General features: G+C 37.4%; 1 long non-coding RNA gene and 1 other non-coding gene across 2 annotated transcripts; one reads left to right on the top strand and one right to left on the bottom strand.

Annotated features, from left to right (window-relative positions):
• Positions 1 to 26723: 26723 nt before the first annotated feature.
• On the top strand, positions 26724 to 26796 carry Trnas-aga. Its single transcript has one exon. It is a non-coding gene; the product is annotated as a tRNA-Ser (tRNA).
• Positions 26797 to 41992: 15196 nt separating this feature from the next.
• Positions 41993 to 56799, bottom strand: LOC117296765. Its single transcript, XR_004519791.1, has 3 exons — positions 56660 to 56799; positions 48970 to 49034; positions 41993 to 43344 (listed from the first exon to the last, which is right to left on the bottom strand). It is a non-coding gene; the product is annotated as an uncharacterized LOC117296765 (long non-coding RNA).
• Between the last annotated feature and the right edge of the window lie 15290 nt (positions 56800 to 72089).

The following is a 72089-nucleotide window of genomic DNA, read 5'->3' as shown; positions in this document are numbered from 1 at the left end:
TGTAAAGGTAATTTTTTATTTATTTTTTATTTTTTTATTTACAGGCATCAAGAGATTAGTACTCCTGAAGAGAATTAACATCTTCGGATCGGTTTACACTGAGAGAAACTCAAGACAAGAGCTCACTGGAACAAGGAGATGAAATCACCACTGCGGACGACGATGACACCGACGACCACCTGATGCCAGAGAGATGTCTTACTGATGAGGAGGCCGATTTTTTAACTGTGTTTATTAATTAAAAAATGCGGCACTTCATATTAGGTGATTTATCATTTGGTAAGTTTTGAACAAGCCCCCAAATATTTGGATTTATGGTTTTCATTCTGAAAACAGAAGAGCAAAAATTCAGTGACAAAGGGTTCGCCACCCGTAAGGAAACCCTTGGCCAATTGTTTAACTGTGTATGATTGAAAATTGCGCCACTTCAAATTAAAAGTTGACATTTGGTAAATTTTGGGAAAAAATGTAAACTCCCAAATATTTTGATATACAACTAGGTTCATTTTATTTCAGAGGTTTTATATTTTATCTGTGAAAACAGAGGAGCAAAAATCAGTGACAAAGGGTTCGCCACCCGTAAGGAAACCCCTGGCCAATTTTATAACTGTATATGATTGAAAATTGCGCCACTTCAATTTAAAAGTTGACATTTGGTAAATCTGAAAAATGACATAAGCCCCTCCAAATATTTTGATATATAGAAATAGGTTCGTTTCATTTCAGAGGTTTTATATTTTACCTGTGAAAACCTTTTTAAATGTTTGGAAAAAAGCAAACCTAATTTGTTGATGTATCGAAATCTTTAACTCGGATGGATTCTTCGCTACTGTGACGGGTTTTGCTTCTTTCTGTTTTTTGGCAAGTAGAACCAGTAGACCTATTTTGCTGAAACTTTCACAGTTTTATTTCATTTTTCTAACCATTTGTGAAATCAACCCCAGGATGGTTAGGGTCAACTGTTCATTTTTTATGTAAAGGTAATTATTACATTTTTTTTTGATTTACAGGCATCAAGAGATTAGTACTCCTGAAGAGAATTAACATCTTCGGATCGGTTTACACTGAGAGGAACTCAAGGAAAGAGCTCACTGGAACAAGGAGATGAAATCACCACTGAGGACGATGATGACACCGACGACCACCTGATGCCAGAGAGATGTCTTACTGATGAGGAGGCCGATTTTTTAACTGTGTTTATTAATTGAAAAATGCGGCACTTCATATTAGGTGATTTATTATTTGGTAAGTTTTGAACTAGCCCCCAAATATTTGGTTTTATAGTTTTAACTCTGAAAACAGAAGAGCAAAAATTCAGTGACAAAGGGTTCGCCACCCGTAAGGAAACCCTTGGCCAATTGTTTAACTGTGTATGATTGAAAATTGTGCCACTTCAAATTAAAAGTTGACATTTGGTAAATTTTTGGAAAAAATGTAAACTCCCAAATATTTTGATATACAACTAGGTTCATTTTATTTCAGAGGTTTTATATTTTATCTGTGAAAACAGAGGAGCGAAAATCAGTGACAAAGGGTTCGCCACCCGTAAGGAAACCCCTGGCCAATTTATAACTGTATATGATTGAAAATTGCGCCACTTCAATTTAAAAGTTGACATTTGGTAAATCTGAAAAATGACATAAGCCCCTCCAAATATTTTGATATATAGAAATAGGTTCGTTTCATTTCAGAGGTTTTATATTTTACCTGTGAAAACCTTTTTAAATGTTTGGAAAAAAGCAAACCTAATTTGTTGATGTATCGAAATCTTTAACTCGGATGGATTCATCGCTACTGTGACAGGGTTTTGCTTCTTTATGTTTTCTCGGCAAGTAGAACCAGTAGACCTATTTTCCTGAAACTTTCACTGTTTTATTTCAACTTTCTAACCATTTGTGAAATCAACCCCAGGATGGTTAGGGTCAACTGTTCATTTTTTATGTAAAGGTAATTTTTTATTTATTTTTTATTTTTTTATTTACAGGCATCAAGAGATTAGTACTCCTGAAGAGAATTAACATCTTCGGATCGGTTTACACTGAGAGAAACTCAAGGCAAGAGCTCACTGGAACAAGGAGATGAAATCACCACTGCGGACGACGATGACACCGACGACCACCTGATGCCAGAGAGATGTCTTACTGATGAGGAGGCCGATTTTTTAACTGTGTTTATTAATTGAAAAATGCGGCACTTCATATTAGGTGATTTATCATTTGGTAAGTTTTGAACAAGCCCCCAAATATTTGGTTTTATAATTTTAATTCTGAAAACAGAAGAGCAAAAGTTCAGTTACAAAGGGTTCGCCACCCGTAAGGAAACCCTTGGCCAATTTTTTAACTGTGTATGATTGAAAATTGCGCCACTTCAAATTAAAAGTTGACATTTGGTAAATTTTGGGAAAAAACGTAAACTCACAAATATTTTGATATACAACTAGGTTCATTTTATTTCAGAGGTTTTATATTTTACCTGTGAAAACAGAGGAGCAAAAAATCAGTGACAAGGGGTTCGCCACCCGTAAGGAAACCCCTGGCCAATTATTTAACTGTGTATGATTGAAAATTGCGCCACTTCCAATTAAAAGTTGACATTTGGTAAATAAAAAAATAAAAACTAAACCCCCAAACACTTTGATATACAAATAGGTTCGTTTTATTGCAGAGGTTTTATATTTTACCTGTGAAAACAGGAGCAAAAATTCAGTGACAAAGGGTTCGCCACCCGTAAGGAAACTCCTGGCCAATTGTTTAACTGTATATGATTGAAAATTGCGCCACTTCAATTTCAAAGTTGACAATTGGTAAATTTGAAAAATGACATAAGCCCCTCCAAATATTTTGATATACAAATAGGTTCGTTTCATTTCAGAGGTTTTATATTTTACCTGTGAAAACCTTTTTAAATGTTTGGAAAAAAGCAAACCTAATTTGTTGATGTATCAAAATCTTTAACTCGTTTTATAGTTTTAATTCTGAAAACAGTAGAGCAAAAGTTCAGTTACAAAGGGTTCGCCACCCGTAAGGAAACCCTTGGCCAATTTTTTAACTGTGTATGATTGAAAATTGCGCCACTTCAAATTAAAAGTTGACATTTGGTAAATTTTGGGAAAAAACGTAAACTCCCAAATATTTTGATATACAACTAGGTTCATTTTATTTCAGAGGTTTTATATTTTACCTGTGAAAACAGAGGAGCAAAAATCAGTGACAAAGGGTTCGCCACCCGTAAGGAAACCCCTGGCCAATTTTTTAACTGTATATGATTGAAAATTGCGCCACATCAAATTAAAAGTTGACATTTGGTAAATTTGAAAAATGACATAAGCCCCTCCAAATATTTTGATATACAAATAGGTTCGTTTCATTTCAGAGGTTTTATATTTTACCTGTGAAAACCTTTTTAAATGTTTGGAAAAAAGCAAACCTAATTTGTTGATGCATCGAAATCTTTAACTCAGATGGATTCATCGCTACTGTGACAGGGTTTGCTTCTTTCTGTTTTCTCAGCAAGTAGAACCAGTAGACCTATTTTGCTGAAACTTTCACAGTTTTATTTCATCTTTCTAACCATTTTTGAAATCGACCCCAGGATGGTTAGGGTCAAAGGTTCATTTTTTATGTAAAAGTAATTTTTGATTTTTCTTCTTTTGATTTACAGGCATCAAGAGATTGAGTACTCCTGAAGAGAATCAACATCTTCGGATCGGTCTACACTGAGAGGAACTCAAGGCAAGAGCTCACTGGAACAGGTAGATGAAATCACCACCGGCGACGACAACGACGACCACCACCTGATGCCAGAGAGATGTGTTACTGATGAGGAGGCCGAGCATCCATCCCAGTATGGGTACTTAAATAAGATCAGGATCCTTTATCACTCACAGTGCCATCATGATTGTCTCAAGAAACAAACTTTGAAAGTATAGAGCGGGTTTTGATCGGTACACGGGAACCAGACAAAATGGCAGAACTGTGGTAAAGGTGTTTTTAAACTGTCATTGTTGCTTACATTAGTTTGTGATAACTCTAAGCTGTATAGCTAGTTTCGAGAAACGAGTATCTAAAATTGAATTGTTTACCTTCTTGAATTGTTGTTATTGATCGATCCTCCCCTTACCCCTGGGGTGGGTTGATTGATTGAAAGAACGAACAAGAAACTTGAGTGCACACCTTCTATGATGAAAGCCTTCCAAGGCCCTGTTTCATGACTCTGCTTACCGCCGAATTCTGCGATCACGATTCACGATCACGATCACGATCACGATTTCCCGCTTACTTGCAAGCGCCGAATTTCTTCGCTAGCCTTGCAAGCGTGGAATGCTAGTAATGTGGAGTACACACGCGCAGAAGCCAAAATTCGCTGCTAACCCGTGAAATACGCTTGCTGTTAGCACAGAAGTCTCTGCTTCCGTAAGCGCCAATTCCGTGCTTACGGTAAGCAGACCCACGAAATTGGGACAAGCTCTGGTTAGGATCATGGCATACTTTGTAACTTATTGGTCGTGACAAGACTTAAATTACCTTTTTCCCTGAGAATTGGTCATTGCACAAATGTCACTCTTGATACTGTTACTACGACACGCCTGATACATTACGGAGGCAACGTTGCCCCTGGTCCATTGCCTTGGTGCCCCTTGAAATGTTCTTGCAATTATTCCACAGAGGTGCCCTTTACCAAGAAAAAAACCGCCTTGGTGCACTTGCCCTGTTTAAATGACCGAGCTGTCCTTTTCTGCTAGGGGCTTGTGTCATAGCAAACTAGGAACGTTTTCTCTAGCAGTGGCTTACTGTTGTACCACTACCATGGTGCATGACTTCCATCCCTTTTTGCTAGAGGATTGGGTCACAGCAAACTTAGTCAAGTTTTAGTTTAGTGGATTACTGTTGTACCACTACCATCACACATGACTTTTATCCCTTTCTGCAAGAGATTGGGTCACAGCAAACTTAGCAACGTTTTACATTAGTGGCTTACTGTTGTACCACTACCATCACACATGACTTTCATCCCTTTCTGCTAGGGATTGGGTCACAGCAAACTTAGTCAAGTTTTAGTTTAGTGGATTACTGTTGTACCACTACCATCACACATGACTTCCATCCCTTTCTGCTAGGGATTGGGTCACAGCAAACTTAGTAACGTTTTACATTAGTGGCTTACTGTTGTACCACTACCATCACACATGGCTTCCATCCCTTTCTGCAAGAGATTGTGTTGTGTCGAAGCAAACTAAATGTTGAGGTTCATATGTACATACATGATCTTTTCCCCTTCCTACCTGGGGGAAATGACTGGTACTTTATATTAATCCACCTACCGTGTGACCTCTGACCCTTCCTCTGTGGGGTAAGGTTACTGAAAGCCTTTGCGGCTGTATGTCAGAAATGGTCGCCATTTTACCTCTGCCCCCCCCCCCTTCCCACCTGGGGTACTTGTTGCAATAACACAATGATAAATCTTGAATCTTGTGTTGTGAATTGTTTCTATAGAATAACAGGCCTGTATGCTTCTTTTTTTGAAAAGGCAAGGGCACCAGAGCATTTTCTCCTTGGTAAAAGGCACCCTATGAGGAAATTGTAAATCTGTACTGGATCATTTCAAGGGCACCAAGGCAATGACCAGGGGCATCGAGGCTATCGCCTTCGTTGCCTCCGTGAAGTATCAGGCCTGGATTTATTCATGATTGTGCATTTGACTGCATCTGTGATCCAACTTCACAAAAAGAAGAAGACAAATCATTACGTGAAACATTTCGCTCATCATTCTTTGTGTTGGCCACACACGCAAAATAAATTACTGTCAAAGCTATTCTTAATTTTGGCTTTAAACTTTATTTTGGGACAGGATATAGGACATTGCGAAAAGATTTGTCCTTTTTGGTAGTTTGGGTCACAACTGCATAATATTTGTGTATTTTACATAAATTTTCTTAATACATTTTACCGAGACATTCCCACGAAACGAGTTCACATTACTTCGTACAAAATGCATACATTTTTCATGTAGAACGTTTGACTTTACTTTCCAAAATACAGAATTTAAATTCTTGTTTTTCTTTAAAACTCTCTTGGCAAATGTTTTTTTCCCTGACTTTTCAAACTCTTCTTTTCTAGATTTTCCCAGAGTTGGAAGATCTTAAATCGGTTTAGGAAAACAAAAATGTTTGTAAAATTTGCTTGCGACTCGAATTGTGGGAGTGCCTCTGGTTCTATATCGATACTTTGATGATTGTGAAGCCAAGTACAACATGCACTCAAGACAATTAATGCAAGCCGAGCACATCCTAAAGTTGTATTCTTGGGACCAATCTTCATGACATACAAGTACCTCATCATTTTAACTAAATTTATTCCTTTTAGGCATGACGTGTTTGGACAAGTGTGATGCACACCTGTCCAAAATCAAAAAGAAATTGATTAATACGTACATATCTTTTACGAAACAGTCACAAACTTCATTTGAAAATGTTTTGTTTTCCTTCTTTGCATTGCTGCGACAGTAATAATTAACCGTTCTAAATTTCATTGAGTTTTTTTTTGCCATCAGCTAATGCACAAAAAAATCTAATTTTGGAGATAACTTTTATTTCAACTCAAGGATAGTAAATGTTGTACTTGGCTGTTTATATAATTTTAAAAATTGTGTCTAAAATTAATTGGTTACAACTCATTAAATGCTATAGAAAGCACCACTGAACTGTAGAAGCAGCAGAGTTGTGCAAACGTGTGTGCTGGTTGGTGTGGCCTACTACTATCTGGAATGTGTGGCGACCTAATGATCCAAGAGTTAATGGTTGGGTAAGCATTTTATTAAGTGAAATCTTGTTAATGTTGCGCTGGTAGTCTGTCTTACCGGTGTCCTACCTTACATGATTGACAAACTATTTCAACTTTCTTGATCTCCGACAAAAAAACGAAACCTAAGAAAGAAAGGATTTGGTTGCCTGTTGAAGTCTTTGGGGGCCTGTATCAAAAGTGTCAAGGACTGAGGACCATTGCACTTTTTTTTCACATTTTTTACCTGATCATTTTGTTATCCTAAGTTGGTACCCGTCTCTCTATACTGTTCCTGTGTAAACGGGTCTACTTTTTGAGCAACTTTTCAACATCGGACATCCTCTTCTGATCTGAGGGAGCCTCTGAACTTGACGGATTGCGGAGACTTCTACCCAGATGTTGGTGCGAGGGTCGGAGAAACGAGATTCTGAACATGGCTATTCACATTTCAATCAGGTACTCAGGCTTTTACATTGGTTTCACTTGCGTTAAGAATTTTTGACTGTATCAAAAGGAGATATCAAAGATGACATTGGGATTGTGTAGGAAGTAAACAGGGTCGTTAATTGTAGAAGAAACATCGTCGCTTAGAAAGATGCTGTTGTGCATTACGTACTTGTGACCGGTTGAATTCTCAGCCACAGTAGGTTATACTTGCACTCCTTCGTAAAATAGAATAGTGTTAAGAGTTCAGAGTTAGTTAAAACCCCTGTTGAACTGGTTGACGTTATTCAGTCTATGACGTTAACTATTGGTCTATTTCAGTGACCAATTAACTAGGTTGTTCATTGTAGGTTTTGAGTGGTCAGCTTTATGACAGATTCTACAGTAGGCATGTTAACGACAATCAGTTGAGGAAATGATTTACAAATGATGTTGACCAATAGACATTGCTCTTTTAACAAATACTGCCACTGTGCATGATTTGTATAAATTTTTCTTAAAGGTAGTAATTTAGCTGCAGTAGGTGTTTTCAATCCTTCAGGGTATTAATTATTGATAATTGTGAACAGTTTTTACAACTGGTTGACCCTTTTCCAGCTGAACATGGTGACCGACACTCGGGCAGTTTACAAAAACTCACAAAATTTGTTCAGCCGCAATGTTGGAATCTTGTTTCTCTGATCAGCACATCATTATCTGGGTTGAAGTCTTAGTTAGTCAGGCTGTTAAAGTGACAAAGACACTTGGTCATTAATTATTTTGACAGGTTCTAAAAAGAGTAGGCAAGTTTGTGATATTAAACCCGTAGAACTATTGGGAACAAATGCAAGCTACTAGTATTTGTCAGTATAACAATTGTATTTTGTGTTTGTTAAGATCTCTTTGAAACAAAACACATTTTATGCGATGTCCGTAAACTATTTAAATTCTTTTGTGGTAAACATGCAACATGTACAACATCGAAGTGTACAATAGATCAAACTAGGTGTTTATTAGCGTATTAGTAATATTAGCATAGACTTATTCAGTTAAACCTTAGAGCAAAGATAGTAATTTGTCACATGGCTAGGTAGTTAAAGGAAGCATACACACTAGTCCAGTATTAGTGTAGAATTATTAATATTCTATATTAGATGTCACTTTGTTACTTTAGTCATGCACTGTTTATCATCACTGATAAAACCTTAATTTTCCGACATCAACGTCAGACTCATTTTTATGCAAAAACATTGTAATTTATAATTGGTACGAAATCATTAGCATGCAGTGGTTGGTTTGCAGATTTACATGAAGTTAATCAGTAGGAGTAGTTGATCCTAGATGTTCAATACTTTATTGGTACTTCATCAGCAATTTGTAGTTCCGTAGGATTTGAAACTTTGTTGTACTTAGGATCTTATCGTCACTGATAAAACCTTAATTTTCCGACATCGACGTCAGACTAATTTTTATGCAAAAACATTGTAATTTATAATTGGTACGAAATCATTAGCATGCAGTGGTTGGTTTGCAGATTTACATGAAGTTAATCAGTAGGAGTAGTTGTTGATCCTAGATGTTCAATACTTTATTGGGACTTCATCAGCAATTTGTAGTACTTAGGAGTTTAGAATTTGTTTAGAGATAGGTTAGGTTTTTTTAAAGAGTTTTTTTTTCTCAGTCTAGTTTTCCTCCATAAACCCAATGTCATCTACAATATCTCCTGTAATGATACTCAATGCAATGAAGATGCAAATATGATGTTTTTGTACAACCTCACTTTTGAATTTTGACTTTGAAATTTGACTTTGAAATTTGACTTCGTTTGAACGTGTAATCACACACACTGTTAAAATGTTGCGATGTTTTAACAAATCCAAAACTTATGATTGATTTGAAACAAAATTTATGAAGAAGTGTAGTACTTCTAATGCAAGTGAAACCAATACATTCCTGAGTATGCTGTTAATATTGAAAAGAACATGCGTATTTTAGTTCTGTTTTTTGTGCTTGTCACAACAAATTTCAAGTTCAGCCGCCATGTTGGAATCTTGTTTCTCTGATCAGCGCATCATCATCTGGGTTGAAGTCTTCGTTATTCTGATGGTACAGGACTCAATCGGTGACGGAGTGGAAGCGTCCTTTTACACTTCAACCAAAATTCAAACTTGAAACTTTACTCCAAGAACTTAGCGACGTGTTTGCCCGAACAGGGGGAGACGTCCGATGGTACACTTGATACAGATTCATTAAACATTCTAACGGGCAACAGAATCCTTTCCGACTTTTGTTTTGGACTTTGAAAAAAAAATCTTAAGTTTGTTTTCGGCTTCGGACTTTTAAAAAACAATCTTTTTAGTTTGTCAATCATGTAAGGCAGGACATTGGTAAAACAGACTATCAATGAAACATTAACTTGATTTAACTTAATAAAATGCTTTCCTTCCATTAATACTTAGATTATTAAGTCGCTTCACTTTCTAGATAGTAGTTAGCCACACCGACCGGTACACACGTTTGCGCAACTCTGCTGCTTCTATAGTTCAGTGGTGCTTAAAAAAATCAAAAAAATCCCTTAAAAAACGCCTTTTTTATATAGACTAAGTCAGCCAAAAATATTTCTCGTGCCGTTGTACGGTTCGAAATTAACTGCGTAAAAACTTTGGCCCTACCCCCCCTACTATTAATATCATGATCAACCAAATGCACCCCCTATAGGGGTGCAGAAGAGACTGTATCCCATAGCAATGTACACCAACAAAGTAATCAATTAGAAATTTGCACATGACACTTATACAAGGCGTCAAATTCAAATTACCATTAGATTGTATTGCTAGGTACATCAAAATGGAATGCAGCCCCTTATTAAAGGTATCGTCTTATAGCTTGTTGTGACTTTAAAGAACAATAAAATGGAGTCCCATTGTGGACTTAGTCATTTTTTGACCAAATAACTAGCCATTGTTTGTACTTAGTTATTTTTTGAGCAAAAACTCATAGTCAATGTTTGTACTTAGTCTTTTTTTGGACTTAGTCATTTTTTTGACAAAAACACTTAGTAATTATTGACTTTCTGTGTCCTATTGTGGACTTAGTCATTTTTTGACCAAAACACTAGCCATTGTTTGTACTTAGTAATTTTTTGAGCAGAAACTCATAGTCAATGTTTGTACTTAGTCTTTTTTTGGACTTAGTCATTTTTTGACAAAAACACTTAGTAATTTTTGACTCTCTGTGTCCCTTTGTGGACTTTAAAAACTTTCCAAGATTGAGATTATAAAGTCACAGAACAAGCTATAAGATGCGGCCTTTACAGAAGATACAACATTGGTAGTAACGCTATTGTGAATTGAACTTATAAGTTTAATGCAGGAATTTAGTGAACATGCATTACCTTCAATTTTGGTAAGCATGCAAGTAAACATTCATCTAAATGTCCACTTGATGTAAAAACTGTATTGAGTTAAACAATAAATAAAGAAATTTGTTTTGAAAACGCTGCAAGTTTGAGATAACGTTTTTTGTGTCAAAATTTGTGCACTCTATATGCAGTGTATGAATACCAATGTTGTACCTTCTTTATAAGTAAGAAATGCAACCTGTAAACCACAAAGGAGTCAAATTTAATTAGATTTGTTTAAAAAGAAACAAAAAACCCTTTGATTCTGTAAATATTTTGAGTTCTTGTAAGATGAAGAAAAAGCACAAAAAACATTTTGCAAGTTTGCAGAAACCAAATAGTTCATTCATGAGACTAGTTTTTTTGTTAGCCATGTGGACTCCTTTTGGATAAAACAGGTTACATTTCTTCCTTGGTTGATCATTTATATTTCTTAGCTATGGTTGTCATTTGCCAGCTGATATTTCTTCTCGGATATTTTGGGGGTTTAAGTTGAATTTTGAAACTATACACATTTTCAATACTTTTAATAAAAACAAGTATGAATTGAAAGCTGTATTTGATTTTACAAATACAATTTTTGAGTGTGGCACTTGACAAGTGCATTAAAAAAAAAGACATTTTGAAATAATTTCAATGAGGTTTTCAAAAAGTAATTTTACATCAACTGGCATATTTCCAACCATCAATTTAAGCAACTATCAAAATGAATAGTAAGGAAGCAATAGGAGTGCCAAAAGCACCCACAAAAACGAAAATTGTTTTAATTTAAACATTAAGGAAACATAACATACAACATAGTCATAATCAAGTTCTTGAGGTTGGGGTGGGTGGGGGTAATGTCTAACAGTGGGGATGCACTAATTGAGTGTTATTGTTTTCTTTCTTTGGAACCGAAGGCATTTAAAGTTTGTTCAAATAAAGTCTTGAAAATTCAAATAAACAATCTAATCTGATTTGCTTCTTATTTTGTGATGAATCCTAATATTTTGACAATTATTGGTTCTATGAACAGCTTATAACTTTGATGCCTTCTTGGTGTTGATGAACTAATTAAAAATAACTTTTAGAAAATTATTAAGGTTTGGGATACTTTTGGTAATTATCAAAAAACAGTCTCCTCACTTGGTGTGCCTCAATAAATGCATTAATAACAAATCAATGGAAGTTTTGGCTCAAATGGTCATCAAAGTTGAAAACAAATTACAAAAGAAAACCCCACATTCCATTCATGAAATTGTGTGCTGTCAGATGCATGAGACAGGCTTCATGCCTGAAGCCTTTTTTTGGATTCAAATTTTTGGGGGTGAAAAAAAAATTACCACTTTCCCTAAAACTAAATTTTACTTTAAAGGGTGTTTTTCCAAACAAAATGTTTGTAACATCAACATGACCAGTGCTCTAACGTTTTCATGGTAATTCATTTTTGGAGTAACTACCAAGTATCAGATAAACTGTACTGCTAATTAATAGGATGCATTATTATAAAGCTATTTTTTTTCAAAATCCTTGGGGGCTGACCTAAATGAAAGTTTTTAATAGAAATTTAACTGATTCTTCGGAGGCCCAACAAAAAAAGAAGAAGTCATAAATAATGTGGGTGTTTGGAGAAAAAAAAGTATGAGAGAAATTTAGGCAAATGTGTCGGTATAAATTATTCTGGCCCTACAGCTAGTAATAGAAAATTATACATTTTGGTTGCCTTACAGAATGGTTGAGGCTTTGTACCTCAGTGACTGCTGTTGTGGCTGGAAAGACTGCTAAGATGCAGGGAGAGGCAGCATACACTTGATGAAAGGGAAACATCAGATTCCACGAACTCTGAAAAAGAACAAAATTATATTTAGAGTATGGATGTAAACTAGTGTTCATACAAATAAGGGGGTATATAGAAAGTATAAGGCATTGGGAAAATTACTTCAGGACAGCATGTTCAGGGGCCTTTAAATTGTCTCCACATATACATGACATGTACATAGCCCAGGTTAGACTCCTCCGTTGCAGGCAACGCGACACAGAGTCCAGGGTACACACACCATGTTTAAAGGTCCCGTACCATTGCGAAAAAATTGAACTCGTTCAAAATATAGTGAGGGACACTATGAATATATGAATGGAATTTCAACTTCTCAAATCGGGTAAAAAATAAAAAAAATTGTTGTCAAATTTGTGTTCGCATTGTAAAGAACCTTTATACCCAGGATGTCAGTGCAGTGGCACTGACTGACGTCCTACCAGGGCTAGACATGTACAGTACTTCATGTCGTCAAATCCAATTCCCAACACACAAGCAAACAATTTAAAGAAAAATATGTGCGCCCTGTGATTTTACTCTAAACACTTGCATTGAAGGAATTGAAGAAACAAGAAACGTGTATTGCAAAGCGTTAGAATTCATCAGCAAAATCTATGTGGGTAAATGTTTCAACAACAATATTTTCCTCACTTGTATTGAGCGAGAATTCAGTGGTTGAATAAATGTTAACACAATCTACGTTTCTTCGATATCATTAGCTGACAATAATTAATTTGACTGTGTATTGCCAAGACAATCTTGTCTTAGAAACCCCCTCAAATTGCCTCTTTTGCATCAACACATGAATCACTTACCTGATTTAAAAGATTCTATGCACATCCGTGCAGCTATCATCGTGGAAGTTGTTGAATTTTGATGTCGGTTTTCGATGTAAAATGTTGCAGAAAATCTGCTTTTTCACCACACATGTGGAGCTAAACACACGATGCCCGCGCTCAGAAAAAAAAATGGCCGCGGGGAGTAAAGGGGTGTATCAACCTTGTTCCCAGGGGTGATCGATCTCGCCGCGCCATTTTCCCCCAGCATGCCTTGCTCGATGTGCATGCGCGTGACGTAGTACGAACGGCATTCTTTTATTGGCCGAAATTTGAAAGAATCATAGGGGTGAGGCCAGCACTTTTATCAACTTTTGCCTATTCTTTTTAAGGTGCGATGTTGTGCTCTTCATGATGCAGCAGGCTTTTCTGAAGCCTTATTTTTTTATTGAACAGAAGCCAATAATAATATTATTTGAAGCAATAATTAGGAAGTTGTGATTTTTTATTTTTACTTGAAAGTTGGGGCGAAACTTAAAAAACTATAAGGGGTAAGGTCCAGCATTTTTATAAAATATAGCCTTATGATTTGTTTCGCGCGAAAAGTTCATAAAGCTATTATAGCCTTATGATTTTTTTCGAGTGAAAAGTTCACAAGCCTTGTGAGTTTTTTGAGCGAAAATTTCACAAGGTAGCCTTGTGATTTTTTTCAAGCGAAAAGTTCCCAAGGCCTTGTGATTAATTTTTTAGCGAAAAGTTCACAAGGCTATAGCTTTGTTGTTGTTTTTTCGAGCGAAAGGTTCATGATTTTTTTTACAGCGAAAAGTTCACAAGTTTTGTGAGCGAAAAGTTCACAAGGCTATGATTTTTTTTTCCAGTGAAAAGTTCACAAAAAGTTCGCTTGCGATTTTTTTTCGAGCGAAAAGTTTACAAGGCAAATTTTGCTTGAAAAAATCATAAGGCTATAAGGCCTTGTGAACTTGTCAAATTTTGCTTGAAAAAAATCTATAACTTTCCGGATTTTGCTTGAAAAAATCTCAAATTTTGCTCGAAAACGTTTACAAGGCCCTGTGAACTTGTCAAATTTTGCTTGACTTTTTTTTTATAAGGCTATATAGCCTTGTCAAAATCTTTAAGGCTATAGCCTTGTCAAATTTTGCTTTAAAAAGTCTACAGCCTTGCGAACTTTTCGAATTTTGCTTGAACAAAATATAAAATCCCTGTGACTTATTCAAATTTTGCTTGAAAAAATCTCAAATTTGCTCGAAAAAGTTTACAAGGCTTATATATATAGCCTCGTGAACTTGTCAAATTTTGCTTGAAAAATCTATTAGGCTATAATAGCCTTGTGTACTTTTCAAATTTTGCTTGAACAAATCTATAAGCCTTGTGAACTTGTCAAATTTTACCTGAAAGTCTCAAATTTTGCTCGAAAAAGTTTACAAGGCTTTAGCCTTGTGTACTTGTCAAATGTTACCTGAAAAAGTGTACAAGGCCTTGTGAACTTTTCAAATTTTGCTTGAAAAAAAATCTATAATGCCATTGCCCTGTGTATTTGTAAAATATTGGTGCACTTGTCAAAGTATGCATGAAAGGTGTTCAAGGCTATGGCCTTGTGAAAAAGTGTGTACAAGGCTATTATAGCCTTGTGTACTTGTAAAATTGTACCTGAAAAAGTGTACAAGGCTACTATATAGCCTTGTGTACAAATATTGCCTAATCAAGGTGTACTTGACAAAGTATGCACAAAAAAGTGTACAAGGCCTTGTATACTTGTCAAATTTGGCATGAAAAAGTGCTTGTCAAAATTGGCAAAAAAAAAAATGTACTCGGTTATAGCCTTGTGTACTTGTCATTTTTGCAATTAAAAGTGTACAAGGTTATAGCCTTGTGAAAAAATGTACAAGGCTTGAGGTCTTTTGAGGTCCCGAAATCAAAGAACAAAACTTCGTGTTTTACAAGGGTGTTTTTTTTCGACGCAATTTCGACGACCAATTTAAACCTTTAATGGTTTGTTATTGTGTGCATCAAGTCAACATAAATACTGAGATACACCATAAGTGAGAAGACTGGTCTTTGATATACCAGTATTGTCCAGTGTCTTTAAAGCCATTTGACACTTTCGGTAAACAGTATTGTCCAAGCCCCACACTTCGTGTATCACAACTTCTATATAAAATAACAAACCTGTGAAAATTTAGGCTCAATCGGTCATCGGAGTCGGGAGAAAATAACGGGAAAACCCAACCTTGTTTCCGCACATTTCGCCGTGTCATGACATATTATGTTTAAAATAAATCCGTCATTCTCGATATCGAGAATTGTTTTCTCAAAAAGTAAAGCATTTCATGGAACAATATTTCATGAAAAGTCTTTCACCATTACCTTCTGTAAACCCTGTAGGTTATTTGTAAATCTGTGAATTTTTTTTGTTCTGTTCCGAAAGTGCCCAATGCCTTTAAAAAGGCAGTTCAATACAATCTGCAAAAGTCGAAACATGATACCATTACATCAACACTTTGGATGGTTACCACAGCATCGGTTACTTAAGTTGGTAAGCAGATTACGTAATTCAGTGTCACATGAAAAATAAATAAAAAAACTGACATTTTAGAGTCATTTAGGTCTAGCCCCCACTTTGATCTACGAATTGAAGTAGAAACATAATCTGAAAACTAGGCTACACAGACAGATTGATCAAGTGGTTAGACTCAGGACTTGCAATCACAAGGTTGTGGGTTCGAATCCCCCAGCTAACCGCTGATTTCACAATGACTAGAATAACTATTGTCGTCTAGTTAATGAATCGCAATTTCTTGATTTGTGCAATTCATAATCATAGACGTTAAAGAAAATGGACACTATTGGTAATTGTCAAAGACCAGTTTCCTTACTTGGTGTATCTCAACATATGCATAAAATAACAAACCTGTGAACTTCAACATATCGAGCGATCTGCTCCAATTGAAAGCTTCAATTGAATTAGATTAGCCTGGCCGCGTTGAAGCGTGGAAGTGTAGGCTACCATATCGGTATCAGTGTCACAGATGCACTGACATTTCAACAGTATCCAGGCTCTTGATTTCGAACAGAAATCACGGCTTTGGACACCTTTAAAGGCAGTGGACACTATTGGTAATTTTCAAAGACCAGTCGTCTCGCTTGGTGTTTCTCAACATATGCATAAAATAACAAACCTGTGAAAATTTGAGCTCAATCGGTCATCAAACTTGCGAGATAACAATGAAAGAAAAGAAAAAAACCCTTGTCACACGAAGTTGTGTGCGTTTAAATGGTTGATTTCGAGACCTCAAGTTCTAAATCTGAGGTCTCGAAATCAAATTCTTGGAAATTTACTTCTTTCTCGAAAACTACATTACTTCAGAGGGAGCCGTTTCTCACAATGTTCTATACCATCGACCTCTCCCCATTACTTGTCACCAAGAAAGGTTTTATGCTAATAATTATTTTGAGTTATTACCAATAGTGTCCACTGCCTTTAAGGGACACGGTGCCTTGAATCGGCTGAGTTGGTCTTTATGAAACCGTTTCCTATTAAATGCATATGGCTAGATAGATGTCTTAAACGTAGAATACAATGATCCACAAACATGCCTCGAAATTGCATGGATTTCCTTTTACATCGCAAAAAAAAACACGGTCGGCCATTTTGTAGAGTAAACATTACGTTTGGTTGTAACTCTTGAAATTAATGGCAATACAAAACTGTATGGGGTTTTCTCACAATTTATTTTTCATACTATCAACAGCTACCCATTGCTTGTTACCAAGTAAGTTTTTAGGCTAAATATTATTTTGAGTAATTACCAATAGTGTCCAGTGCCTTTAACAACTCGTTAATGACATGTGTCATATTATTGGACACGACATCACTCAATGACTAAAGCTTCGGCTGGCTTCGCTTTTAAAATATTTTCTGGTAAGTGCCTGGTTACGTAGTGGAAGGTCATGTTATAAAACAAAACAATTGGGCTAAGCTTTTCTCTTTGTTTTCCAAACAAAGTGGCCCCCTGTTTTTCTAAGAACAAACCTTGAATGTAAATCCCGAGACAAGGTAAAAAATGACATTAATAGTTTGCTCCTCTCTTTGAAAAAAGAGAATCGCTGCTTTATTTTTCGACCTTGATATTTAGGTTAAAGACTCTTACATAGACGTCCAAGTCAAAAGAAAGTCTTGATCGAGTTTTATCTGATACATTATTGGGGCACATTTACTTAAAGGGTTTTGGATATCTTTTGTAGATCAGGTATTTGGCAATAACATGAATCCATCTTCAGGAATATGTATATGTGTTATAATTTACCCCGAGAAGTTTCAGCTTCATTAGTCGTCAAGTTTTTGAGGGGGGGGGGGGGGGACGTTGAATGTAACAGGGTATTGTTTTCAGGAGAGTTGCGTAATTAAAATTATCAACAAGTTACAATTCAAGGAATCAAATTTTTTATTTTAAAAGGGGACTAACACACATATAATATTTACAGACAACAAATTAATTATTAATAATGTTCATTAATAACTATTTATGAATTATGAATTGGCATTTAGCAATTAGACAAGGAGTATGGGCTGTGGAGGACCCTCCTTTTGAAGATCGAAGATGATAACTTTCTACTGTGCTTTAGAAGTTCCACGTAAGATCTCAAATTAATCGTCAAAAAACTCTTCACACAAGGTACTTAAAGGCCGTAAAAACTCAAAATATTTATTAGCATAAAACCTTACTTGGTAACGAGTAATGGGGAGACGTTGATAGTATAAAACGTTGTGAGAAACAGCTCCCTCTGAAGTGACGTAGTTTTCGAGAAAGAAGTAATTTTCCACGAATTTGATTTCGAGACCTCAAGTTTAGAATTTGAGGTCTCGAAATCAAGCATCTGCTGAATGCACACAACTTCGTGTGACAATGGTGTTTTTTTTCCTTTCATACATGTAGTTATCTCGCAACTCCGACGACCAATCGAGCTCAAATTTTCACAGGTTTGTTATTTTATGCATATGTTGAGATACACCAAGTGAGAAGACTGGTCTTCGGCAATTACCAATAGCGTCCACTGCCTTTAATGGTCAAATTCCATTGTTGTGTATTACTCGCCATGAATTGAAACCAACGTTAAAGAAACGTTAAAAGCCGTTGGCCGTCTCCCTACTGAAATGCCAGAATCTCACAGGAGATCTTTAGGCCGCCATTGTTAACGAAACGTGCTCGTGACACAGGCTACCATGGGCTGCGAGTTGGCGCGTATAACACTTTCCCGTTGTTTGTCATCAAATATGGCGGACAATGACGTCATGGGCAATCCATCTGTACACAAGAAAGGCACGTCTATGAACTCCGTTAAAAGGAAAATGTGTAAATTTACTCCAATGGTTCAAACTTCATTCATTTTTCTTGCAACTGTAAGTTGTGCTTTTGAAGTCATACTCAGACCAATGCAAGGCAGTTTGGGAAGAGTCTAAGACTTAAAGGCACTGGATAATTTTGGTAATGAAAACTTACTTGGTAATAAGCAATGGAGAGCTGTTGATGCTATACAACATTGTGGGAAACGGCTCCCTCTAAAGCAACGTCGTTTTTGAGAGAGAGTAACGTTCTTACTCAAATTTTAATAAGACTTCATGTCTGAAGCCTTTTGAGGCTTCTGCACAAGCACACACTTAATTTGTGCAACAATGGCGTGTTTTAAATTCATTATTCTTTTGCAACTCGGGTGACCAATTGAGACAAAACTCACACAGATTTGTTAGTTTCTGCATATGAGAAATAACAATTATTTTGAGTAATTACCAACAGTGCCTTTAACCCGAATCTGGAACTGACTATTAACAAATTACTTGTATCGCTTCCTTAGGAGCCAATTGCCAATCCACCTTTTCATATTAAATTTGCGATTTCTTCAGTTTCGATTCTTTTATTTTGGAAACGGGCTGGCAAGACACTTGATCCCCAGTATCGAATCTTCTGCCTTGCGTCGTCTTCGCTTACCTGAGTGTAACTCAATACACATTACAGATGCAAATACTGCAATTATTTGCACCCACGCTCAGACCGCGAGCACCGAAGAGCGAATAATGAAATGCAAATATACATTGACACTGTGGAAAGATCGTTTTAAAATTGCATTAAATGTTTTAAAAAGAGCAAAATTCTCCTGAAAGAAACCCGATTGTATTCATGCGCACTTGAGTTATATTTCTACATGTTTTGTAGTGTGTGTTTTATTGGTTTTTTTTTAAAGAGTTCTAGCGGCAATTTGTAACTCTGCTCTAAGAAAAAAATACACGATGTTAAAAGTGTATACACAAAATGCCTTCGGGTTTCCAAACAGTTTGTCAAGAATAACAAGGTGGAAAAATTCAATTAATAAACCCTCTTTGCGTGATCGGAATGATTCAAACGCTAGTTTTTATCTTGTGAGTCCAAATCGAACGATTGAAAACAGTGAAAAATGATACAAAAAGGCCCCTTTCTTTTCTCGATTCTCCAATGACCAATTGAGCCTACAGGTAAGGTCCTAGATTTTGGTAAACACTCCTACAATTTATGGCCATAAACATCCATCTTGAAAAGCACTGCTGCTGTTTATAATAAACACCATAACTTGGATGGCTTCGATGCTGTGTAAACAATACCTGGTTTCTCAATCGCCTGCAATATTCACACGAACATTTTATTGCTACCTTTCTTGATAATTTGCCGATAAATCATCATGATGTTGACAAAAACCAATCTATGACATAGCCCTGGCTGCCTTACACTTTCGTATTATACTACAGAGAAATAGTCATTTATAGGGATATCTATGACACTACCTTTTAATTCACACATTTGTTTTTGATTGATGTTTATTGTGGGTCGCAAAAAGTGCAGATAGTGGTCTAAACATCCATAATATTTGCGTGAATTGAAGGCAGTCGGTGAGTCAGGACTGCTGTCACAACACCAGCATTCTTTCCTTCCTATTTTGATGTAATTATTGTTAATCAAAGTTGTAGGCTAAAACCACAAGTCAATGTTTCACCTGTCCAGGTCAAAAGAAAAAAAAAATATTTTTGTGTTGTTTTTTTGGTCTCAGATACATGTCCCGTGCGATGGATTATTTCTAAATATTTTTTGATCTTATCTCGTTGTTTTTATATGTTAAGAGAGAGATAGCTCAGACACGTAGTTTGTTTATCGCTATTGTTTATTGTTGCTGTTGTTGTTGTTGTTGTTGTTATTGTTGTTGTTTTTTCTGTTGCTTGTTGTTGTTGCTGCTGCTGCAACTGTTTATAAACACACTTCATTATTAAATTTTAATAATAATCGTTATTGTAGGCCTACTCTTACATCAATAATTGTTACATCGTCATATGTATGGAAATACGTTATTATATTTATTACAATTCCCTTTAAGAAAACAAAATTTAGGAACTGCATGTTTTTAAGGAGTATGCTACGTGCAGATTTCATAAACAGTTTTCTTTAAAAAAAAACCCATTTCCGCTAGTAGTTTTTTACAAGAAATTAAAAACCAATTTCATTCCAAACTATCTTCCCTGACGGTTTAAATGGACAGTGCATCATGAATTCTTCAACCGTGATTTATTCAACTCTTCCGCCAACCTCCAAAGATATTGCTTAAAAACAAAACATACATCTTCCAATTATTTTGTCTCATGTAATAATACTCTACTCTTTAATTTATGCCCCAACCCCTGGAAATACTAAGAAGGCTGGGTAGCCAGAAGCCGCAAGCGTATAAAGACTAGGGGAGGGGCTGAATAAGAAACGTCTCAAGACGCTACGAGAGATCCAATACCCTCATCTAAGACTTTGCCGACGGGTAGTTTACCTCCAAGTCCCTGATGAGAGTTTGAAGGGATCACGATTGGGCCTGGATGAGTCCCCGGAGCTTTAAGCCAATGAGTTTATGACAGCTTCTTTTAATAGTTGATCGTTTCTTAATATATTTAGCTCGTGATCTTTGACTTACTACGAACAGGTTGACCGGGTCATGTAAAAAGAGACTGGACTGGGTATGAACTTGTTTAAGCTGCTAAGCGAAAAGAAAGAAAAAAAACCCCAGAGCTTTGAGACATGATCACATGACAGCTTCTTAAATAGTTGATAGCTTCTTAGTATCCTCAGCTCGTGATCTTTGGCTTACAAGGAGCAGGTTGACCGGGTCATGTAAACAGGACTGGACTGGAGATGAACTTGTTAAAACTGCTAAGCGAGAGCAATCCAAGATAAGTATCTATGATACATTGTTAAACAGAAATACGTTTCCACCCGAATAAAGTGATGTATCTAATTGTAACCCTTTATCGTTAAAGGCAGTGGACACTATTGGTAATTACTCAAAATAATTATTAGCATAAAACCTCACTCGGTGACGAGTAATAGGGAGAGGTTGATAGTATAAAACATTGTGAAATTTAGAATTTTAGGTCTCGAAATCAAGCATCTGAAAGCATACAACTTCGTGTGACAAGGGTGTTTTTTTTTCTTTCATAGTTGTCTCCCAACTCCGACGACCAATCGAGCTAAAATTTTCACAGGTTTGTTTGTTATGCATGTGTTGAGTTCCACCAAGTGAGAAGACGGGATTTTGACAATAACCAATAGTGTCCACATCGATGTGGTAGCTATAGGAGACTTTCCAACGCTAGGCGGCAGCAGACATACCGGGTAAATTTCCATTGTTTACGTAGTTCTGAACATGCGCATAATTCTGAGAACAATGGATTTACCCGGTAAGTCTGCTGCCCTCTATCGTCCCAGAAAGTCTCCCATTTGAACCTCCAGCCTAACATTAGCCTCATATCTTGCATCAAGATGATAAGCCAAGCCCCGAGACCAGCTATTATAATTAGCCTACATTGTACGTATTCATCAAGGCATTCGTGTCTGTACAGCGGGTTAGCGACTGGAACCGGAGACTACACGAGTGATAAGGCCACTAGTGCCTTTTCCTACTTGTGAGGAACATCGCAAAAAATGAGTTGAGGAAGAGTGCGTTTAATCTCCCCTTCAAGACGCTTTGAAGCTACACAGCTTCAAAGTCACAAACAGACAACTTGGATACTACAAACTGCTCTGTATGCATAACAACCACTTCCACAGCACATTAGACAACTGTAAATTACCAACGAAAAATGAGAAAACTTAAAGGTTAATTACTGATTTTCTTATTGGAGATTGCTTTAAACTGGTTGCCCGGAAATTTCCTCATGTGACTTGGCCTTATAAGAAACGGCTCCCTCTGAATAATGGTAGTTTTGAAAAAGAGGTAATTTTTCACTCAAAATATTAAAATACTTCGGGTCTGATGCATTTTATTAGACATCTGTTCGTACACAAATGTGTGATTTCATACTCACTACCTCATATAGATAACGAGAACAAAACAGAAAAGGTAACACAAACGTTCTCCATTTGGTGAGTTCAAAAGACTGGATTGCTCCACAAGAAATGTTGTGTACAAAATCAAAGGGAGGTTCTGTAATACAGGGACAAAGGAAAGAACAAAAGATTTTTCCACAGAGATGCAATTAAAAAGAACGTGTGTTGAGGCAGTGGACACTATTGGTAATTGTCAAAGACTAGCCCTCACAGTTGGTGTGTCTCAACATATGCATAAAATAACAGAACTGTGAAAATTTGAGCTCAACCGGTCATCGAAGTTGCGAGATAATAATTAAAGAAAAATAACCCTTGTCACACGAAGTTGTGTGCGTTTAGATGGTTGATTTCGAGACCTCAAGTTCTATAATCTGAGGTCTCGAAATACAATTCGTGGAAAATTACTTCTTTCTCGAAAACTATGGCACTTCAGAGGGAGCCGTTTCTCACAATGTTTTATAATATCAACCTCTCCCCATTGCTCGTCACCAAGAAAGGTTTTACGCCAATAACTATTTTGAGTAATTACCAAACGTGTACCTTCCTTTTAACAAACAGCAATGTAGTGTGGCAGCAGTGTAATACATGGTCCCGGCCATGGCACTTGTGTCCGCAAGACACTTAGCCATTGCTTCGTCCTTCGGATGGAACGTAAAGCTGCAGGTCCCGTGTGTTGTTATGAAAACTATCAGGGTATCAACGCACGTAAAAGACCCCAGTAAACACTTATCGCAAAGAGAATGGGATTCGCCCATTGTGTCTGTAGTGCGTTTATCTTAAATCATGAAGGCTGCACTAGTATAGAAAGGAAGACAGAAACAAATGACTGACAGATTTGTTTGTTTCTCGAACCCTGCTCATGTCATTAGCGTTAGTACACGTAGTGAACACGCATCACATTAAAACCAAGCGTCCCTGTACCTGGATTAAGTCTTTATTCTGTCCCTATTTTTGATTAAATTTGAACTGGCGGCACGGCAAGAAAGACTATCTCGGCATCCGGTGGACTATCGTGCTAACAACTTCTTAATGAAAGAAAAATGCAAAGCACGACCAAAGCATCGAAAACCCATTTACGTTTTCCATTTGTCAAATTAAATCTAATGATGCCTTTCTGAGTATGCCAGACATTTTGAAAAAGAGATGGTTTTTATTATACCGTAAAAGTCTGCAAAGTGGGTTTCATAAAATGTATCAGTGGGGGCGGATGAAAAACGTGGGCATTCGAAGAGAAAAGCGGATATTTGAAGAGAAACGCGTGGTAGACTTTCCGCAGATAAAACCTTGTATGTATTGAATTGTTTGCCGCTAGCACAGTTCGATAACTTTCAATAAAATGAACCATCGCGTAATTTATGGCAGACGAATCATGTTCTGTCTACTGTGGTTTAAACATTTTCCATGCAAAATAAGTCGGAATGATGTGGGTGTGACAAGTTGCAGGTTCCCTTTTTCTATGTGAGATGAGCTCTTACCGTAGTTACTCATGTCCAAAAGAGATAACAAAAAGAAAAATGAATATTACAATTATAAAACACGATAAAAACTTGAAAATGTGAAAATGTTTTACGTAATTAAAAAACTTGTTGATCATGTACTACCTGCAGGGGTAAGTAACACTAGAAGCGTAATAATCATTTGTCATTTCGTTGTACGTTGTTGTTGTTGTTGTTGCTGTTGTTGTCGTTGTTGTTGTTGTTTTTGTTGTTGATGCTGCTGTTGCTGTTGTTGTTGTTTGTGGTGTTGTTGTTTGTTGATGTTGCTGTTGCTGCCGCTGCTGCTGTTGTAGTTGTTGCTGTTTTGTTGTCATTGTTGTTGTTGTTGCTGTTTTGTTGTTATTATTGTTGTTGTTGTTTGTGTTGTTGTTGTTTGTTGATGTTGCTGTTGCTGCCGCTGCTGCTGTTGTAGTTGTTGCTGTTTTGTTGTCATTGTTGTTGTTGTTGCTGTTTTGTTGTTATTATTGTTGTTGTTGCTGTTTTGTTGTTGTGTTGTTGTTGTTGTTGTCGTCGTCGTCGTCGTCGTCGTCGTCGTCGTCGTTGTCGTCGTCGTTGTTGTTGTTGTTGTCGTTCTTGATGTTCCTTTCCCCCGAATAACCCCAGTCACATCGACATCTTTAAACATTGTATGTGCATAAGGCCGGTCACCTTTATTTACATGCGGAGTCTCGCAGACAATTTCCAGTGACAGCAACCGAATCAAATCGATATTGATGCTGGTTTCAAATTCAGATACTCCAAGCAGATGTCAAATGTGGAAGGCTATCTGATCTTCGGACAGTCTGGAACATCGCCTGAAACCATTATAGATCTCAGGTTTTCTTCTTTTTCCACGTATCTGCTTCTTTCTTTTTCCTTTTCTCTAAAGAAATTAAAGCCGGTGGTCATTCAGTTCACTTTTCACACTTGTTGCTGACATTGAGGTGCACTTTGTTGGCGGTAAATGACAACAATTTGGACATGAAAAGAATCTATCTTTAGTGCAGTGGTCACATTGGTTACTTGCTGTGACTAAGTTCAGGATCAAGTTGGGTGAGCGCAGGTAACATTACATCTTGACACATTTTATTGATTAAACTGTCTTCTCTAAAGTACAATGCCTTCGATAAAGACTGGACCATTCCACAAAAATAGGAGGGGGAATCGGGTTCCAGAATTGTGTAGATTTGTTTTTGTTGTTGTGGGGTTTTGTTCTACAACAACATTTTCCCCTATGTATTTTTGTGCCCAAAATTTACACACTTTCAGACGTATACCCAGATCTGACTCTCTGATAAACTGGAGTCATCTTGGCCCAATTTCATGGAGTTGCTTAAGCAGGAAATTGTCTGATAAGTAGAAATGAGCAGAATACCAGTCACAGATCGTACACGTGGAATGATCCTTTGGCTGGTAACCGTGTTAAGCATAATTTTGCCCATCAAATTGTCATCATGCTGGTGAAATTTACACAGTACAGTTTCTAAGAAATTAACAGGCCCACATACATCAGTTTTGAGCTCGCTTGTACAAACCATAGAGTTATAAATAACTCTATGGTCCAAACTCAGAAGTTTGAGAGCAGTTTGAAAAGTCATCCCATGCTAATCAACTCTGATCTATACACCAGGAATGGTCTTAACATATGAAGAAAATAATAATGTAAAATACAATTATTTCTTCGACTCAATGCTTTCTACATTGCTCTGATGATATCCAATCAACCATTGACAACAATGGCGTATCGTGACCGACCGGTCAAGCGCCCTGAGTAGAACTTTACTAGCCTTTTGCCAAGGCCTTCGTGAATAGGACAGCTTCAGAACTGTGATCTAAAGTGACTGGAAGGGGAGACCACGAGGATCTTTTACAAATTGATTGCGGTTTCTCTGCTTTCTTCATAAATCTCGACTTTTGCTACCCTTTAGCAAAACGCCCAACAAATCAGAAGCGATGGGATCAGAAAAACAACAAATCCACCTTGGATTCATTCATTAAACATTTTCTGGAAAGTCCGCGTTTTGATTGGTTAATAGTTCAGCACTTTGCATACAATATATGAATATGCACGTTTCATACTCAATGAATAATTCATAATAAAGAAAGTAAACAGGTTATCAAAATATTTGTTGTTTATTATATCTTTATGGCTTGTGCCAGATGGGCTATAATTATGAGATATTTAAGTCATGCACCAAGTCATAACGTTGAAATATAGGAATGACGTTTATTTCCGTTGTCTCTAGATGCCATTAAAACGTCTCTTCGTAAACAACCTCTCATCCAAGACTTCAAGATGAATAATTGACGGCCAATGATTCCCCTAGGTCAATTTTGACTTCTTCGATGCACCTGCAATATATCCATCCCAATTAAATCCTTGATCCATCAATCCAACTCATCGATAATGATATTGATCCATAGCACTGTAAGACACTGTTCTAGAATTGCAAGGGTCGTGGGTTCGAATCCCACCCGAGTAACATGCCTGTGATAATTTTTCACAGGACTCGGGAAAGTACTGAGTATACAGTGCTAACACACATCGGTGTATGGGTAAAAACCAAAATTAATATTCTTTATCCCCGATGCAAATTTAACATCTATTATATCGTTGCGGTACCCGCTGCCAAAACATAGGATTCGAACTGCCTCTAGCTGCCGGGCATCCTCGGTAGTCTAGTTGGTAAGACACTGCTCTAGAATTGCAAGGGTCGTGGGTTCGAATCCCACCCGAGTAACATGCCTGTGATATTTTTTCACAGGACTCGGGAAAGTACTGAGTATACAGTGCTAACACACATCGGTGTATGGGTAAAAACCAAAAAATTAATAATAACAATGTTGTTATGCTTAGCTACTTTTATAAAAGCTTTATGATTTCGAGCCCTGGGCAACAGAGGTCATGGCCTCCGTTGCCTACGTGTTATAACAGCTACAGGGGGAGAATATTTCATCCTTTCAAAATTCTTATCTTTGACGCTGGAGCAATCGATTGCTTCATAATGACATTTAAAACGGACTCCGAATATACACTGACCTCTGTAATTAAATAAGTCCAGGTAGCGAAATAGACAGCGATCAGACGAGATCCAGTGTAGCTCTCACAAAAAACAACCACTTTTCAGACAGCATAAAAACCCACGTTTTGTTTTTTCCCTTTTGGATGGGAAATATTTGCCTTCTATTACAGCCGAATGATGGGTTTAAGATTGCACTTCTTGATATAGCAAGGTGCTTGTTGTCAGTTCTTGTCGAGGAGAGCACGGTCTTGGATTTCATATGGAAATGGCCCTCATCTCTGCAAACATCTCTATAAGATGCATCTTTCCGTGATCTCGAAGAGGCTACTGATTTTGAAGATGATTGCTGGTCCTACTTACGTATGATCGCACAGGTGTTTGCAAAGTTGATCTTTAAAGTGGAACTGTTTAAAAACGCATTTCTCGTCCGTAGTGATTGGAACTATGGAGCAATAATCTAGTTTTTAAACAGTTGTAAACTAGATTGGATGTGTGTGCGTGGGGGGGGGGGGGGGGTAAGGGGGACGCACAGAAGCTTTCATTTACGGAAGTTGACAGTTTCCGTTCAGCCGTTATAAAGAAAACAAAATTAAGCACACGGTTTTTTGACTTCTCCTTTTTATCCACACAAACATGCCCCGAAAATGCGTGGTTTTCCTGTTACTCTGCGAATTAACACGGTCGGCCATTTTTGAAAAAAAAAAAAAAAATGGTGCGCAGTGTAAAATTTCGACGAATAAGTTCTGCCTCTACTTATTGTCCATTCCTGAAAACTATTTCAAAATGGGTTAAATTCGTTGTGATTGTAGTTGGCGCACCGAGTTAAAAGCACAAACAAGGTTCACACCCGGCCACAGTACTATTTAGGCCTACACAGAAGTACATCGCACTAAAAAACGAACAATCAATTTATAAACTTGAAAATCTTTCTGTAAGTCGACAATTTGAAGGACAAGGCTTTTAAGGACTGTTGACAAATGGTGCAATATTGTCCCTAGAGGTTTTTGACTTTCACCCTGGTTCGTTTTTGGTAAACAAGTCCTCGAAGTATGGTCGTATTTTGCCCACAAGCATGTCTTTCCACGAAGTTGACCCCAAGACTTGTCTTGCTCGGACACTCAAGTTATAGACCATGTGGTGTTTTTATTTTGAATGGATTGAGCTCACAAATTCAACAGCTAGTCTCACAAAAATTGGAGAGAGAAATTAAGTTTACCTGTCAACTTGTGCTGTTGAATTCATTTAAAGACACTGAACACTATTGGTAATTGTCAGAGACAAGTCTTCCCACTTGGTGTATTTCAACATAAGCACAAAATAACAAACCTGTGAAAGTTTGAGCTCAATCGGTCATCAAAGTTGGGAGATAATAATGAAAGAAAATACACCCTTGTCACACAGAGTTGTACGCTTTCAGGTGCTTGATTTTGAGACCTCAAATTCTAAATCTGAGGTCTCGAAATCAAATTCGTGTAAAATTACTTCTTTCTCGAAAACTACGTTACTTCAGAGGGAGCCGTTTCTCACAATACTATCAACCTCTCCCCATTACTCGTTACCAAGTAAGGTTTTGTGCTAACAATTATTTTGAGTAATTACCAATAATGTCCACTGCCTTTAAAGAGACTTTAAGGCCCTATTTACACTTTCTGCGAATGCGAAGCGAATGTTTACGTCACAATCCCCGATTTCGCTGCGACAGTTTTTTTGAGCTACCGAATTGTGCGAATTTGTGACGTCACAATTCGTACCGCATTCGCGTGAGGTATGAACCAGGCTTAACAACAGTTTAAAATGAAATATTGTTTTTGTTTGAAGGTACTTTGTTGTATATAATGTGTAGCAATCATCATGGTTGATATTGAAGTTTAGGGCTTATTCAGTGCGCTGCATACTTAGCATTTTAAGTGGCAAATAAATTCAACACCACGGCCGTTGTTTCCCCTCGACTACCAGGTGAATGGCCGCAGATTCTTCGTTACATAAATCATAAACCATCTTACCCATAATCAACCAACTTGCAAAGCGCAAGACTCTGTCAGTGGTTAATTTCCCGCCTAAATTATTGAGCAGACGGTAAGGCGAAAGCATGGTCAGTGACTTTGCAACTAAATGAATAAATGGTGGGCGCCAAAAATAATGTATAATGGGTTTGCGGTTAACACCATGTGTGTATCTACTTGAGGTTTACTATACGTTCTGTTAAAAACTTGTCTTGAAACATATTACTACCGCTAAGTAGATTTTCGGATAACTTAGACTTCATACGTTTATGCAACACTTCGTCAGCAATAGTTTTGTTTTAATGTCAACAAAGTTGACAATACACTTTGGTTTTCTGAAGTACGCATTAATTATATCCATTTTGCCCTAGGTTTATGTTGTTAGTATTTGCTGCTCCACCGTTCAACATAAGGTAATAGTATACCCAAAACGAGACATAGCCGGAAAGTTGTGTTTTCTTTAAGTATTATAGACTTGGTAAGATTGAACAAACTTCACAGATATATTGATTTGATTTGCACACATTTATTTCATTGCTGCCCATGCGTGTACACTTACACATTTACAAAAATTGATAATTATATTCAAATTATGAATAGTTTACAGTATTACTTAGTATCTTAGGATATGAAAGTTTGCAATGATTAAGATAGTTATATATTAGGAAGCTTAAAACATGCTTAAAGTAGGACAACAATTAGGTTAGGGTGAAGCAGAGGCTTTTGTGCCTTAACCTATGGACAGACAAACAACATAAAATACTATACAGAAGAAAGAACACACAAGACAGACTATACAAACAGAACACACGACAGAGGCTAATTGCAATAATGATGGTGAGTATGTTAACAATATACTTCAAACCTACGAATAAGCACCAAGAATTTTTTTATATTTTATTTTCTTGTGAAGGCAGGAAGAGATATTCACAACCTACACATCAGTTCCAAGACGGATGTAAGGTATGAAGCCGCATAAGAAACATCATTTCGCTATCAGGTGGTTGAAAATAAGAGTTGTGCTGGCTTGATACTGCTGCCCCTTTTTGTTCTGGAAATAATCCACTTGTAGGAACCAAGTTTTACAAAAAAACAACAACGTATCATCGTATTAATTTCGCTCTTCTACCAATTCAAACACCCAAAAGGCCGGGAGTGTGGGAGGATTGTGGGGGGGGGGGGGGGGGGGTAAATAAATCCCTTATCATCTCTCTTTCAATAAGTATAGGACAGTCTTGTTGCTCATTACCAAACCCTGCACGTCCTATCGCGGCAAAGTATAAAAGCTTTATTCAGTGCCTGCTCCAAGCCACTTTTACCCGCGCACGTAAACCCCAGTTAATTATTATTTACACACGCGTCCATGCGTTCTATAGGAACTGACTGTAGAGTAGAACGTGGGCTATTAATGCGGAGTTAAACACGCGTACAGATTTGCTGAACTTAAGTGATTCTGCTCACAATTTGCTTGAAAACGTACATGCTTTATAGGCCACTTAAAACCCGGCGTCAGTGTTACTTTGACTGAACACCAAAACGGGAAACAACAAACCGCGTGTAGAATTAGGTTGAAACAATTCGGAGTCGATCTTTTGCGACAAACACCTACCGATGAGATAAGCTCCTTCACGGTATGAGGTTGTTAGAGGAAGAGCAAATTTGTGCGAACACGCTGAGTGCATCCGCTACGGACGTTTGCATTTGGTTAAAGAAATAAGTCACACATTAAAAGGCGGTCATATAGCGTAATCGGTGAATTTCTATTGCTTTGTGTAAACACATAAAATGGGGTCAACTGTCGAGAGCTGACATTGACAATGGGATGATTTGGAAAAGGGTATGATGTTGACATTTCCTAATGGAAAAATATTGTCCATCAATTTGTCTTTTCAAAGTATCAGAGTCCAGTCTTTTGACGTTAGTGCAGTGCCGGACACAACCATAAAAGACAGCAAGCTTGATGATGTTTTGATGCTGCGTGGATTGCAACAAAACAAAATGGCCGACGAGTGTCATACGATACGAACTGTACTATCAGGCTTTTATATTTAAAATTATCTATACAATTGTTAGCAAGTTTAGTCTGTTTACGTAGTTCAATCCTGGACACGATCAAAACAGCGACATGGTGTTTTTGATGCTGTAAGATTGCAAAAAAAACAAAAAAAAAACCAAAAAAACAATGGCCGACGAGTGTTCTACAAGACGTACACTTTCGTACTAGGACCTGTTTATAAACATTTATTTATCTTTTCAATCGGTATCAGAGTCAAAACACTTAACATGTCTCAGTTCAGTCACAAACACAAGCAAACAAAACAGCAAGCCTCATGCTGTTTTTGATTTTGCGTGGATTGCAAAAATTCAAAACGGCCGCCGAATGTCATTCATGACGTAGTCATCGATTAAACAGCATAACAAAATGATGTCATAACTAACAAAACATTCATCGCTATAGGGTCTACATTATGCTTGTTTTTGGTTCTTGGGAAACCAACCACTATACCTTTCATTCGGCGATAGGCTAAAAGGGGTTGTAGTGTAAGGGCAGCTCAGTGTCTAAAGAAGAAAGTGAGCACATTCAAGAAAAGATTTGCGTTGTAATAGTGACTGTCTGTATAAAAGCGCACACGGTTGCCACCTTTATCATTGTCTGACTTTTCAAACCTGTCTCCACAGCTGATTCAACCACAGATTTCTGCAATTTTCCTTTCATCATTTCCAATAATCAGATTAGCCCAACCTAAGGAAACCTTTAGTGACCGTTTCTGATTGCGGTATCAGAAGTTAAAGTCATTGTTTTTGTAACCACCTGTAACGCCATAGGCTGTATGGATTTTAACGTGGTTATCTCTGGTTTCTGAAATGGACTGTGTTGTGGCAGGCGACAGGTTCGAGTGTGTCTATCTTTTTCCCGCGTAAAATATATGATGAATTTTGACGTGCTATTAAAACAAATCTAGGTTTATTGGGTTTTATAGTACCTTCTGGGGCAGGTTTCATTAAAATGAATTCGATTTAGCAGTTGATGATGGAAGTTACTTGATGGGTAGAAACTCAGGCCATGTCTGAATAAAGTGACTTTTGGCTAACAATGTTGCCGCAGGCTGAAGCGGCATCTTGAAAGAATAATGTTTTTTGAGCCATCAGGATCCAATTTTATAGAGTTGCTCAAGCACAAAAAGAAGCTAGGCACAACAAATATGTAGTCTGTTTTACTGTCATACTTATAAAGGCACTGGACACTATTGGTAATTACTCATAATAATTGTTAGCGTAAAAACTTACTTGGTAACAAGCAATGGGGAGCTGTTGATAGTATAAAACATTGTGTGAACCGGCTCCCTCTGAAGTAACGTAGATTTCGAGAACGAAGTAATTTTCCACGAATTTGATTTCGAGACCTCAGAATTAGATTTTGAGGTCCCGAAATCAAGCATCTGATAGCACACAACTTCGTCTGACAATGGTGTTTTGCTTCCATTATTATCTTGCAACTTCGACGACCAATTGAGTTCAGATTTTCACAGGTTTGTTATTTTGTACGTACACATTATGTTGACATACACCAAGTGAGAAGATTGTTCTTTGACAATTACCAAAGGTGTCCAGTGTCTTTAAACATTTCTTCTGAGTTATTTACTGTTTGCGATGAACACTTGTTGATAGAAATATAGCTCGGATATAAACAAAAACAGCAGAGCTAATGGAAAATGCCACCTTACGTAAACAAACGGGTCTTGGTTGTTTTTTATATTATCTTTGAAAGAATACTATCATATATTGCAGCATAATAAATTGTACCTTTATCAAGAATGAGGGGTTTTATCTTTTTTTCTTCTTCTTAATAACGAAAAAGTATACAAAAAAATACAAGAAGGAGTCTTTGTCTTAAGATGAAATTAATAATAATAATTAAAAACTAGACATGATTTCGTTAATAAAATTTTCAAATTTTCCCTCTTAATTTGAAATTCTCTTTGCATCAAAGCAGTTATGACAGTCCAGCCTATTTATACCATGTTCAGATAGCATTTTATGACTTCAAGGTGCAAACAATTAAAATAATCTTAAAAAATCATGTGATGACGTCATCATGACGTCATTTCACAATTCACAAGAACTTGTCAAAATATCCAACAACCTACCAAGTTTCAACATGATCGCATTATTACTTAGGGAGTTATATTAGTTCAAATAGTGCACCTTTAAGGTCGCGTCACGTGACCCCCGATGACGTCATTGATCTGAAACTTCACACATATGATGGCTGCCTGACGATTAACGTGTGTGTAAAATTTGAAGTGATTACAAGAAACTTCACCACACACATCTTCAACAAGTCCATTTTGACGAGTTTTCAACCTGCAGCTAGAGGGCGCTGTTGCAATTTATGACGTCATTGGTATTTTTTTTGAACTGCCCACCATTGCCAGGCACTAACAGCGTTAAAAGCAACGTCATATCTTTTGCCAATTTTGAATTAGAGGGCCACTTCCGGTTTCGACCGGAAGTAGAGGTCATGTGAGGTCACGCACACGAAACAAAATGAAGACCTAATTTATCCCTTCCCAATCCCGCACACCGAAACCTACCGTCTCTTGTGGCTGATTTGTTATAAATTTTCAAACATTTAAAACACAACACCTTTAAGATGTCGTCACGTGACTTGTGATGATGTCATAATGACATCCTTATTTTGACAATGATCATTGCTCCAATACCTTTCATCCCTGAAAGTTTCATTGCAATTGCTCTTTGGGAACCTTGCAAATCAGCACTTATATGAAATTTTTCTGAAGATAAAAAAAAAATAAAATAATAATAATATTAATAAAAAAAACTTTAACAATAACAATAGCTGTTTCGCTGCGCTGCACTACGAAACAGCTAATTAAAAAATCATATCGCCGTTTACACACTGAAGGGCTTTTTAAACGGCTTCCTACATCACTTTGTCAGTGAGCCATTAAAAAATTCGTTGAAATCAAAATAAATAAATAAATAAAATGAATCAATACAGTTTACTGTAGACCGGTATAATATGTACAACTCGGATATACATTTGCTTTCCCATTGTGTGAATTATTGTTAATCTTCAATGTATCCTCGACAATTAGTCTTATCAAAAGTATCTTTTTGAATGATCGATGGAACATTTTTAGACGTCAAGTGGCAAGCAGACAAGAGAATGTATCGTTAAAGGCAGTGACACTATTGGTAATTGTCAAAGACAAGTATCCTCACTTGGTGTATCTAAACATATGCATAAAATAACAAGCCTGTGAATTATACGGACTCAATTGGTCATCAAAGTTGCAAAAGACTAAATGAAAGAAAAATACCACTGTGTTGCACAAGTTTGTGTGCGTTCAGATGCCTAATAAAAGGCTAACAGTTTGAGTGAGAAAAAACATCTTTCTCAAAAACTACGTTGCTTCAGAGGGAGCCGTTTCTCACAATGTTTTATACTATCAACAACTCTCCACTGCTCGTTACCGAGTACGTTTTTATTTACAATTTTATATATAAAAAATATTCAGTAACTACCAATAGTGTCCAGTGCCGTTAAAGTTTTCCTTAAGCAGCTTTAACTGAATATTTCCACCATTATCTTTTAAACATGTCAAGGCCTGCAGATTCGTGCCATTTGCTTATTAACGAGCCCTTGAGCTGAATACCGCAGTGATATTATTATAATGATATTGATGTTTCTAAAAGGCAAAACTGAAAGACGAGGACAACGAAAATGCCAAAGAAGATTACCTCGACGATGATAAACATCCCAGTACAAAATACAAAGCCAAAAATGTTAAAGGCAAAGTATACCTTTGGTTTCTTAACCGTTAAATTATTGCAATCATATAATTATAACAAGTAAATAGTGAACAGTTTTATTTGAAAAGGTGTTCACACTCTTTTGAGATGTCGCCAAAAAATCGAAGCGAAGTTCGTCCACGCAGGAAAAAATACTCCATATTAAGAAAACCAATCTTAGAAGTAATAAGAATTAACTTTTCTAAGAAAAAGTAAACTTGCAGGTACAACCATGTACCCAAACTCTCCTTTTCTTGGAGGGGGGGGGGGGGGGGGTGTTGGTTCTGAAACGAGCCGGTGTCGTCTCGACGTTTCGAACAGTATTCTTTGCTCGTTTTCAGGAGGAGCCTTACCGACAGTAAGGCATCTCAAATTCAAATTTCAGGGGTATCAAAACTGATACGTTTTTATTGAGCAACCACATGACCTCAAAGTGAATAAAAATTGGCTCTCAAAATGATTTATACTATCGAAAGCTGCTGTAGGTTTTGTTTGTTTGTTTGTTTGTTTGTTTGTTTATTAATTTCCACTCATTGTCAACAACAAGTCATAAAACATAAAACACATTGATCTAAAAACCCACAGGGCGTGTATCGATAACCCTATGTGGGTGCCAATGAGACAGTAGATGCCATCATGCGAAACTAGGAATGAATGCATATTCTAACCAAAAGTTTGTATTGCCTTCAATTTTACACAATTACCAAAAGTATACCTCCCCTTTAAGCTCTTATGGTCGGAAGATTGACGTAAAAAGACACATTTTTTTTAATAATACGATCTAATGGTATCATGTCACACGGAATCCGTCTTTACAGTAAACACATACACGACCCTGAATTAGCATGAGCATTCCTATCAATGTGGAATTAATTGGAATGACTTTGTAACCTTCTCGTTCTGCTCCTCATCCTTGGGACCTCCCACATGCCACACCGAACCTCAAAAGGGCAGAGCAGACCTCTTGAAAAACCCTCTCAAAAGAGGCGAAACAAACTTCAAAGCAACGCGGTCTCTATCCAATCGCCAACGGGTACAACCTGCCACTATTTCACCGTGTCCCGGCGACTCGTTGCCCGGTTAATTGGTTTGAAAACACGGCGTCCTTGTTAGGGAGCCGAGACACCTCCTCGCTGATCTAAATACTTGTTTCATTGTCTAGTCTGTAGTCAGGGACTGTCTTTTGGGTGACGGTCTCAAGAGTTTCAATCTTTGTAAAGCGACAGGGATTTCTGTTTGTTAATTGGGCAGTAGGTTGGTATGTTGGTGTGATAGTGTACCATTTACTGTGTCTAAATGTGTTTATCAGATAGCACATAATTAATTGTCATTGACCAAACGAGACGACAGGGGAGTGTTTCTACATTTTTGAAAAGGGCTTCGAGCTATAAGGTTTCCACTTCCTTTTGTCCCAACCACTTTACGACTTTAGCGAGAGTTCTGGTTGATGCACGCTAATATTTTTGAGTCGACGCTAATTACGGCTAGGGGTGACGTATTGTGCCTTTGGTAATACAGGCACGAAATTTGGCTCAGTTAGAGTACATTAGGATCAAGGGCCATCCTATAGTTGTCCTTCGAAAAGAATAATATAGCCTACCTAGTGAGACAAGCAATGGCAGCAATGTTACGTCTTGATAATTCTACCCATATTTTTGTCAACATCCGAATAATGTGACGGCCATAATATCAGCCATAATTGGACCCACATGAGGCCAAATTCTACATGTTCCTGAATTATTAAAAAGACAATACCCCTAAATAATATTCCCTCATAAATAATATTCCCCTATCTGCTGACTAAAAGCGCAGATAATTCCATGCAATAAAAAAAAATGTTAAATGATGGGTAGAAACACCTATTTAAATATTTCTGTCTGAAATGTCATATCTGATGAGAAATAAGTAAAAACTAATTTCCCGTTTGGAGTTTATCGTTCAGTGAGCGTTTTATTATTTTTTTGTTTTAAATCAATGTCATGCAAAATGTGAAGTCGGTTTTTCACTATTTTCTCGTTACCCAAATAATGGCCAATCGATCTCAAACTTCTACATATTTGTCAGTTTATGTACATGTTGTATTACATCAACTGCTTACACTGACAGCAAATGTGTTGTTAGCAAAACCAATTCTGTAGTGTTCCTTTAAAGGGAAGGTACACGTTTGGTAATTACTCAAAACAAATATCAACTTAAAAACTGACTTGTTAACGATCATTGGAGAGCTGTTGATAGTATAAAACATTGTGGGAAACGACTCCCTCTAAAGTAACGTATAGTGCTTGAGAAAGAGGTAATTTCTCACTAAAATATTAAAAGACTTCTAGCTAGAAGTATTTTACTCATATCTGAAAGCACACAGAATTCGTCCAACAAGGGTGTTTTTTTCTTTCATCATGTTCTCGCAACTTCGATGACCAATTGAGCAAAAGTTTTCACAGGCTTGTTATTTTATGGTTCTGATTGGATACACCAAGTGAGAACACTGGTCTTTGACGATTACCAAACGTGTACAGTGCCTTTAAGCAATGAATAAGATGCCACATCTTAATTCTCAACCTTCTCTAAACAAAGATGGGTAATGTTGGCCAAACTGCTGTTGTTAGAGCGAACTCATCCCACGTAAATTTCACGGCAAAATTAATAACACAAATACTGTTGGCAAGAGCTGTTAGACACGTAGGCGTTGAGCGATGGTGGTTAATCATCTTTGAGTAAAATAATAATAAAAGAAAGAGGAAAACAATCCACCCCAAAATCAACAGCACTTAACGTCAGCCGATCTCAGTTTTTTCTACTCCTGGAAGCACGATAACAAATAAGGCTTCAGTTAGGGGAGTCACATACAGAGCAGGCGACTAAGTGTAGTGTCTATTCAAAAAATGATGCTAATTTGAATCAACTGATTTTAATATAAATTAATTATGACAGGTTTGATTTTAAGCGTAAAAAGCGATGGACAGGTTTGACAGTTACTCAAACTATAACATATTAGCATAACCAGTTCCCATACAAAACAATACGAGAACTGTCTCCCTCTGAAGTATCGTAGTTGTTGAGGTAGGTGTAATTTTTTTCATTAAACAATTTGAACATTATTTAGAAAGACTTCAGGCATGAAGCCTTTCTCTTGGGTATCTGAAAGTCCACCCTTTCCTCCGACAAGGGTGTTTTTTTCTTTCAGTATTTTTTCGCAACTTCGACGACCAATTGAGATCAAATTTTCACAGGTTGGTTATTTTATGCATATGATGACATACACCAAGTGAGAAGACTGGTCTTTGACAATTTCAAGTAGTGTCCAGTGTCTTTAAACAACATAATGATAAAAGAAATAGGGAAAAAAAAAATCCACCCCAAAATAACCAATCAGCCGATCTCAGTTGTTTTCTCTCCCTAACTTGACACATCAAGGGGAATCACAAAGAAAAAGTAACTTAAGTGTGGTGTCGATTCAGAAATGACGTTAATTTTAATATAAATTAATTATGACAGGTGCTTTAAAGAGTATAACGTCATTGGACACGTTTAATAGTTACTCAAAATAATTATTTGTACATATGCTTACTTGGTAACATGCAATGGGGAGAGAGGTGTTGATAGTATAAAACATTGTGAGAAACGGCTCCCTCTGAAGTAGTGTTTTTGGAAGAGGTAATTTTGTTCACTAAATTATTTCAATATTAGAAATTACTCGGGCCTGATGCTTTTCTCGGGTATAAGAAAGTGCACAAATTTGTTCAACAAGGGTATTTTTTCTTTCGATATTTTCTTGCAGATATTCGAAGTCCAATTGAGCCTAATATAAACGTTCCTGCATATGTTGAGATACACCAAGTGAGAATACTGGTCTTTGACAATTAACAAAGGTACCCGGTGCCTTTATTCACATATTTTATTCGTTAATCGTTAGTGATGCGAATATTTTCCACACGAGTGACGTACCGGCTGTAAATTAACTTGCCACTGTACGTCAGAGGTGGGTAAGTTTTGTCAGCTAAGTGGGAAATGATTAATCTATTTTTAAAGAGCATTTAAAGACGGGTTGGGTGAGGTACCTTTAAAGGGAAGCTATACGTTTGGTATCGTTCCTTATCTTAATCGCATGGTTAGAAGTAAACAGCAGCTTTCAATAGCATTTTGAGAACCTTTCACTTTAAACTTGTTTGAATTTGGAAAAATATATAAAAATTCCCCTGCCACAATTTGAATACAATAAGCGTTACTGACAGTAACGTCCAACTCTTTTTCCATGTTGATATCCTACCGCATGTTTACTGGTATTTATTGGTTGCCATTTGTTGTGTATAAATGCGACTTCTTTGCATGTGTAGGCATAGCCTGCACTTGTTACTGCTGCATTATATGCTGCTATAAAATATGAAATAAACTTGTGCTCATGTAGGCTTATACACTTTATTTGTCTGCTGTGACTTATTAAAACATAATTTTCATATAATTTGTAATATCCACTCAGATTTTAGTGTGTACTTTTGTTGTATGAGTTATTGTTAACTGTTTCTTGTTCCATCTGCTCTTTTCTTAGATTTTGAAGATGTTTTTGAAATTGTAAACGAAATGTATATAGTGATGCTTTTGGGAACTAAACAAAATGTTTTAAACAAACCATGAATACTAATATAAATGCGCTATGAGTTTCCAAGTACATTTGATACACAAATCGACACAAACAGATACTACAAATTTCAACGTAACAATGATAAAGTAATCATTTAATTCCGTAAATGCGTAAAAGTATAAGTACAGTAACGTTTTGAAAAGCACCATTTAATGCATGTTTCCTCTGCATTTAAATAAACCTACTAACACTTTTAGGTTAACAGTAAATAAAATATAGAGAGAGTAAACATAGTGTAAAGTTACAGAGTATACAATTATACAGGCATGTGAGTAACTAATCACGAAAGAAGAGGAACATAGATAAAGGGCAAGAAAACAAGAGGAAAAGATACTATTTCTATACTTTTGTACACAGAAAGTGAAGACAAAAAGGGCAAAAACCAAATCAGCTTGAAAGAGGAAATCTCACATGCCTTACTATAAGCAGCATCATATTTAAACATGGTTGTTGGACTATTTTGTAACAATTTCAACAAAACATCCTTCTTTGGCAATCCAATCTAGCAAACAAACACAAAACAAAAGATCAACCTCCCCATTAACACTTTCGTTTTTGGAATAGTCAAGTACATTAAAGGAACACGTTGCCTTGGATCGGACGAGTTGGTCTATAAAAAGCGTTTGTAACCGTTTTTTTTTATATAAAATGCATATGGTTGGAAAGATGTTTCAAAAGTAGAATACAATGATCCACACAAGTTTTCTACGAAATTGCGTGGTTTTCCTTTTACTGTGCGAACTAACACGGTCGGCCATTTATGGGAGTCAAACAATTGACTCCCATAAATGGCCGACCGTGTTAGTCGACAAGGTAAAAGGAAAACCGTGCATTTTCGAGGCATGTTTGTGTGGATCATTGTATTCGACTTTTACAACATCTTTCTACCCATATGCATTTTATAAAAACTGGTTTCAAACGCTTTTTAAAGACCAACTCGACCGATCCAAGGCAACGTGTTCCTTTAATGAGATTGAGAAAACGATCTCATGATAAAGGCACTCACAACATTTGCTACAGCCAGAAATCTGTTTTTGAGAAACATATAGGCCTACTTTTAAAACAAGTAGGGCTTAAAACTTTGCATGGTAGGAGCACACCTAAGTGATGTATGCAGTAGCACCACTTGTTAATCTCTTTTGGGTATAAAGTATTGGTTCTGGAAACCACAGCTTGATTTCCAGGACCAACACTATTCAAAGGAGATTTATACATGACGCTACCACAAACTTCATCTCTTCGTTTTACAACAGTCACCACATCTTCATTTTTCTTTTTTTTTACAGCAGTGAACCATTCTGAGAAAATGTCATAAAGTAAAGCGAAAGACAGCGATCAAAAACAAGAAATTGGCTGGTAGCAATTTATGTTCAAGTTTTCAAAAGTACTAACAGAGGCAGATTTTAAACTTTATATTTATAGACAACTGTTAGGTGATCAATGAACCGTGTACGCCAGACTCAGAAACTACCATACAAAACGAGGAAAAGAGAGAACCGGGCAAGAAAAGGCAGGAAAGGATAATATTCCTATACCTTGTACACAGAAACTGAAGACAGGGACAATCAAAACCCACAAGAGCAAATCAGCTGAAAAGAGGAAGTCTTCGAGCCTGGTTAGCCCCCCCCCCTCCCCAAACGCTGACCAGAAATAAACCATGGTATTCTAACTGTTTCTGACCTTATCGCACTTTCGAAAATTAGGTTTATTCCAGGTGGGAGTTATATCTATTGACTGATTCACTTTCCCCCCGAGTCGACAGCTACAAATGTTTGCCCATCGAGGCGAAACTCTGCAGAGACCTTTCCAGTTAAAGGGAGTGCACAACAATGGTCTGGTAAAAAAATATATATATGAGGTATGTAGGCACAGCACCATGACACTACTAGGTATGGGTAAATGTTGTCTGTATTTGATAGGCACTCAAAACCAAACAGTGCAACACTTTAGCGTCCTCCATACCTCAAAAAGGCTAATGGTGAGCAATTTCCTTAAAGATGGGCGCTTGAATTTTTGTTATCTTTTTTTTTTGAGAATTGAGGCAAACAATAAATCTCGCAAGAAGACCCAAACTCTATGTTTCAAATCAGTTATAAACACACGTTTAAAATTAATCTGGCTCAGTCAATTGATTTCGCGTATCCCAGATGACCGATTAACCTCAAATGGGCACATTTAAAAAATATTTCATATGTATTTGGTCAAAAACAAGAGTGGATATTGGTCTTTGACAACATTGACAATGCTGTCTGTGAACTTCAAAGGGATTGGCACAGCGTTGGCAACAAACGTAGCAAAAGCAAACACTCAATATTGACTTGACTTTAAAGCCATTGGACCCTTTCGGTACAGAAAAAAATTCAAAGTTCACAGGTTTACAATTACAGAAGGTAATGGTGAAAGACTTCTCTCGAAATATTAGTCCATGAAATGCTTTACTTTTTGAGAAAACAGTAAAACAATATCAATTCTCGATAGCGAGAATTACGGATTTATTTTAAACACATGTCATGGACACGGCGAAACGTGCGGCTACAAGGATGGGTTTACCCGTTATTATCTCCCGACTCCGATGGCCGATTGAGCCTACATTTCCACAAGTTTGTTATTCGATATAGAAGTTGTGATACACGAAGTGTGGGCCTTGGGAAATACTGTTTACCGAAAGGGTCCAATGGCTTTAATGCAGGCACAAATAATCTAAATCAATATTTATGCTTGTAAAAATTTCGTAATTTTTCAAAAAAGGTTGGTTCAATATTCCACAATTAACAACACAAACAATGTTGCCTGAATTAAACATTTAAATACGAAGGGCATGTAGTGTAGACTAAGTAAACCTCTGATTACAAATAAGGTCACTCAGTACATTCCATAGTTTTTCTGGCAGGCAAGATACACGTATTTTGTGTAACAATTTCCACATAAATCCACAACCGAAAATAATTGCAAGAAATAGTTAGGGCCTGATGTTTCGACCCTAGCAGAGTCTTTCTCGAAGGCTAACAAAAAAAGAATCTGCTAGGGTCGAGCCGTCAGGTCATTAACTATTTTTTTCCATTCATACCGTCGTCGGCCCATTGGGTTGATAAGTTGTTTCCAACAGCTAATTCTATTTTCTCAAAACATAATTGCAGCTGTACAAATTTTGAGACCAAAGATGGATATAAATTAGACAGTACAATCTCAATATCAGATAGTATGTCAGACTTGTCACACATTGAGCTATGTACAAATTGTGCCTGCAGGAACGCCATGCTCTGTGGCTCGTTTGTAAACAAGTGATATAACAGGCAAAACAAAAATGTTTGAACAATTGAAAAAAACCCAGCTCATCAGGTTGTCTTTCAAAAATGTGTCAGCCTCCTCTTACCATTCTTTCAGAAAAGCCGGACGCTAATCATGTTTGTTTGGCATTACATGGTCTAAATGGTGCTTAATTACTTTTGCTAATTAAAAACATAAATTAACAAAAAAATTACATTAAGCGCACGTTGTGGTGGAGAACTTTTCTCTTTTGTTTCTTGAAAACTAGAGGACTGGAAGAATATGCACTCGTCCAGAAAACTGAAGATAGACTTCCCTCTTGGATGTAGAGGACTGGAAGAATTGCACTCGTCCAGAAAACTGAAGATAGACTTCCCTCTTGGATGTAGAGGACTGGAAGAATTGCACTCGTCCAGAAAACTGAAGATAGACTTCCCTCTTGGATGTAGAGGACTGGAAGAATTGCACTCGTCCAGAAAACTGAAGATAGACTTCCCTCTTTGATGTATGCATACCAGGCGACAAAGAGTTGAGACTTAACTAGAGTGAAAACAAGTAAACAATCAAAAACGTTATATCACAGTTACTAAAACGTGAATCGTTGTGGTTCAAAACAAATTTCCTACATGTATCTACGTTAATGTACAGGTACTATTTTGCAGGCAATCTCCCACCGAGAAAATCCGTTCACAAACATGGCTCACATAATTTTGTTTAACAATGTTTAGTTAAGATAGGCCTACTTCATAAAAATTTCCCCAGTTCATAAGTATTATTTTTTTGTATACAGTTACCAAGAAAATTCACTCACAAACATGGTTCACATAATTTGTTTAACAACTTCTAGTTAAAGGCAGTGGACACTATTGGTAATTACTCAAAATAATTATTGGCATAATACCTTTCCTGGTGACGAGTAATGGGGAGAGGTTGTAGGTATAAAATGTTGTGAGAAACGGCTCCCTCTGAAGTGCCATAGTTTTCGAGAAAGAAGTAATTTTCCATGAATTTGATTTTGAGACCTCAGATTTAGAACTTGAGGTCTCGAAATCAACCATCTAAACGCACTTCGAGTGACAAGGTTTTTTCTTCTTTCATTATTATCTCGCAACTTCGATGACCGACTGAGCTCAAATTTTCACAGGTTTGTTATTTTATGCATATGTTGAGATACACCAACTGTGAAGGCTAGTCTTTGACACTTACCAATAGTGTCCACTGCCTTTAAGATAGGCCTACTTCATAATATTCCCCAGTACACAACATTTTTATTTTTTTTATTTTTTTTTATGAAACAAAAGATCCAACAACAAGCAAAATTAAGATTAATACATGCGAAACAGGGCTAGCAGACTCAAGATAGTTGGCCTTCCAAAAACGGCATCTCTCTCTCTCTCCAGACAGGAAAACTGAATTTCAATACGATTATCGATTTAATATTTAGAGTCTGGCACATCAGCACGGCCCTATTGTGTCCTGGGTACCATTTCAAGCCGTTTCCATAACAGCGTAAATTAAAATTCATCAATCAAATAATATTACTAGTCTACCCACCTCCATTTTTTTTAATAACTCAATTTTTTTGGCGCAGTAAAATGACAAAGCAGTGTAGAGAAATGGCCTTGAATATCTTTTAGAGATACCAAAGTCAGATGATGCGTTGTGTATGACGTCATGGGTAGAGCGAGTTGCGAAGAAACATGTAACGAGTAGGGTAAGGTGGCCTGTTTATTAACCGATTTGTTTACTTTATTTGTGATGTTAACCTTTCCTCTTTTCTACTTTTGGGAGGGTGGGGTGTAGACAGCCCCAAAATGATACACTATGTCAGCCTGCAATATGATACTATGTGGTGAATGCATCTAAACAGTACACGGTCAACCCTCCTACTGTCTGACCATTTCAGATCATCCACTGAGGTTTTGAGTGATAGATAAACTTTGCCAGCCTGCAATATGATATCATGTGGTAAATGCATCTAAACAGTACACAGTCAACCCTCCTACTGTCTGACCATTCAACATATGCCAGCCTACTGTATCATGTGGTGAACGCATCTACACACTACACAGTCAACCCACCTACTGTCTGACCATTCAATATATGTCAGCCTACTGTATCATGTGGTGAATGCATCTACGCAGTACACAGTCAACCCTCCTACTGTCTGACCATTCAATATATGCCAGCCACTATGATATCATATGTGAATGCATCTACACAGTACACAGTCAACCCTCCTACTGTCTGACCATTCAATATCATCCGCTGAGGTTTTGAGTGATAGATAAACTTTGCCAGCCTGCAATATGATATCATGTGGTAAATGCATCTAAACAGTACACAGTCAACCCTCCTACTGTCTGACCATTCAATATATGCCAGCCTACTGTATCATGTGGTGAATGCATCTACACACTACACAGTCAACCCTCCTACTGTCTGACCATTTCAGATCATCCACTGAGGTTTTGAGTGATAGATAAACTTTGCCAGCCTGCAATATGATATCATGTGGTAAATGCATCTAAACAGTACACAGTCAACCCTCCTACTGTCTGACCATTCAATATATGCCAGCCTACTGTATCATGTGGTGAACGCATCTACACACTACACAGTCAACCCTCCTACTGTCTGACCATTCAATATATGCCAGCCTACTGTATCATGTGGTGAATGCATCTACACACTACACAGTCAACCCTCCTACTGTCTGACCATTCAATATATGCCAGCCTACTGTATCATGTGGTGAACGCATCTACACACTACACAGTCAACCCTCCTACTGTCTGACCATTCAATATATGCCAGCCTACTGTATCATGTGGTGAACGGTTCTACACACTACACAGTCAACCCTCCTACTGTCTGACCATTCAATATATGCCAGCCTACTGTATCATGTGGTGAACGCATCTACACACTACACAGTCAACCCTCCTACTGTCTGACCATTCAATATATGCAAGCCTGCTGTATCATGTGGTGAATGCATCTACACACTACACAGTCAACCCTCCTACTGTCTGACCATTCAATATATGCCAGCCTACTGTATCATGTGGTGAATGCATCTACACACTACACAGTCAACCCTCCTACTGTCTGACCATTCAATATATGCCAGCCTACTGTATCATGTGGTGAATGCATCTACGCAGTACACAGTCAACCCTCCTACTGTCTGACCATTCAATATATGCAAGCCTGCAATATGACATCATATGTGAATGCATCTACACACTACACAGTCAACCCTCCTACTGTCTGATCATTCAATGCCGTCCACTGTCCACTTGCATTATGTAGATGAACTTTGCCAGCCTGCAATATGATTTCAAGTGGTGAATGCATCCGCACAGTCAACCCTCCTACTGCCTGACCATTCAATATATTCCATAATGGTTTTGAATTAAAGATAAACTTTGCCAGCCTGCAAAATGATATAACTCAGTGAAAGCATCTTCATTGTTTATAAAACACAGTCGAACCCTTCTACTGTTTGATCATTCAATATTATCCACTGTGTTTTTGAATGATGAGCCCCAGTGAATAATGTTGATGAATGCATCTAATTTACACTTTGCGGATATTTTACAGTTAGTCAGTTAGTTCTATGCACAGTTTCTCAATCCCATAAAACCCTTGCAGTTGAAAGGTTTTAAATGATTTGAAAATATTATCCCACTGACATGAAATAATGATACTACTTCTACTACTGCTAATAATAGTAACAACTATATCTGATTTATCTAAGGGCAAAACAATCGTCAACTTATTAGAATAGGGAAAATGTCACGTCTGTAGTTTATTTACATATTCAAGCTTTAATTGCACTCCATGTCAACAACTCCAAGTGACAAAACATTTTGGTTAAAAAGGGAGAAATGGCTGACAGAGGATTGGATATTTCAGCAGCCTTGGGCTTCACAAACAGGCAAGGTCACATTTGAAAGCAAGCTAGGAAGGGTTTTTATGATAACTAAATTGTATTTGCACACTGGGATATTGTTGTTACAATCCCCCTTGACTATCCCCTCAAGTAAACCCCCCTGCCTCTAAAATGGAATGACCGTGTAGATATGGCTTTGGTAGAGAACATAATCAAGCACATGTTGGTGTTATAATGTGCAATAAAGTAGCAATTTATTTGAACTATTGCAAGCAGTCCATAAATACAACAAACAAAGAAATGATACAAATCACTAAATGCAGAATTTACAAATCCCCAGGATATCTTAATGAAGTCTTGTAGGCCAGCCATAAAAATGTAAATATGAGACCGATATAAAATTAGGTCAAAGAAATCCGATACCACTACTACAGTGAAATCAAATTTCTTCTGGGAGTTTGAATTCAATATTTCTTTCACCAGCATGAATGGATTCCTCCAAAGGACGATTCCCAGCACTGGTTCAGTTTGTGTCAGTTTAGATGCGCACTTATTGTCGTATTTTGAGACGTTCAGCTCAGATGGTTTGGGAGATAAAGATACGGTGCAATAAGAAAGAGGACAAGATGGAGTCACAATTAGAAGGACGGTAGAGAGTATGAAAGAGTTGAGAGAATTGAAACGGATGTCTTAATAACCAAAGTGTAACCCGAGACAATACAATGAACTGTTGATTAAGTTTTGACGAGTTGAGGTTCAGGGGAGCACAAAAGATGCGATGTGTGTACACTGTTTTGTGGGGGAAACCATGGACCAAACAATACGGTGAAATCTTATTTCTATGAACTCAGAGGGAGAAAACTTGCTTCAGAGTTGACGAAACGCCCGGTTGAAATGATATCCACTCATTATGGTCATACTATACAACCATGATGAAGCTTTCATAGTCTAATTTGCATTCTTGTCTTATGGTTGATATTGCAGCCTGAGATATCCAAAACACGGTTTTGATGAGAAAGCTTGCTTTCAGAGTTGACGAAACGCCCGGTTGAAAAAAAGATTGGGTGTTAAAATTGACACCATTGGTGTTGTCACATAAAGATACGAAAAGAATCAAAATTCACGACATAGTAAAATAACACCTGTTACGTGGTGTGAATTTAACACATGATATGTTAATGGTGTGACGTTTTATTCTCTCCAGTGTGTTGAAAAAGAAAACTGGTGTAAGAGACATCATAAGGACACTAAAACAAGATAAATGGAGATGGGCTGGACACGCTGCCCAATGATATGACAATAGATGGACAACAAGATTAATGGATTGGTAACCAAGGACAGGGAAAAGGAAAAGAGGTAGACAGAGAAGAAGTTGAAGAGATGACATCAGGGTCTGTGCAGGAACAACATGGACCAGAACTGCAAGAAATTGAACCAAATGGCGTCGACACGAGGAGGGCTACGTACATCTTACAATGGATGTACATAGCCTAAATCATTCGCTCTGTTCATTGGCTTCCAATTCACCAATGCATCCACTTCAAAATTCTTCTTCTTGTGTATAAAGCTGTTCATAACTTGGCTCCGGTGTATCTCCAAGACCTCAGAGCCCTTCGTTCTTCTTCACTGTCATCAGCTTCTCGACGCCTTCGCTCTTCTTCATTTGCTCATTTCCAGCTTTCCCCGGGACCCCGCACCATGACAAGCTATGGCGATCAGACCTTTTCAGTCATAGCTCCAACACTTTGGAACAAGCTACCCACCCACATTCAAGCAGCTCCCTCATTGGACACTTTAAATCTCAACTTAAACCGATCTGTTTTGTCAATCTGGTTATAGCGCTTAGAAAAATCTGTATTTAGCGCTCTGTAAATGTTGTAATTATTATTATTATTATTATTATTATTATTATTATTATTATTATTATTATTATTATTATTATTATTATTATTATTATTATTATTATTATTATTATTATTATTATTATTATTATTATTATTATTATTATTATTATTATTATTATTATTATTATTATTAGTATTATTATTATTATTATTATTATTATTATTATTAAATTATGATGATGAGTGGGTCTATACGTGACAGCACTTGTCAGTTTTAACACCTAACATGAAGCATCATACAAATACGACCACACTATGAAAAACATTTTGGATAATAGTATAATACATGTATTTGACACATTTGTGGATACCTGGGGAGGGGGAGGGGGGAAGAATGTGGTTAAGAAAATATCAGCTGCTTACCTAAGAAATGTTGTCAATTCTTGGGGAAGTCCGTTTATACCTCTGAACCATCAATGCTTAGCTCACTGTATTTAAGGAAATAGAACAAAATGCAAAATACAGAGTTATGTGCCTCAAGAAATAGATAGTTCCTAAATATAGCCCTCGTACCCAGGGTCATACACTAATACCTGCCATAATCGCCATTTTGAGAGTTCAATGGTAAGTAATGGGGACAGGTTGGTAGTATAAAACATTGTGAGAAACGGCTCCCTCTGAAGTAACGTAGTTTTCGAGAAAGAAGTAATTCGGTACCAATAGTGTCCACTGCCTTTAAACACAACCAGCATCAGAACATCTGTCACCGCTGACTTTCCTTTCCTTCAATGTAAACTGAACTTAAGCCCCACTTCCAAAGTAATTTTTTTTTTATATTTAAACAGAGAAATGTTCAAATAGAACTAACCTATATTTGGCTCCCATTCTGTACATGTAGGTACAATAATCACAATAATTTTTTCTCCCGCTTGTAAAATGAATTTATGACAAGTTATTGAGAGTTTATTAATAATAATCCTCTTTAAACTAAAGCACATAGTAGTCCCAGCTGATTTTGTAACCCTCTGCCCAGGTAGTAGTAAAAAAGCAGCACACAGTTCTTTTCTTTCATTATTCTCTCGCAACTTTGACGACCAATTTAGCTCAAAACTTTCACAGGTTTGTTATTTTATGCATATGTTGAGATACACCAACTGAGAAGACTTGCCTTTGACAATTACTAAAGGCGTCCAGAGCCTTTAAACGCAAAGTAGATGAATACCTTAAGTTGGTTTTTGGAACCAATGGGTTATTTGAACCCTATATAAATGTAGATGCGTACAAAAAACACAGTGAAAATGGTCACATTTTTGAGTTATCGCTAAAAATCAAGAGCGAATACGTCCTTGCAGGTAGAATACCAACTTTAAAGGCAGTGGACACTATTGGTAATTACTCAAAATAATTATTGGCATAAAACCTTTATTGGTGACAAGTAATGGGGAGAGGTTGATGGTATAAAACATCGTGAGAAACGGCTCCCACTGAAGTGCCATAGTTTTCGAGAAAGACAACATCATGTGACAAGGGTGTTTTTTTCTTTCATTATTATCTCGCAAGTTCGATGACGGATTGAGCTCAAATTTTCACAGGTTTGTTATTTTATGTATATGTTGAGATACACCAACTGTGAAAGCTAGTTTTTGACAATTACCAACAGTGTCTATTGCTTTAAAAGCCCCTGTGCCTCGAATCACAACGGACCGTGATTTAAATATGTAGCGGGTTTTGCTCCAGTTCACCATTAACAGGAACAGTTCATCCATCCATCACCATGTTGGTAATTTGTTCCTTAAGTGTAGATGTATTCAATATGACAAATGAACCATCCTGAACGCATTAACAACTCCCCGAGACATCTGCAAATGTAATCCAGACCAATTAGGTGCTGGTTCGGTCTCAACAAACAAGTTTGCGACACTAGAAACATGTAGAGCGCCACGGACAATTTATTTATATTTTGAGTTCGCCATGTCCTAACAGCTAAAAACATGTAGAGCCGAACTTATTCAAAAATTCTAAACTTGTAGAGCTGACAATTTGTGTTTAATTCTTGGAGTTTCCTGTGTCTTGTCCCCATCCTTCATAAGGGGGTCAGTATATACATTTTCATCAAAGTACACTGACTATCAAAGCACACTGACGCATCTGGAACTCTCTACCACTTAATCTTCGATCTTGTGTTTGTACCGCAAAATTCAAGTTTCTTCTCAAAACTTATCTTATGTCACAGGTTTTCAATGACTAATTTTGTTGTGTCTGTTTTTCTTTGTGTTGTGTTTTGTTTTTTGTTTTGTTTTTGGTTTTACTGCGCCTTGAACACCCAGCAGGGTGGATATGTGCGCATTACAAGTCTTATTATTATTATTATCATTATTATTATTATTATTATTATTATTATTATTAGAACTAAAAACATGTAGTGTGATTTGTTTTTTGAAAATCTGAGTTTGCCTCATCTTATTCCCAAACTTACAAGAGGGTCAGTGTATACTTTCGCATCAAAGTAAACTGACTATTTGTGATTGGCGTTTCCTTTTGTAGTTGATGCCACTGCTTAAAGGCAGTGGACACTATTGGCAATTACTCAAAATATTTATTAGCATAAAACCTATCTTGATGACGAGTAATGGGGAGAGGTTGATGGTATAAAACATTGTGAGAAACGGCTCCCTCTAAAGTGACGTAGTTTCCGCAAAAGAAGTAATTTTCAACAAATTTGATTTTGAGACCTCAAGTTTAGAATTTGAGGTCTCGAAATCAAGCATCTGAAAGCACACAACTTCGTGTGACAAGGGTGTTTTTTATTTCATTCATATCTCGCAACTTCGACGACCGATTGAGCTCAAATTATCAGATGTTTGTTATTTTATGAATATGTTTAGATACACCAAGTGAGAAGACTGGTCTTTGACAATTACCAATAGTGTCCACTCTCTTTAAAGGCAAAATATACCTTCGGTTTTTGGAACCTTTTAAGTTTTTTTTTTAGTCCTATATGAATGTAGATGTACATACAACAAAACTGTGACCATTCATTTCAAAAGTTGGCAAACAAGTCTGGTGCGGTTATGTCCACGGGAAGAATAATCCAATACAAAAATAACAATTCACAGATTAAAGATTGTTGCCCCCGAAAATGATATCTTTTTACATAACCACATTATTTCTAGTGAAATAATTCCCAAAATGCTTTATATTATCGGAAGATACCTTTTACCATACTTGTTTATTGCCATTGATTTTTAGAGTCAATACAATGAACTAACTGCTTTAGTCATGGTTTGCGGTGTCTTGTTCCCATACTGCATGTATAAGGTAGTCAGTCGTACACATTCTCATTAAAATAAATCAATTAATTTTTTGTGATTTTAACTTGTGTTGACTTTTCCTTTGTTGATAAGTAAACCCTGCTGGTTGTAATGGACGTCCGTATGAAAGCAAAACAATCAATCATGTTGACAGATGTAGTGACCAAAATCAACATTTCTGCATACCATTTGTTCCATTTCTCAATTATACCTATTACATGTACACAAAAATACCTCCAATGATTAGTTGCTTTGTTTCCAAAACAATTCCAGACTAGTTTTGGTATTTGTGTGTCATGAAATGGTCAAAAACTGTGGCCATCTGTTTTTCTGGATTTCCATAGTTCCATTCTCGGCTGGCAACAAACTTTGGCTGTGACATTGTGATCAAAAGGTCTATCAATTGCCCTATGTGGTCAAGAGAGGGTTAGTTGGTGGAAGCCCCAACGATTATTCACAGAAGGTTTTCTGAGCATGTTACAAGTCTCAGTCAGCAAGTGAAGCACAATGTAAAATTCTGGACATGCCAACTGGAAACACAAAGTATTTGTGTCTGTAGTGTATCGCTTAGGCAGTAGACACTATTGGTAATTACTCAAAATAATTATTAGCATAAAACCTTTCTTGGTGACGCGTAATGGGGAGAGGTTGATGGTATAACACATTGTGAGAAACGGCTCCCTCTGAAGTGCCATAGTTTTTAGAGAAAGAAGTGATTTTCAACGAATTTGATTTTGTGACCTCAGATTTAGAACTTGGGGTCTCAAAATCAACCATCTAAACGCACATAACTTTGTGTGACAAGGGTGTTTTTTTCGTTCATTATTATCTCGCAAGTTCAATGACCGATTGAGCTCAAATTTGTTACACCAACTGTGAAGGCTAGTCTTTGACAACTGCCTATAATAAAAACATCACTTACTAATTGATGTCTAAAGGGATAAACAAAAATAATTGTTTTTATTCACTTTTATCAATCAAAATGAAGGTTTTATTTAAGAAAATGTGAAAATAAAGAGTCTAAAGTAGCATAAAACGACATAAAAAAAAAAAAAAAAAGCGACAAACGACTTTTTTTTTTTTTAGAGCCTGTCACATTTAAACCGGATCACACACAGATCAGTATCATCTCTTTATGCTAATAATGGATTAAATGGAGACGGGCACTCTTAGTCGAAGACTCTCAAAGGGGTAAGCCTTCTTACCCATCTGAAGAATCAACCGGTACTTCGCATCAAGAAAACCATAGCCATGGTAATTAGAGCCACTCTGACTCCTAACGGTGGTGCCCGAGAAATGTCAAGTTACTGATCGTTTAATCAACGTAATGAAAATATGAACCCCTAGGGGCGAACAGTGGCTGCCTCCTATATGGCATCAAAGAGGAGATGGACGGGGGGGGGGGGGGGGGGGATTGAAAAAGAAGTCCCAGCACTATTAAATCTAGGTTGCTTCATTAGAAACGACACTTTATAAAATATCGGCCCTCGGGATATTAAGGAAGGAATGGGTGGAATCAATATCTGTCCACTAGTGGTGAGACAGTGACCACTCTGCATAACGACGACCGGTCTATCGCGCGAGGGCAACATGCTATATGCGTCTCTTTTCTCTTGGCGCTGAAACCGAAACCGTCACTCGTGTTTTGTACTTCACCTGAAGAAGCCAATTAGCGCGGTACTTCATGTCGTCTTTGGGGAGCTTAGCACAAAATTAGCCAACCCGTAACATTCCAATAGGCCCAGTTTATTAGAAACAACTTTCTGCTAAGCACAAATCTACAGGATACCAGTCGCAGAGGACACATGTGAAATGGAATTTTGGCTGGTTACCTTATTCTGGTAAGCATAATTTTGCTGTGCTTAGCTACTTTGGTATCCCCCCCAAAAAAAAAAAAATAAAAAAAAGGATAGAAGAACAAAAACACAAGATTTTGTATTTCTATCTGAAAGCTCACTTATGGCAACGTTAGAAAGCATCCTTTGGTCAGAAATGCCCTTGTTGATAAAAAGTCAATCAAAACATAACAATCTAAGATACAATGCATGCATGAATTATTTCTCAGACTTCGGAAGGCTGGTGTCCATCTATGCATGCTGTGGTCAGAGATTTGGTTGGTACCCACTGTAACCCCGCTAAACGTGGATTGATTCGACCTACAAGTGAAAATACCGTGACAGTATTTAGCTGTTTTATCAACATGTTGACCTTGTATTCAGCTGTTATTTTCACAGGTGACTTCTATTGTATCTTTCTTGATTTCAACGATTAATTTATAGAACTAAGCATTTACACATGGAAAATCAGGTAATGGAGCAGAAACAATTAAAACAACAAAATAGACAGAACACTAACTCTGCACAACACAGTGAGCAATGGAGAGAAATTATTATACATATCTCAATTAGAGACAGGTTTTAACGAACAAAGAGACATGACAAGGACAATAAAAACAAACTAAATGGAGATAGGCTGGCACACTGTCCGAAGAAATGAAAATAGCATACAGCAAGATGGATTAGCAACCAAGGACGTAGAACAGGAAAAGAGGTACACAGAGAAAAAGATGGTGAGATGACATCAGAGTTGATGCAGGAACAATACATGGACCAGAACTGCAAGAAACATAAGTTAAGGCATTTACATCCGAAGGCCTATACATCTTACACTGGATGAGCACAGCTTCAATGATAATGATGATGATGAATTAGATTTCAAGAATTAAATTGAGCTGAAAAGAAGCTCGTTACTGCACTATTCATTTAAGTATTGCCACTACTCATCAATTAAAGAGCTTAAAATAGGAGAGACGATAGTCTCTACGATAATGACAGAATGAAATTAAAAACCGCTGAAAGTCACCAACACCCTCATTTCAGACAGGGTTAGATATTTGATCTTATAAGTTCACAGTCTTTTGATGAGACAGGGAGGCCTACCCCTCGCAGTTATAGATGGTCTGCCTAAGGGTACATTTTGCAGCAGAGGTTGTGCTAAGCTGCGCTGGATAGACAATGTGACAAAGTGGAGTGGTAGAAGTTTAGGAGAGCTGAGAAGAGCAGGGATTGAAAGAGAGCAGGTGGCGGCGGCGACTACAGGAGTGCGCAACCATTACAATTTGAGGATGAGGCGGCCACGGACGCAAGTATTTGCCAACCGATGATGAGTCTTTTGCATACACAGTTGTGGGTAGTTGCTGTTGTTCTACTATTCCTTTCTCTGAAAGATCTCTCGCGTGGGGACCCAATTGAAGAAAGACAACGATGCGGGACCTTTGCTCCATTATGTAAAAGTCTTCCAAGCTGTTTGAATCCTAGACTGAACATCTGACGTCACACATCGAGGCTTGTGAATAACGCCAGAGAATGGCCTTTAGCTTAGGTCATTCCCCGTCCATCTTCACCTTTTACCTACATTCATTTGCAGATGGCCGCAAGTGCAGCTGCCAAATATCACCTCTGACCAATCAGAGCACAGATAAAGCAAGCTTACGTCACTGGATGTTTATCCAATGAAATAGTTTTATTCAATCGAATCACTGGTTCTGTACAGCAAGCATCTGTCTTTATCATCGTGCTTAAATACAGGGGACCAGGCTGTGTGAATGCTAGCCTTGTGGACAAATCGCTAAATGTCTGTCAGGGTGATAGAAAAACGGCTCTCTTTTAACAATAACTTGCGAGACGGCTGCTCTGCAAGAAACAACTGCTCTCGTGGCTAAGACGGCTCCAAGTATTTGGAAAATATTACCACCCTCAAATAAATTGGACTCGTCTAGGAAGTTTCATTGGCCGACGCCAACCGTAATAATCTACTACATGTACATGAATGTACAGATTTGCAAAGTGAATACTTACAACTGCCAGGTTTCACAAGGGATACAGAATCTTATATTTGGTTTTACTTTTTGCCAGTAAAGAAACTCTACAACCTCAGTCTTAACCCCCTCACCAAAATCGACACAGTTTTTCTGATTTAAGGGGGGATTTATTCAAGGAAACTTCACAGTATGCATCTGCAGCCAATGATTTCATTGCTTGGCCATGCGGTGGATATTTGCGTCATCTTGCATGCCGTTAACGGTCTGCCACGTTCACCTGTTTCATTTTAGCGACGGTCTGGAACAATTACGCTGGACGTGGCGAGACTATGAAATGTCCAAATCTTTTTGGGACAAGGAGGTTATCCTGCAGGGAATTGGAGAAGGCTTTGTAAACTTTAGTATCATCAGATGTTTCTTCCTCCAAAAGACTGTGCAAGTCTCACGCATACCAGAACGAGAAAATATGTCAAGAGAAGAATTTTTTACTGAAATCAAATGTTTGGTTGAAATTATCTTCTATGAAGAAATTTAAACAATAAAAGTAAAATGTTTGGAGCAAGTTTGATCCTCCTTCCTCTAATAGCAACTTCTGTATATATTCAAACGCAGCAGAAATTCTTTCCAGCCGACATTACTGATTTGACCCTTACACCGATGTGTATTAAGCACTGTATACTCAGTACTCTCCCAAGCTCTATTAAAAAGAAACCCACACGTAACTCACTCGGGTGGGATTGGACCCACGACCTTTGCATTGCTAGAGCAGATGTCTAACCACTAGACCACTGAGCTATATTAGCCCAGTAGTGGCTAGAGGTATTTTCCAATCATTAACCCATGTGTCAACCAATTCTAAGACCTCAAGTATCTGAATTTATTACTTTTTAATGCTTCTTAGGGCCCTAAATTTGAGACATTTTAATACTCTTCAAGGCTCCGCATAAACCCCGATAACAATTGTCTATAAATATTGAATTACCTCGAGTCAGCCAGTTGAGCCAGCCCAGCCTCTATCAATGCCAGATGAACCAGCCTAGTAGTCTGTGGTGTTCCGATATCAACCTGGTCTTGTTCATCTGTCACGTTGTATAACAGAATACCTGGAACTGTAGAATCATCCTGTACAACATTCACAAAGAAGATAAAATCATTAGTTTGTGGAAAAAGTAATTGTTTTTCGTCAGTTAATTTGACTAGTTTGTTTAATGTAAGAATCATTATTGCTATTGGCATACACTGTATCACCAATGTATTTGTATACACATATTGACTGGCAATGAGGTAACTAGTATACGTCTATTCCCACGAGGGACTTTGAGTGACCAGAAGAGCGACCAATTTCCCGAGGCCGAAGGCCGAGGGAAATAGGCCCCTCTTCTGGTCACTCACAGGCCCGAGGGGGAATAGACGTACACTAGTTACCGAACTATGCCAGTCAATATGTGTTTTATAACACAGCTCGGTTTTAAATGTCAAATAAGAACAGAAATAGGAGTTTTGTAGTTGTTGTTCACGGTTCAAGTCAAGAGAGGGCGCTGTTACCGCGGGCACTATTTGCAAAGACTAGTGCCCGCTCTGGTACTATTCCCGCAAAACACGCGCGCGCGTTCACTAGCCTATATTAGTTCATCCCACGTGACCGTGTTTCAGCCAACCAGAATACAGAACAAGCAAGAGGTGTGTTATAATTTACTATAGTGCAGTCATTGCAGTTTACTAGTGCAGCACGCATACAGTATCTCAAACCCCAGACTGTTGGAGTCTGATATGTAGTATTTATCCGTTTACTCATGCAATTCTCAGTTCAGCAATACCTCATCATAACCAAAACTACAGTACACTGATTCTGATGGCAAACCTGATCCCATGTAAAGTTGTATACCATAAGGTTGCAGGTTCAAACCCTCCAAGCTATCAACTGGGGCCAATTTCATAGAGCTGCTAAGCACAAACATTTACTTTAACATGAAATTTTTGCCTGGATAAAAAAAGGATTACCAAGCAAATTTTCACGTGATTTTCAGGATAAGCAAACAACAGCTGAAAACCAGTAACAAGCAATATGCCAAAAAAAAAAAAAAACATTTGATTGGTAATCCTGTTTTTATCAAGGAAGAAATTTCTTGCTAAGCAAATTTTGTTGCTTAGCAGCTCTATGAAAGTGGGCCCTGATTTCACACAGAATTGACCCAATTCACCTGACGTCATCATCAGAATAATCTTGGAACCGCCATACTGGTGGGCAATGTCATTGTGCGTTATTCAGTGACATGCACATTTTAGGCGTCGCGGCGTTAACACGTAAAACTATTGACCACCAAAAAGGTGAGCGTGGCACAGTCGCCGCGTGTGATGTGCATGCAAGCGGTCAATATAATAAAATAAGTATTCTCGTCTAGTTACTGAATCACAATTTCTTGATTTGTGCAATTTATTACCATAGACGTTAAATCATGAAGCATTAAGGATCCAATGTTTGCAAGAGTGTGGCTGTTGTCAGCTGGGTTTAACATCCCCTTGCTGGCAGTTGGCGATTTTCCCTTGGCAGAAAGATCATCTTTCACCAACCTAGTAAACAAATCAGTTTACTAGTGCAAACCTCAGTCCGACAAAATCAAACAAAACAGACAGTTTGCTTGTGATGAGATGGGGGCGGTTAGGTTGTACAAAAACAGCAGTCAATGCCTCAACACCCTCTCTGTGTAAACACCTCACTGCTTGGGATAATAGATGTCTACATAAACAAGACAGTTAAACAAACCAGACTTTTACAATTTCTATGATTACTGAGCCATTCCGCACTGAAGTTCAAACACTATTTGTAATCAGAATGCTTAATCAAAGTCAAGGTCTTGATGTGATCTGTTGTTTTCTGCCCCTCCCCCCCCCAGATGATTGATTACCAATTAACCCAACCATGGAGGTAGACCCAACCAAGTATTTTCAATTTTCAAGATTTAAAAGCAGTGGACAGTATTGGTAATTACTCAAAATAATTATTAGCATAAAACCTTACTTGGTAATGAGCAATGGGGAGCTGTTGATAGTATAGAACAGCTCCCTCTGAAATAACACTTTCCGAGAAAGACGTAATTTTCCACAAAATTGATTTCCAGACCTTAAACTAAAAATTTGAGGTCTCGAAATCAGGCATCTGACATGAAAGCATACAACTTCGTGTGACAAAGATGTTTTTTTCTTTCATTAAGTTCGATGACCGATTGAGCTCAAACTTTCACAGGTTTGTTATTTTATGCATATGTTGAGATACACCAACTGTGAAGGCTAGTCTTTGACAATAAATTACCACACTGCCTTTAAGCATTTTAAAAGAATATTTCACAGGTTAGCAAGAAAATTAGGCGGTCATCCTGTGCGTTCACCATGAATTTACATTGTTATTTCATTAATTTTCGTGCAGTAAGCACCGGAAGGTTGGCATGCGTTTTCGTGTGCTTATATGGTAAGCAGCGCTATGAAATGGAAACTTGTACGACTAGCAGCGCTATGAAATGGAATCGTACGACTAGCAGTGCTATGAAATGGAATCGTACGACTAGCAGCGCTATGAAATGGTATTGTACGACTAGCAGCGCTATGAAATGGAATCGTACGACTAGCAGCGCTATGAAATGGAATCGTACGACTAGCAGTGCTATGAAATGGAATCGTACGACTAGCAGCGCTATGAAATGGAATCGTACAGTAAAACAAAATCAGCCGCTCTATGAAATTGAACCCTGAAATCTCTGATTTCAGCACAACCTCCTGAGACCATCTATCACAATTGAACCAAGCAAAACAAGCTGTCGAACACTGAATCTACAGCATAAACAATAATATAGTTGCTGACAATAAAGACGCTGGATATGTAGCAGAGCTTTCTCACAAATGATAAAACACAGTCTCTGAAAAGTGCATGAATACATTAAGGAATTACAAATTACACCCGACAGTAAATTAGTCCCCTTCGAATGACCGGTCTATGCTGCAATTGAGAAGGACGGGCGCAAAGTAAAGGGTAAATATTAACCCATCGAAACGACTAGTTGCGTTAAATCAATTCTGATCACAAGCACCAATTAACGTCTTGCTGATGTAGAACCCGCATCGCCATCAGCTTCTCCAGGGAGGATTTGTTTAAAGGGAACGTCTTATACCTCTGGCTTTTGGAACCGCTTGATTGTTTTAAAGGCAGTGGACACTATTGCTAATTATTCAAAATAATTATTAGCATAAAACCTTACTTGGTAACGAATAATGGGGAGAGGTTGATAGTATAAAACACCGTGAGAAACGGCTCCCTCGGAAGTAACGTAGTTTTTGAGAAAGAAGTAATTTTCCACAAATTTGATTTCGATACCTCAGATTTAGAACTTGAGGTCTTGAAATCAAACATCTAAAAGCACACAACTTTGTGTGACCATGGTGCGGCAAGGGTTTTTTTTTTTTTCCATATTTATCTCGCAACTCACATCCAATTGAGCTCAAGTTTTCACAGGTTTGTTATTTTATGCATATGTTGAGATAAACCAAGTGACAGGACTGGTCTTTGACAATTACCAATAGTGTCCAGTGTCTTTAATTTTGGTTTTACCACATCAATGTGTGTTAGCAGTAAGTATACTCTTACCGGAGTTCTTTAAAAACAAATCTCCAGCTCAAAGTAACATCTTTATAATTGATGATACAATAAAAACTACCTGTGACAATTGAATATCAAGGTTCAAGGTTCGTTTATTTTCCAGAGTATCAAAAAGCGCAAGACGTTATCACTCATCACTCAAAATAATGGTCGACCGTGTTAGTTCGCAGAGTAAAAAGAAAACCATGCAATTTCAAGGCAAATTTGTTTGGATCATTGTATTCTACTTTTAAAATATCTTTTTAACCATATGCATTTAAAAATAAATGGTTACAACACCGTTTTGTATAGACCAACCTTGCCCTGTCCAATCCAAGGCAACATGTCCCTTGAAGAACGCAGAATGAAATTACAAGTCTCTAACAATGTAAAATGTTATTGCATTTGATTACCTTTCAGAGCAAATTTTATCAACATCCAAAAGGCATTAGATTTTGCCCTTTTGACTGATGCATACATTCCTGCTTGAAATGTGAAGACCCTTTTGTTAATGTCCAACAACGTCATGTTTAAAATTTTGCTCTGTGAGCGTATTAGATAAAATGACACTTAACACCATTTTAAAGTGAGAGTAAAGAATTGAAATGTCCCCCACCTTCATAAATTCTCTTTCTATGGGAAAATAATTAAATCAAGTCTGAACTTGACCTAAAAGACCATCTTTCAAAACTAAAACCCTAGCTTTTAGAGACGAACAAAGAATGTGTAAAACTGGAACTTCGATAAGCGACGTTGCATGTGAGAACATACAAATATTGTCAAACAAGGAAATCAAGAAGAGGTTTGGATGCAGGCTTGAATCTTCTTGGAGGCAACAAAGGCGCTTGCCTCCATGACCCATTCTCACTGCCTTGGTGCCCTTGAAATGCTCCAGTAAATATTACAATTTCCCCCTTTCAAAAATGAAAGGGAAAAGGCACAAAGGCACGAAGGCATGTTCTCATTGGTGAAGAGCACCCTATGAGGAAATTGTAATTTTTACTGTAGCCTGCAGATTTAAAATGACTTCGTTTTCCTATTAATTGGTTTCCAGTTCACATCTTTTAAGGAATAAGTTTGGGTTAAACAAAGAAAGTTGACAAGATCAGGACTTGAACCTGCAACCTCCAAATTGTAACTTGCCAGCGCTCTACACAATGAACTATCTAGCCCAACATGTAAGTTGGCGGTCTCCCAAATCCAAATTGTAAAAACAAAATAACCAAGTCACTTTCCCTAGAGGTTTATCATTTTGTGAAGAAAGTCTGAAAGCACACAACTTCGTGTGACAAGGGTGTTTCTTCTTTCATTATTATCTTGCAACTTTGATGACTGATTGAACTCAAATTTCCACAGGTTTGTTACTTTAAGCATATGTTGAGAAACACCAACTGTGAAGGCTAGTCTTTGAAAATTACCAATAGTGTTCAGGGTCTTTAACAAAGTCTGCATGGTAAGAGAATAACTGTGGTATTCAGGTATATATCATGACAAATCTTAGTCAGGGCTGGCCGCAAATAAAAAATAATAATAATAAGCAAACAAACAACAGGAGAGAGAAAAGCCCAAAGAAGGCGGTCACCCAGACCCAAAATGTAAAAAAAAAAAAAAAAAAAAAAACACTTCCCTAACTTTTGGTTTATCACTCGACTTTTAGAGAAAATCTGAAAAAAGATAATAATATGTGGAAGAATATTGTAAAATCAGGTGCATGAAATATCTTAGTCTGGACTGCATCAGGAAAAAAGAAAGGGAAAAAAAAAAGTGAAAAAGAACATATTATTGTCTGCTTTCTTTAATAACAGGTTAATAATGAGGGTCGATGAGGGTCAATGACCCCAGGTCATTCATGACTGAGCATTGAAGGTCACTCTGATTGATTACCATGTCATTCATCGCGTTCATCATTGAGCGAAAACCTGATGTTCGTATCACATGCTTCACTGCATCCAACATTTAATAACATCAATAATAAACCACAATGGAAACTGACTGGGTACATTCTTAAGAAAAATTGGGAGACCACCAACATAGGGCTAGATAGCTCAGTTGGTACAGCGCCGGCACGTTAAACCGGAGGTCGTTGGTTCAAATCCCGCTCTAGTCAACCCAAAATCATTTTAAAATGTACCCAGTCAGTTTCCCTTGTGGTTTATTATTTGATATCTGATATAAAAAGTCGCATCCCCTTTAGGTGTTCCCCTGTCTGCCGCTTCCAAGGTTGTATCGTTACCTGGGTGTTATCTGGCTACACATCAGTTTGTGGTTGAATGGCTTCTGACAGGCACCCCCCCTCCCCCTGAACAAAGATATTGACAAAATTGGGAGACCACCAACATAGGGCTAGATAGCTCAGTTGGTAGAGCGCCGGCACGTTAAACCGGAGGTCTTTGGTTCAAATCCCGCTCTAGTCAATTTTTCTTTGTTCAACCCAAAATCATTTAATAACATCATGACAATTCATGTAACATCTCTAAAAAATGGGCTGCAATAAATCGGTGCTAAATCAACGACTTTGAGTGAGTCCATCAATACACAGTTCACTCCGCACTGCCGGCAAAGCCATGTGGTTGTTCACTTTTGCAAAAATATCATATCAATTTATAAGTCTGATCCACGGGGCGTAAATGATGAATGATTCCAAAGATGTATCGGGACTTGTAACATAGGGAAGGATTTCCTCAATGCTTAAAGGTACTGGCCACTATTGGTAATTACTCAAAATAATTGTTAGCATAATAAAAACTTACTTGGAAACGAGCAATGGAGAGCTGTCGATAGTATAAAACATTGTGAGAAATGGCTCCTTCTGAAGTAACATAGTTTTTGAGAAAGGGGTAAGTTCTCTCTCATATATTAAAAGACTTCAGGCCTGAAGCCTTTTATGAGGCATACATGTAAATGCACACAAATTAATAAAACTAAGGGTGTTCTTCTATTCTCTTTAACTTTGATGACCAATTGCATCAAAATTTTCACTGGTTTGTTATGCATACGTTGAGATACACCAAGTGAGAACATACATGCACATGTACTGGTCTTTGACAACCAAAGGTGTCCAGTGCCTTTAATATGGAACACACGCACAGAGATTAAGACCATCCGGTCGGCACATTACGCCAGATCGATGTGTCTGATTTTATACGCGCATTATTGTTTAAAATACTCTTTGAAGGATCAGGGTATGTGTGGTAAGCATGACCGCAGTGGAGGATGTTTTTTGTATCACACAACACAATGTCAACAGATTTACATTAAACTTATATAGTTTGAAGATAATGATAGTAGAAAGCTTTCCATACAAGATTACTTGATGAGGTGCTGTAGTTTTTGAGAAATGAGTAAAACAATGCAACAAAAATAATATTTGTCGCAGTGTTACATGCTAAAATAATTTTCGTCTCCAGAGCGAACAAAATTATCTTTTTGACTTGTTTACTAATTTCTCAAAAATTACCGCACCTAAGTTGTAATATTTTAAAGACACTGAACACTACTTGTAATTTTCAACGACCAGTCTTCTCACTTGGTGTTTCTCAACATATGCATAAAACAACAAACCTGTGAAAATCTGAGCTGAATTGGTTGTCAAAGTGGCGAGTGATATTGGAAGAAAAAAAACCCTTGTCACACGAAGTTGTGTGCTTTCAGATGCTTGATTTCGAGACCTCCAAATCTCATTCTGAGGTCTAAAAATTAAATTCTTTAATTCTTTCTCAAAAACTACGTTCCTCGAGGGAGCACTATGTTTTGTACTATCAACAGCTCTCCATTACTTGTTACCAAGTAAGTTTTTATGCTAACAATTATTTTGAGTAATTACCAATAGTATCGAGTGCCTGGAACCTTTCTTCCACCATTATCTTCAAGCCATTTAAGTTTAATGTAAACCTGTGGTCATTTTCTGTGTCGTACGAAAAGTACTTTAAAGGAAGAGCGCTTGCTACTGCATGTTTTGTACATCACTGACACACTAACACATTGACTGGAAACTTACTGACTGGAAATCAAAAGTACATTCTTAAAAGTGACTGACTCACTGCAAAACAAAAAGTACAACGTGTTGAAGATATCTTTTCCCCTCCACTCCACTTAAAGGGAAGGTACACGTTTGGTAATTACTCAAAACAAATATTAACTTAAAAACTGACTTGGTAACAAGCATTGGAGAGCTGTTGATAGTATAAAACATTATGGGAATCGACTCCCTCTGAAGTAACGTAGTTTTTGACAAAAAAGTAATTTCTCACTAAAATAATAATATAAGACTTCTAGCTAGAAGTCTTTTATTCCTATCTGAAAGCACACAAATTCGTCCAACAAGGTTGGTATTTCTCTCATCATTTTCTCGCAACTTCGATGACCAATTTATCTCAAATTTTCACAGGCTTGTGTTTTTGTGCTTATGATGGGATACACCAAGTGAGAAGACTGGTCTTTGACAATTACCAAACAGGTACCTTCCCTTTAACGGCCCTGAACCAGAACCAAAACACATCGTTGATATACGTAAGGTTCAACAAGGCGACATCTAACGAGAAGAACAGGCCCTCGGCAAAAGTACACAGTTTCAATTGGAAACACTAAACTCTAAGAGGCGTGCCACTCATTTCTGAAGAGGAAATATCATTCATTTGGAAATCATTGAGAACCTCAAGTGGGGAACAAACTGCAAGATATGTTGTAGCGTTAGCCCTTTGGTTGTTTGGTCAAAGTTCCATGTCTGATTAAGTAAAGCTTTGTTAATAATAATAGAGTTTTGTATAAAGCGCCTATGCAAAAAGCCTCTTAGCGCATAAAAAGAACAATCAAGTATACATTACTTTGTTTTATAATAGATGTTAAATTTGCATCAGGGAAAAATAACATTATTTGGTTTTACCCTCATACACCGATGTGTGTAAGCACTGTCAAATTGTATAAAGTATACTCAGCTCTTTCTAGAGTTCTGTGGAAAACAAATCATTGACATCCTCTCCTCAAAATTATTTCGCTGGAACTGAAAGTTTTGTTGAAGTGTTAAGCATTTGGTTGTTTGGTCAAAGTTACACGTTTGATTAAGTAAATATTTGTTAAAATAGATGTTAAATTTGCATCCGGGGAAGATTATCATTTGGTTTTATCCTTACACTGATGTGTGTAAGCACAGTATACACGGTATACTCGGTACTTTGCCGAGTTCTGTGAATTTTTGTTTTCCCCGTTCTCTCCTCAAAATATTCCCCATTATCCCCTAAACAATGCTGGGTCATCTACACTGACAAAAATTAAGAATAAACATGTGAAAACTTATATTTAGTTCATGAGATATGAACCTTTGATTTGTGAAATTTGAACTTCCAGACTAAAATACATGCACGTCATGAACTTCATACTTGTATCGCTAGACGGTATACAATCACATAGAGAAAAAAAAGTAGGTTGTAGAAGTTTCACATTTCCACTGTATAAGTACATATTGTGTATGAGAGACGTTTGTTTTGTATTGTGCTTAGAAGCACTTGGCTTCTTACATATCATAAAATGTACGAGTCTTGGATTTGAAGGACCTATCATTTCGGAACCCGGTGTTTCAGACACGTCAAATCATCAGATATTAATATCGCCGTCGTCCGCTGATCCCCTCAGGCAAAAAGAGTGCCCACTGCCTTTTTTTAAAGGAATACCTTTGGCTTTTGGAACCGTTTGACTGATTTAATCATAACTGTAAGTATATCCAATCAAATTAAAGCCATTGGACACTTTCTGAACAGAACAAAAGTTAAAAGTTCACAGATTTACAAATAACTTACAGGGTTTACAGAAGGTAATGGTGAAAGACTTCTCTTCAAATATTATTCAATGAAACGCTTTACTTTTTGAGAAAACAGTCAAACAATTATCAAATCTCGATATCGAGAATAACAGATTTATTTTAAGCACATGTCATGACACGGCGAAACGTGCAGAAACAAGGGTGGGTTTTTCCGTTATTTTCTCCCGACTCCGATGACCGATTGAGCCTAAATTTTCACAGGTTTGTTATTTTATATATAAGTTGTGATACAGGAAGTGTGGGCCTTTGGACAATACTGTTTACCAATGTTGTGCGAATGCTTTAAAGGTAGAGGACACTATTGGTAATTACCCCCAAAAAATTATTAGCATAAAACCTTGCTTGGTAACGAGTAATGGGGAGGGGTTGATGGTATAAAACATTGTGAGAAACGGCTCCCTCTGAAGTGACATAGTTTTCGAGAAGGAAGTATCTTTCCACGAATTTGATTTTGAGACCTCAGATTTAGAATTTGAGGTCTCGAAATCAACCATCTAAAAGCACACAACTTCGTGTGACAAGGGTGTTTTTTTCTTTTGTTATTATCTCACAACTTCCGACGACCCGCAATTGAGCTCAAATTTTCACAGGTTTATTATTTAATGTATATGTTGAGATTCACTGAGAAGACTGGTCTTTGACAATTACCAATAGTGTCCAGTGCCTTTACTGGTGTAACTACATGTATCATTTCGTGGGGTGTCGTGGCCGAGTGGATAAGAGCACCGAACTCAAGCTCTGATGCTTCTGTTCAGCAGAGTGTGGGTTCGAATCCCGGTCGTGACACTTGTGTCCCTGAGCAACACACTTAACTATGATTACCTGTGAGGGCAGAGAAGGTTCTTGTGATTGGTTTAGCCGAGTAGCGCCTATATTGCGCACAGGCTGTATACTCCCCAGGGAGCTGAGATGGTTTAAGGAATGATTTACATGTAAGGCCCAGTGACCAGGGGTAATAATGTCGGAAGCGCTTTGAGACACCCCTCGGGCGTGAAAAGCGCTATATAAAAACGGTCTATTATTATTATTATTATTATTATTATTATTTGAAAATGTGGAAACATTCTTTAGATATTGCAGAAAATTCGGAGCGAATATGCGCACAAAGGAAGAATAATCCCTCATCGGAATAAAACATCTGGGAGTAGCATACATGTATCCCAGAGTCAAATTTGGGGGCAAAGCCACTGACTAACTTTTTAAATTAACAGCGCTTCTGAAATGTTTCTGAAAAGGTTTTTGACTATCGGGAGCTGCTGTTGGCTTCTAAGGGGGTAGGTAACCCTGTTTCAGCCCCAGGAGTGGGCGTCAACATGCCCCTAGTGACAGTTGATTTGCTCGATATCCCAAATCAGTTAAGTGTAGCCATCAACTTGAAGTGGCCATCTGGCCTTTTGAGTTGGGCGATGTCTCAAAGAAAAAGGGAACAAAGAAACCAGTTTAAAGGGTCTACACTTTTTTCTAATAAAAAACACAATGTCCACAGATTTAAATTAAACTTACAGTTTGAAGATAATGATAGTAAAAAGCTTCCCTTAAAATATTGCTTACTGAGGTGCTGTTGTTTTTGATAAATTAGTAATATAAAGGTGTCCATCACAATGCCTTTAATCTACGAGTGTTTTCCTTAACTGTGGTTTAACAGCTTTGTTTGCAGTGGATTGGGCTGGAGGATCGAGTACAGTGTGGGGTGTAACTCATATAAAAGGGTCATCAAGCGTAATCAATTATAATTGATTATAGTCACTTAATTTACACATGTATAATCAATCACAGAAACTCACCTCCCTGCAACATGAGCAGACTCACTGCAAGTGTCATGCTTTAACGGCAGTGGACACTATTGGTTTGGTAATTACTCAAAATATTTGATGCATATGTTGAGATACACCAACTGTGAAGACTGGTCTTTGACAATTACCAATAGTGTCCACTGCCTTTAAAGCCCAACTCAGACATTTATGCTTTGTTTTTGAAAGGCAAGAGCACCAAGGCATTTCTCCCCCCCGGGTAAAAGGCACCCACGGGAAATTAATGACTTCGTGTGGAGCATTTCAATGGCAACAAGGCGATGACCAGGGATCATTGAGGCAATCACCCCCGTTGCCTCCGTGAACAATCAGGCGCGTACATTATAAACTCTTCATGACTGTTTGAGGTACATGTTTCAACAGGCTAAAACAAAAGGGCTGATGATGGATGATGAACCCACAAAATAATTAAAACTTGGGCTCAATTCACTCCCACAATGTCCAACAATTTATGAGGAGCCGATTTCAGGGGTTGGTAGGAGGAGTTTGGAATGAGAGGGGGTTGAGGATGATGGATTCATCAGCTGAAACTTCCTTGTCTTGAGGGTGAACATTGATAAAAAGTCACAAATAAATCTGAAATATTAACTCTGCAAGGTCTTGGTTGAGATGCGTTGCTAGGGGGACAGTACATGGGCATGACGCCTACTCAAACTCAGGTCGCTCAGTGAAGTTTGTATCATCATGCCCCTACTCGGACTTTACGATTATCTCAACAGTCATGCTTATCACTACAAGAGCTTCTTCCATTTTTTACGGTCAAAGATCTTTTTTTTTTTACACAGCTCCATTTCTTTGGAAGTCTTCCTGTGCATATTCGCCAGGCTAGTTCAATACACCCATTGTAGGCCTATATGTAATTGTTCACTTAATGCACTTAGACACTGTAAGAGGCTTTTGCATTAGGCGCCTAAACAAATGTCTTTATTATTATTTTTAGATCGTCTCACTGAGGTTGAATGAGCTCGGGCAGAAAATGAAAATTTGTCAGGTTCATTTCAGCTCTGAAACAGTGATAGGGTTACTGACTTTCAGTCAGTTAGTCTAGTCTAACAGAAAAACGCATCCTTCAAATGTTGTCACTGAGTGAGTGCTGATTTAATTTTGTTTTTTACCTGTACAGCGAAGTGTGTAATGGGCCCAATTTCATAGAGCTGCTAAGCACACAAATTTGCTTAGCATGAAATTTTTGCCTCCATAAAAACAGGATTACCAACCAAATTTCCATGTGATTTTCAGAATAAGCAAACAACAGCTGAATACAAGTGACAAGCAACTTGCCAAAAAAATATTTGGAGTATCCCGTTTTTATCAAGAAAGAAATTTCATAACTGTACATAAATTAGGTGTTGACTTTAAACTGAAGAATTGGTGGCCAGATTGAATTAAAATGCTAGGCGGCCACCTTTGAAAGAAATGAAAAATAAAAAATAAAAAGGCCCTCATCCTCCTCTTTTTGGAAAAACCCAGACGATCAACTGGTATATTTTTTTACTTGGCCAATTATTATAAATATCATCATTACCTTGTATAAAAAAATATGACTACTTTGCAATGCCCACAGGTGTGGTAAAGCGCTATGTAAGAACTGCATAATACCGTCATCATCACCTTGCCTTTACTTAAAGGCAGTGGACACTATTGGTAACTACTCAAACTAATTATTAGCATAAAACCTATCTTGGTGACGAGTAATGATGAGACATTGATGGTATAAAACAATGTGAGAAACGGCTCCCTCTAAAGTGCTATAGTTTTCGAGAAAGAAGCAATTTTCCACAAATTTGATTTCGAGACCTCAAGTTTAGAACTTGAGGTCTCAAAATCAACCATCTAAACGCACACAACTTCGTGTGACAAGTGTGATTTTTCTTTCATTATTATCTCGCAACTTTGATGACCGATTGAGCTCAAATGTTCACAGGTTTGTTATTTTATGCATATGTTGAGATACACCAACTGTGAAGGCTAGTCTTTGACAATTACCAATAGTGTCCACTGCCTTTAAACCATCCCCTCAGGTACAATAGAAAGCTTTGTCCATCTAAGACATGACACATCACCTGCCGAGATGGTCAGAACAATCATCTTCCTTCCTTGCTCCTCCTTATAGAGAGGCAGGTGATTTATAAGATTAAGGCAAGACCCATTTCATCATTATTGTACCTTCACGTCACATTTTCACCTGTTTGATCCACAAACAATCAAAGTTTTGTTTTCTTTTCATTTAGTAGTTTTTTTCAGGTCAGAGTTTAATTCCTTGGCCTAGTTTATTTATTTATAATGCATTTAGAGTGACCCATCAAATGCATAGGATCAGTACCTTCCTCAGAGAGCGATGGGAAAAATTACAGGAATGCAATTGACAAGGCATTAATGTAAATCACATTTACACATTAGTGTTACGAGTGTTAAATGCAGTGGACACTCTACTGGTATTACTCAAAATAATTATTAGAATAAAACCTTTCTTGGTGACTAGTAATGGGGAGAGGTTGATGGTATAAAACATTTTGGGAAAGGCTCCCTCTGAAGTGCCATAGTTTTCGTGAAAGAAGTAATTTTCCACGAATTTGATTTCGAGACCTCAGATTTAGAACTTGAGATCTCGAAATCAACAATCTAAACGCACACAACTTCGTGTGACAAGGGTGTTTTTTCATTCATTATTATCTCGCAACTTCGATGACCGATTGGGCTCAAATTTTTACAGGTTTGTCATTTTATGCATATGTTGAGATACACCAACTGTGAAGGCTAGTCTTTGACAATTACCAATAGTGTCCACTGTCTTTATAATTATTAGCAGACAACTTTACTTGTAAAGAATAATGGGGAGCTGTTGATAGTATAAAACATTGTGAGAAATGGCTCCCTCTGAAGTAATAATTTTTCGAGACAGAAGTAGTTTTCCCACGAATTTGAGACCTCAGAATTATGTTTTGAGGTTTCGAAATCAAGCATCTGAAAGCACACAATTTCATGTGACAAGGGTGTTTTTCTTTCATTATTATCTCGCAATTATGAAAACCAATTGAGCTCAAACTTTCACAGGCTTGTTATGCTATGCATATGTTGATATACACTGAGTGACAAGACTTGTCTTTGACAATTACCAATAGTGTCCAGTGTCTTTAAAGAGAACAGAAAAGTGTCATGGCCAAGCAGTCTTAGTGCATCAAATTTAGGCTCTGGAGGTGGAGTCAGTGGGATGTTGGTTAGAATCCCAGTCATGACACTTGCGACTTTGAGAGAAATGCTTCTCTGCACCAAGGGATATAAAGGTGTCCGCAAGGTAGAGATTGATGTTATTTCCTTTGTTAAAGACACTCGACTCTTGGTAATTGTCAGCGACCAGTCTTCTCACTTGCTGTATCTCAACATATGCACAAAATAACAAACCTGTGAAAATTTGAGCTCAATTGGTCATCGAAGTTGCGATATAATAATGAACGAAAAAACACCCTTGTCACATGAAGTTGTGTGCGTTTAGATGGTTGATTTCGAGACCCGAAGTTCTAAATCTGAGGTCTCGAAATCAAATTTGTGGAAAATTACTTCTTTCTCAAAAACTATGCTACTTCAGAGGGAGCCGTTTCTCACAATGTTTTATACTACCAACCTCTCCCCATTACTCGTTACCAAGTAAGGTTTTATGCTAATAATTATTTTGAGTTATTACCAATAGTGTCCACTGTCTTTAAGAAGCCTGTATAGTGCTTTGGTAGCCCAGGGCTCTAACTCCTCAGAGAGCCAGAAAAAATGACAGGAATGCGAGAGTGACAAGGGCATTAATGTAAATCACATTTCCAAGTTAGTGTAAAACATGAAAACTAGCTATTATTATTATCATCATATCACAAGAGGAAAATAATAATTACATTAGAAAATCCTCCCCGGTTTATCACCAGGGATGCAATTGCAGACGCAACTGTACCCTGGTGAACCTTCAAGCCAAGTATCTTCCGTAAAGAGAAGCATTATTATCACACTGCAAAAATATTTCTTTTTCATTTTGTACACAACGTACGGCTACTTTGAGATCGGGAGTCAATGCAGTAATTGGAAGTAATTGGTCCTTCAATCGCACAGGAATGATCCTAATTAGATCAAAATACCTCAACACCCGCCTAACGGACCTCCCTCGATTGTACAATTT

This window comes from Asterias rubens, chromosome 11, assembly GCF_902459465.1.
Source record: "Asterias rubens chromosome 11, eAstRub1.3, whole genome shotgun sequence".
Lineage (NCBI taxonomy): Eukaryota > Metazoa > Echinodermata > Asteroidea > Forcipulatida > Asteriidae > Asterias > Asterias rubens.
Note: the sequence above shows the minus strand (reverse complement) of the source record. Positions and strands in the feature narration are given on the sequence as shown.